The sequence below is a fragment of the Paroedura picta genome, chromosome 4 (genome assembly GCF_049243985.1).
Source record: "Paroedura picta isolate Pp20150507F chromosome 4, Ppicta_v3.0, whole genome shotgun sequence".
NCBI classification, from domain to species: Eukaryota; Metazoa; Chordata; class Lepidosauria; order Squamata; family Gekkonidae; genus Paroedura; species Paroedura picta.
In genome coordinates this window covers 28,775,906-28,847,994 of record NC_135372.1, presented here as the reverse complement: position 1 = coordinate 28,847,994, position 72,089 = coordinate 28,775,906, and positions in this window count along the sequence as shown.

The window sequence follows — 72,089 nt, the reverse complement described above, 5'->3', positions numbered from 1 at the left end:
GCGTCCAATTTCCTGCGCCTTTGTTTGGACAGCAAATCAAATAAGATAGGAGAGAATCCCTACCAGTGCCATCTGAATAAATATCGTCTTTCTTTGAACTTCCATTTCAATGTATCGGAAGAGGTGCGCGTGCACACGAAAGCTTGCACTTTGAATAAAACTGCGCTGGTCTGAAAGCAGCCTTTGGACTCGAGCTTTAATCAAGAGATGTCTACAAAGCAGGGAGGCCAGTAGGAAGGGGGGTGGGTGGGGAGCCAGCTGCCAAGCAGATGCTGGAGCTGGCTTATGGGAAGAGGGAGCATCTGGGCCAGAAACTGACCCAACATAGCATGTCTAGGTCCTGTAGCTTTCAGGTAAGGACCAGGTGCCTTTGAACCAAGTTGAGTTTAAGATCAACCAAGTTTAATTCTGAGTTTGCATGTGCACACTGCACACACACTTCTTCAAAAACCTCTACCCAGATTTAAGCTGTGTGGGTCTTAAAGGTGCTACTGGGTTCCAACTTGGGGCTAATGGTACTCCAATGAGACTGCTGTCACCTAGCGTGACCATGGCCATCTCTGGAGCGAATACCAAGGACTTCTGAATTGCTTGTGGGAGGGACTTCAGCCGAAGAAGCCTTGCTTATTCGTTGCTTTCGCCGGTTTAAGGGGGGAAAATGGCAATCGCGTCTCTGGAAGCTCGGAGGCGAGAGCTAGGGAGGGACATTCTTTCTACCGCTATTTTGAGAACCCACATGTTTTTCACTGATGTGTTGCGGCTTGTGCTCAGAAGTGCAGTGTTTTTTTTGGGGGGGAATCCACTTTTCTGTATTTCCCCCTAAGCACTATAAAATTCCAATTGTTGCGTTTTGTTTACGACGTCATGCGGAATGTTAAATTAATAGCGTTTACAAAAGGTAAGACTTCGGCTACATTTAAGTTGTGCAGAATGGCCCCAAGTCAGGTCTTCTGTCTCTTGGGTGAGTCTTTTGTGAATAGCAGACAGGAAGCTTTGAGATAAGTAATTTTTCCCTAGAGGGAAATGAAGAATCAAATCCCACTGGTCCAAGAATTTTAATTTTTTTAAAAATTCCAGTAACATGAGCTGAATTTCTAAGAATGGATTCGGTCTATCCTGAGTGTATCCTGAGTGTATCCTGAGATCTGCGCTCCCGAACTGCCTTGCATGAAATCCAAAGCAAATTAGAATGGTTCTGTTTGGACAAAATAATTGAAGCACTTCAAGAGCAGCAAACATTAATTTCTGCCCTCTTTTGGTGATGTGGCTGAGTGTTGGAGGAGAAGCTAAACAAAACAGGAATCCAGGGCCAATTTGGGGACTGACAGAATTTATCCTTGCAACAATATAAGAATAAGCTTCTTCTTCTTCTTCTTCTTCTTCTTCTTCTTCTTCTTCTTCTTCTTCTTCTTCTTCTTCTTCTTCTTCTTCTTCTTCTTCTCCTCCTCCTCCTCTTTTGGTGGCTAGAGAGCAAATCAGACAGCCAGACCAGGATTAGGAGATCTGAGTTCAAATCCCCACTTGGCTATGAAGCTTCTTGTCGGTACCTTGATCCAGTCAGCCCCTCTCAGCCTGACCTCCCTCACAGGGCTGTTGTGAGGCTATAATGAGGAAGGAAGAGCCATGCGTGCCACCAGGAGTCCACAATATGGCCCTTGCTGATCCTTTTCCTGTGTCTGCCATGTTTGTTTAGAAAGTGCATGGGTCCAGGTGGAGCATTCTGATTGGCTGCACAGATACTCCAAAACATTGATTTGGAAGCAGCTGCCCCCCCCCCCCCCAGCACTGCGTGACTGAAAGTGAACTGCGGAAGCTGTTTTGTGTCTGGCTCCGCCTCTTGCAGCAGCCATTTTGTCGGCTGCATCTATCACACTGTGCCAAAATTCCAAAGGTGCCCAGAGGTTTGGGCCCCTCTGAGTTTGAGATATGATGACATTTCCTGGTGAGGGGAGCTTTGTGCATTCCTAGCTGGGGAGGTCAGAAGGCTTTAATGCAGCTTGCAAATCCAATGAGTGCTGAAAATAATTTCAAGATGAACCAGATTTCTGCATTTGCACTGCCCTATGGGGGTATATGCAGAGAAGCTGAGAATTACAAATTTGAGGTGGCAATGTGGGGACGCTTGCCTGAGATGTGGTATGAGCAACATTCACAGCTGCTAAGACCACCAACCTTCCCCCAGTGTGGGCATGCATCTTGGGAAACGTGGCTGGTGAATCACAGAAATGCTTGGGAGCCCAGTGGAGAGACGTGCTGATGAATCATGAATGTGGTATGCAAGAAGAATGCAGTTCTTGGAGTGGGGTAGCTTGCTGCTCCCGTAACACATGGCAGGAGGAATTCAAACAACAAGCCCCCAGGAGGGGTGGGATTGGGGAGAGGGTGTTAGGGGACGTGATGCATCAAAACAGAATGGATTGCTGATTTCTCAGTCCAAAATTCACATGCCTGATGATATTGCCTTCTGCGTAGGTTGAGCTGGGAATAGCTGTTCCCGAGTACAAGCATTGGGTCAAATTCCTTACATCTGAATTTTTGCGAGTGTTGTCAGGCCTAATTGGCCAGAAATCCAAATTCTCTGTGGAGAACGAGTGAAAATGAGGAGGAAGGGGAAGTAAGTTTAGGATGGACACAAGGAAATGCTACTTTATTTAATTCATACACCGCCTCGCACGTTGATGATCTTTGCACAGAGAATGATTAAAATGTGGAATTCGTTGTCAGAGGATATGGTAATGGGCACATTAGTAAAAAGCTTTAAAGGTGAACTGGATAGATTCATGGAGGATGAGTCTATCAATGGCTATTAGCTTCACCAAGCCTATGTATCTCAGAACCAGGAGGCCTCCCTGCCCTGGGGCTGGACCTCCAGAGGAACTGGCTGGCCCCTGTATGAGGCGGGAGGCTGGACTGGATGGACCCTCCCTGGTCTGACCCAGCAGGGCTCTTCTTATGTTCTTATCAGGGAAGTCCTCGGCCTCTCTGCTCTGTGGCTGGACCTTGAGAGGAACAGGTTGGCCTATGTGTGAGACAGGATGCTGGACTAGATGGACCGTCCCTGATCTGACCCAGCAGGGCTCTTCTTATATTCTTATCAGGGAAGGCCTTGGCCTCTCTGCCCTGTGGCTGGACCTCCAGAGGAACTGGCTGGCCCCTGTGTGAGACGGGAGGCTGGACTGGATGGACCCTCACTGGTCTTATCCACCAGGGGTCTTCTTTTATTCTTAGGAAGGACATGGCCTCTGTGCCCTCTTGTTGGTTGTCCAGAGTAACTGGCTGGCCCATGTGAGATGGGATGATGGACTAGATGGACCCCCACTGTTCTGGAATTCCTCCTGGCTAGATTGCAGATAAAGATGACCTCTGGAATTCCTCCAGGCTAGAGAGCGCATAAAGATGAACATGGAACACAGAAATATTAATGAGAGATCATATGCTAGATATTTTTGTAATAAACTGGGAGCCATTTGTAAATTATCTCAAAAGTAATAAGGTAAATGGGGTTATTACAATTGGCTATGCTGAATATATTAGTTAAGACAAGGATGGAGTATATCTTTATCAGAAGGCAGAGAGTAAAATGCATTTTAAAGTGATTTAATAGATGTAAATATGTATTTCCTTATTATATTATTATTAACTGAAGACATATAACTATGGAGGGCCAATGAAAGATACAATTGTGAAATTTTGATTTCTAATAATATTTTTTGTGCATGTGGTATAAGAAAACTAAAGGACCTGATTTGTAGATGGTCGGAGGTCTTTTCTAAATCATAGAATCATAGAGTTGGAGGGGGCCATACAAGCCAACACAGGATCAGCCCAAAGCATCCTAAAGCATCCAAGAAAAGTGTGTATCCAACCTTTGCTTGAAGACTGCCAGTGAGGGGGAGCTCACCACCTCCTTAGGCAGCCTATTCCACTGCTGAACTACTCTGACTGTGAAATTTTTTTCCTGATATCTAGCCGATATCGTTGTAGTTTAAACCCATTACTGCGTGTCCTTTCCTCTGCAGCCAATGTGAACAGCATCCTGCCCTCCTCCAGGTGACAACCTTTCAAATACTTAAAGAGGGCTATCATGTCCCCTCTCAACCTCCTTTTCTCCAGGCTGAACATTCCCAAGTCCCTCAACCTATCTTCACAGGGCTTGGTCCCTTGGCCCCAGATCATCTTCGTCGCTCTCCTCTGTACCCTTTCAATTTTATCGACATCCTTCTTGAAATGAGGCCTCCAGAACTGAGGCCTCCAGAACTTGAAGTGAGGCCTCCAGAATGTTTTTTTGCCATTTTTTTTGTATATTGGGGGAGGTGTTTTTTATTATCATTATTACTTGTTGGGGAGGTATCAGGTCGGTGGTGGTGTTCCATAGTTTGCTTTGTGTCTTAAAAAGAAATCATTGATGTGTAAAATTTTCAATAATAGAAAATTTAAGAATGAAAAAAAAAGAGAAGAGCACAGACCTCTGGAATTCCCCCAGGCTAGAGGGCGCATAGAGATGAGCACAGACCTGTGGAATTCTGCCTAGGTCAGGGGTATTCAAAGTGCGGCCCTCCAGATGTCCATGGACTTGCTGGCAGGGGCATTTGCTGGCAGGGGCTCCTGGGAATTGTAGTCCATGGACATCTGGAGGGCCGCAGTTTGACTACCCCTGGCTTAGGCCTTCCAGGGCATTTGGAAATGCAAATGAAAAGCTGGAGTCAATCTAGAGTTGCCAGTTCTGGCTTTGGAAATTCCTTGAGATTTGGCAAATGTGGGGTTCAGAGAGCAGAGGAACACATGAAACTGCCTCATCCTGAACAAAATTCAGCCCCCCCTCCCCCCCCAGATTTTATTCAATCTTGTTGGTCTTAAAGATGCAACTAGACTTTGAATGTTGTTCTGTTGCTTCCGACCAACACAGCGATCCACCTGAATCAGGCCCTCTGTCCCTCAAGGTCAGTGTGGTCTCCTTGGACATATCATGACATCGACTCTCCAGGGTCCGAGGCAGAGGCCTTTCACAACACCTATAGCCAGCTCTTTCAACTGGAGAACCCGGGGATTGAACCGCCAACATTCTGCATGCCACGTAGAGGCTCTGCCACTGAACCACAGTCCCTACCAAGCTCAGCAATGATGTGGTATCACACTGGGATGTCCATTTCTTCTAAACTCTTATGGCACATCAAATTTTTGCCCCCTGAAATGACCATTTCCTCCAAAAGAAATTATTTATGTCGATTAGAGTTCAGTTATAACTGAATGAGTAGGTTAATAACCCTGGGTGGGCTGTACAAGGTGTTATTGAGGAAGTGTTCCACAGTACCCCAGAACCCCCATTCCAGGGCTGATTCTGCACTTACATTTTATTCCATTGTCAATCCTGTTGAATTCAGATCGCTTTGAACTCGGGTCTTCCTCTCCCCTCCCCCTCCCCATTGAAACAGGAAAGTCTTCTGCACGTGGTTAGGGAGGCTCAGAAGGGGGGGGGGGAGCCAAGCCTCTTTCTTTCTTTTCATGAAGGGTGTGGGGGAGAGGAGCCAGGCAGGGAGCCTCTTTCTTTTCTTGGAGGGGAGGGGGAGAGGATTGAAAAGGCAGAGGAGGGAGGAAAAATCCAGGAATGACAGAAATTGAGAGAAATTAGGGGCTTCTCCTTTAAGGCAAGCGTGTCACATGACCAGGTGTAGCCTATCAGAGGTTCTCTACCACGGAGCTTGTTTCCCAATCCGGATATTGAGGATTAAAAGCACTCTGAGATACTGCACAATAAAGGAAGGGTCACACCGGATCAATCCTTCTTGCTGCAGAAGGAAATTTTAAATCGCCCAAAATCCAAATGGAAATCGCATTCTGTGTAGCGGGCAGGGACTGAATTGACCTATGCAGTTTACACCCAGGACTCCCCCACCGCTTCTGCTGACAAAGTTTAGATGTGGAAAGAGGAGCAAAGCATCAGGCTGCTTAAAAAAAGAGTTTTATTATGAAGCAAAAGACCTTTGGATTCAAAGAGAGAGAAAGGAGTCCTACAGTCTTATCTCTGACTATGGACCATTCCGCACCAGGATCTATGTTGCAAATTGGTTGCGGAACGAAAAAACGCCATTTTAAATAGTGGAATTCGTCATTATGCATACCTGCCTTTGTAGTGGAATCCAGTTGTGTTTCTATTGTTTCCCACAGGGTTCCGGTCTCAGCAAAAATCGCTAGCCAGGAAGCGATATTGCCGAGCTTTGTCCCGCCACTGGCCGTCAATCAAATGAGCAGCCAATGGGCGGCCGTTATCATGCTCCTGAAAAGCCCCTTTCCCTTTAAGGCAGGTTAAAAAAAAAAAAAACACACACACACACACGTTGTAACGAATCTGCGTTGATTCATTGCAACGGAGAGACCAATCTAGCTAGCAGGAAAGACCAATCTAGCTAGCAGTTGGTGTTTGAGCTGCCGTTTCATCATTGCCACGCTCCCCCCGAGTGAAAAAAAAACCCTCCCCACCCCCACGGGCGCGATTTTTGGCTGAAAATAAAGGGAAAATACACCAGCAAATGGGGCTGGGGAGGGACTGCAGCCAGGGAAGCCTCACTGGGTAAACAAAGGCTCGCTGGTGCGTTGATCTCCGCTCTGAGAAAAATAAATGGCGATCGCTTCGCCGGAAGATCAGAGGAGAGAGCCAGGGGGAGGGACTTTGCAGAAACCGCAACAATGGTAACGCACAGAACTTTCCCGCTAGTGTTGCAGATTGATTGCAAGAGTGTAGCGCTTTCCGGAGGGCGAATCCACTTTTTGGGATTTCCCTGAAAGCGCTACAACGAAGCGCTTTTTGCGGATCAGTTTCAGGAGTGTGGCAGATTGTCAACGACATTGTGCACAACTGCAAATTAGTAGCGATTTCAATTTGCCACACTTCTGCTACAAAGAATCTGTGCGGAATGGCCCTGTATTTCAGCCTTTCTCAACTTTTTTTTACCATTGAAAAACACCAGATGTGGTGGGATTGTGCAGAATATGGTTGGGAAGCATAGCGGTGTACATGCCCACCCGGAGTCCATCCCCTTCCCAATCCCTCCAGGCCCATTATTGGCCATTTGAGGAGGGGGGCAGGATGACAGGATCATATATGGTCATATCCCCTGATAAACGTCTAATACATTTTCAAAATATATTAATTCACTCCCGCCCATTTGGGAAATCCTTCCGGGGCTGTCAAGAAACCCCAGGGGTTCACAAAACACTGGCTGAAAAACCTGCTCTATCTGTTGGGAAAGAAGGGTGCTGAAAGGACCAGGAAGTTTCCCAATAAGCCAATCAGGACACAGGAAGAAATAATTTGACAAATGCCTGGAAGTTCCCGATCTAACGATGCTAAATATACAATCTCCTCCGATGCTCCCTGCAGGATCTGCTTCCTATATGCTGTTGAATCAGGCATCCTGCAAATCTTGCCTCTTTCCTGGGATCTCAGAGCTGTCCAGGCCCCATGCTAGATGCCGGAACTCGGGTTGCTCGATCCAGCATGGTTTGGCCACTTCGGGGAGCACCGAAGCCCGAGGCGGCCAGCCACTGGCCGCCTCGGGCTTCAGTGCTCCCCGAAGTGGCTGAAGTGCACTGGAGTGCACAACCCTCATTGGCATCCCTATTACGCAGGACATCCATCGGCCTCCATTTTATGGCCTGCTGTTTATCCTGCAGTTCCTGTATCCACTGGAAGCTCTCTGTGGGCTTTCCCCTTCTGCTCACACCCCTTCCGCCGCTTCGGTTCATTAATACCTCCCAACCAGCTGCTCCGTCCATCACAGCAGGCTCTCAGGGAGAGGCTGCAGCACGGAGATACAGAAATTTCCCCGCTGAAGGTCACCAGCACCATAGGAACGGGGCCAAAACGCCCGCGAAGATTAATAGCATTTCAGGGTTTAGATCTTAAGTCTGCTGGGAGAGTCTGCAGAGAGAGCCAATAACAGCTAATATAATTTTACATACAAATGAATTCTTTCAAGGAATTCAAATCCCCCTGAATGACCCTATAAGCGTCCCTATGATTCATGTTTTTTTTTTAAAGCAAAGGCTAGGGGACAGCTCCCTGTTGACTTATTGAGTGTGTGATTAAATAAACGGGAATTGTACAGCCTGATCAGATGGCACAGTGAGGAGGGGGATATAATAATTAGATCAGGCCATACTATTAGCTGTCCAGAATGGAAGGCCACAGTTTGACACCCCTGGGTTAGATTGTCAGTAGAGCTGGGTTTGATCCCTCCCTTTGCCCTGGAAGTTTGATGGGAGACCCTGGGCCATTCACACATTCTCAGCCTGGCCTACCTCACAGGGTAGTTGTAGGGATGAAATAGAGGACAGAACTATGAAAACCACTTCAGGCTCTGAATGAACTCACAATTATCTGCCCATCCATAGTGACCCCAATTCCATGCCCAAAATCTCCAGAATCCATCCTGGCCTGGAGGAAATTCACCTACATTTCCACAGTGCTGGCCATTAACAATTCCCTAGGTATGCAAGGAAGGGCCATGAAAGACAAACACTGGTACATCCCTTCCTGCCCACTCACTCGTAATCTGCCTAAGTTCATAACATCAACATTTCTGTCAGATGACTCTCTAGCTTCTGTTTATAATCTTCCAAAGAAGGAGAACCCACCACCTCCCAAGGAAGCCTGTTCCACTGTGGAACCAATCTGTCAGGAAATTCTTCAGGATATTTAGCCATGAAGTCTTTTGAATTAATTTCAACCCATTGGTTTTGGTCTGCTCCACCTTCTACGTGACAGCCCCTCAAGTATTTGAAGGTGGTTACCATATCACCTCTGAGTTGCCTTCTCTCTAGGCTAAACAGACCAAGCTCTCTCAACCTTTCCTCATACGACTTGGTCTCCAAACCCCTCACCATCTTTGTTGCCCTCCTCTGGACACACTCCAGTTTCTCTACATTTTTCTTCAGTTGTGGTGCCCAAAACTGGACAGAGTACTCCCAAGTGAGGTCTTACCAGAGCAGAATAAAGTGCTAACGTCACCTCATGTTATCTGGACACTATAGTTCTTTTAATACAGCCCCAAATCCCATTTGCCTTTTTGGCTACCGAGTTACACTGCTGACTCATGTTCAGTGTATGGTCTACTAAGACCCCCAGATCCTTTTCACATATACTACTGCCAAGACAACTCCCACCCCTCCTATAATGATGCATTTGATTTTTCCTACCTAAATGCAGAACTTTACATTTATCACTACTGAAATTCATTCATTTTAGCTCGGTTTTCCACCCTATCAAGATCATCCTGCATTCTGATTCTGTCTTCTGGTGTGTTTGATATGCCTTCCATTTTAGTATCACCTGCAAATTTAACAAGCACCCCCTCTATTCCTTCATCCAAATCGTTTATGAATATGTTGAACAACACAGGGTCCCAGGACAGATCCCTGAGGCACTCCACTCATCACTCCTCTGCAAGAAGACAACAAACCATCAACAAGTACCTTTTGGTTGAAATTTGTCAACAAGTTCTCGATCCACTTAACAGTAATAGGATCCATACCATATTTTACCAACTTGTCAATAAGAATTTCGTGTGGAATCTTAATAAATCCTTACTGAAATCAAGGTAAACAATGTCCACAGCATTCCCATGATCTAGCCGGGTTGTTACTTTCTCAAAAAAGAGATAAGGTTAGTCTGACATGACTTGTTCTTCAGAAAGCCAAGCTGACTCTTAGTAATTACAGAAGAAGAAGAAGAAAGAAGAAGAAGAAAGAAGAAGAAGAAGGCGCCTTTGAAATTCTGACAAAGCACGGTGGGTGCATCCACAAAATGGCTGACCCAGGAAGTAGAGCCAGCCCCAATATCCCTCCCACAGCTTCCCTTCAGTCACACAGTGAAGATCCTTGCGGTGCAATGGCATTGCTGCAAAAGGAAAGGTTTATAAAACCTGCACAACCAATGAAATCTCCAATGGCCAGTCAGAAGCCTTGCTGGGCAAAACCCCCACCTAGCCCCACCAATTGTCTAAAAACACTTGGCCAGCTCCAGTAAAAGTACAGGCCGATGCCCCAGCACCCATGGGCCCCATGTTGGGAACCCCTGCAAACCCCAGTAATCAGATGTACAGTGTTTCTGGTCATGGAGGCTTTATTTTGCCCTTGTCAAAATCAATATCTGCTGGTGTAGCTCTATGAATTTGTCTCATCCTGAAACTTTTACAGAACTTCTGATCCCCCCCCCCCCAAAAAAGTTCAATAGACCAGGTATAAAGTAAAGGTAAAGGTATCCCCTGTGCAAGCACTGAGTCATGTCTGACCCTTGGGGTGACGCCCTCTAGCATTTTCATGACGGACTCAATACGGGGTGGTTTGCCAGTGCCTTCCCCAGTCATTACCGTTTACCCCCCAGCAAGCTGGATACTCATTTTACCAACCTCTGAAGGATGGACCTTGAACCGGCTGCTGGGATCGAACTCCCAGGCTCATGGGCAGAGCTTTCAGACTGCATGTCTGCTGCCTTACCACTCTGCGCCACAAGAGGCTCTGAGATCAGGTATAGAAAGGTTTAAATTCTGCACTGGGATGGGGTGGGGGGGCTGCTTTTCCATTCAATCATAGTGCATGGACATCTGGAGGGCCGCAGTTTGACTATCCTTGAGCTAGACTAACATGAGAATGCCACTATCGCAAAAGTGCAGGTGACTCATAAGCTGAGATTTGTCAAGTGTGAACTGAACCTAGACTGCTTCAATGGTGACAGAATTTCAGTATTTGAGTCCAAATTTTCTGCTCTGCTTTGTGTGTGTGTGTAAATGTTAACATCGACTTGCCCAAACCGTCCCTCCATTCATTCCCAGGGGCCTGGATCGCAAGAGCTAAAACCCATTAATACCATCAGGATTTCATTTAGACTTTTCAAGCATTACATGCTGCCCTGATGGGGATTTAAATGGTTTAAATTAACCAGGTTATTCAACGGATTGTGCAGATTAAGGAGGAGTCTGTACGAGGCCATCTCATCGACGGTAGCTGCAGCCACAGAAGATGAGTTCTTGTGTTGAACCTCCAGACTCCTGGGACATCTTGCTCCCCTGGACATCTTGCTCTGAACTTTTCCAAGTCTGGAGAGCCCCTGAGACCCCGCTTGCCGCCCTCCGTCCTGTTGCTCACCAACAGAGATTCCCTTTTGATGTGGGGCACAACTTCTGGTGCAGCCCCTGGGATGGAAATGGGGACGGATGTGATGTCTGTAGCCCCGCCCCATGGAGTGTTCCAGAAGAGGCTGGGGCAGCTGCAGAGCACCACAGCAGGCGGCAAAAATTAGTTTTATTTAAGGCAGGACCACAGACGAACACTCATCTAAGGCAATATGTAAAACAGGAAAACTGACTGCGACGCTACTCTTAGATCAGTAAAGGTAAAGGTAAAGGTATCCCCTGTGCAAGCACCGAGTCATGTCTGACCCCTGGGGTGACGCCCTCCAGCGTTTTCATGGCAGACTCAATACGGGGTGGTTTGCCAGTGCCTTCCCCAGTCATTACCGTTTACCCCCCAGCAAGCTGGGTACTCATTTTACCGACCTCGGAAGGATGGAAGGCTGAGTCAAACTTGAGCTGGCTGCTGGGATTGAACTCCCAGCCTCATGGGCAAAGCTTTCAGGCGGCTGCCTTACCACTCTGCGCCACAAGAGGCCCATTCTTAGATCAGACCCAGGTTTTATAGGCACATGAGTAGAACCTTCCCGCCCCCCCTCTCCAGGAGAACTAGAAAACCTTTCCCAAGGGAAAGTGTTTGAACCCAGCTGGGTGCAAAATGCTGGAGCCGGCCAGGCTGGACTGTCTGCTCATGTTTTTGGCCTTCATAGTGGAGCACAGGATCCGTCCGCTCGGAGAGAGGAAGAAAGGAGGGAGGAAGGAAAGAAGGAAGCAGAGATCAGGGCGACTCATGTTTTAGCACCTCCAAGCGGGGCCCACCCAGAGAGAGGGAGAGAAGGGGGGGAGGAGAGCAGGAAGCAGCGTTCAGAGCAACCTGGAGAGATCAGAGAGGGGATTTGAAAAGGCACCTGGGTGGCATGGAAGGAGCACCTGACAAAGCCTTACTGAAATCAAGGTAAACAATGTCCACAGTATTCCCATGAGTAGGTTAGTCTGACAAGCCTAGTTTTTGAGAAAGCCATGCTAACTGTTAGTAATTACAGCCATCTGCTCTAGCTGCTCAAGGACCGACTGTTTGATGATTTGTTCTAAAATTTTGCCAGTTATTGATGTCAAGCTGAATGGTCAGTAGTTACCCGGATCCTCCTTTTTACCTTTCTTGAAGATGGGGACAACATTTGCTGGCCTCCAATCTTCTGGCACTTCACCTGTTCTCCAAGAATTGTCAAAAAGAATGGGCAGAGGTTCAGAAATTACATCTGCAAGTTCTTTTAGTACCCTTGGAGGCAAATCATCTGGCCCAGAGGATTTGGTTTCCTTTAAAGAAATTAGGTGTTTATGGAAGAAGAATTGGTTCTTATATGCCGCTTTTCTCTACCCAAAGGAGTTTCAAAGCGGCTTACAGTCGCCTTCCCTTTCCTCTCCCCACAACAGACACCCTGTGAGGTGGGTGAGGCTGAGAGAGCCCTGAGATCCCTGCTCGGTCAGAACAGCTTTATCACTGCTGTGGTAACCCCAAGGTCATCCAGCTGGCTGCATGTGGGGGAGAATCGAACCAGATTAGAAATCTGCATTCCTAACTACTACACCAAACTGGACTACCCTTACAGTGATCCTAGGCCAGAACTCCCATCCCTCATTATGTGAAATGATTTTGCCTCGTTGAGTACAGTTCCCCTTACAAGAGAAGACTGAGGAGAAGAAGGAATTGAGCAGTTCAGCCCTCTCTTCATCACCTGTTCCAATGTCACTTTTTGGTCCCTGCAAGAGGGGACCCTGCTCTTTTTCTTTCTTGATGTTTTTAGCATCTGTTGGTAGCCTAAGCTCATACTGAGCTTTAGCTTTTCTAACACTCTCCCTAAAAACGTTGGTTGTTATTTGCTTATATTTGGTTATAAGGTCCTCCTTCTATTTCCTAAATGAATCTTTTTTAATTATTCAGTTCTTTTGAAACCAATTTATAGAGCCATCCTGGGTGTAAACTGCACGGAGCTTTTATTCCAACCCCAGGTCGATTCAGTCCCTGCCTTCTACACAGAATGCGGTTTCCATTTGGATTTGGGGCGATTTCAATTTTCCTTCTGCAGCAAGAAGGATTAATCCGGAGTGACCCTGTGCGATATCTTGGAGTGATTTTAATGCTCAATATATTTTAAAATCGCATTGTTTTGAATCTGGGCTCTCCTCCGTGGTAGAGAACCTATGATTGGCTACAGGTGGTCATGTGACAAACTTGCCTAAAAGGAGAAGTCCCTAATGTCTCTCAACTTCTGTCAGTCTTGGATTTTTTTTGTGTCTTCTTCGCCCCCCCCCTTCAAGAAAAGAAAGGATTTTTCCTTCCTCCTCTTCTTGGATCCTCTCCCCCCCTTCAAGAAAACAAAGAAAGAGTCTCCATTTGCCTCCCCCCCTCTTCTGAGCCTCCCTAACCACGTGCAGAAGACTTTCCTGTTTCAATGGGGGTGGGGGGGAGAGGAAGACTTGAGTTCAAAGCGATCTGAATTCAACAGGATTGACAATGGAATAAACAAAGTAAGTGCAGACTCTGCCTTGGTTTCTTTAGGTTCTTCCCAGTTTTTCTTCTCAAGGGAATTCCTGCCTCACCTTATTGATGGAGGAGGTTCATACATGCCATTTTTCTCTGCCTGAAGGTGTCTCAAAGCAGCTTACAATCACCTTCCCTTCCTCTCCCCACAACAGACACCCTCTGAGGTCAGTGCCAACTTGCATCAGGGCCATTCTTGAAAACATGAGAGAAGCTTTGGTGGGTCAGGCCATTGGCCATTCCGCTCTGATTCTTTGTAGCAGGAGTGTGGCAAATTGAAATCGCTACTAATTTGCAGTTGTGCACAACGTCGTTGACAATCTGTCACACTCCTGAAACCGATCCGCAAAACGCGCTTCATTGTAGTGCTTTCAGGGAAAATCCCAAAAAGTGGATTCACCCTCCGGAAAGCGCTACACTCTTGCACCAATCCGCAACACTAGCGGAAAGGTTCTGTGCATTACCATTGTTGTGGTTTCTGCAAAGTCCCTCCCCCTGGCTCTCTCCTCTGATCTTCCGGCGAAGCGATCGCCATTTTTTTTTCTCGGAGTAGAGCGGAGATCAACGCACCGGTGAGCCTTCGTTTACCCAGCAAGGCTTCCCTGGCTGCAGTCCCTCCCCAGAGCTGTTTTAAGTCACCAAGCACCATACAGCCCTGTTTGCTGGTTTATTTTCCCTTTATTTTCGGCTGAAAATCGCGCCTGTGCGGGGGGGGGGTGTTTTCACTCGGGGGGAGCGTGGCAACGATGAAACGGCAGCTCAAACACCACCTGCTACCTAGATTGGTCTCTCCGTTGCAACGAATCAACGCAGATTCGTTGCAACGTGTTTGTGTGTGTGTTTTTTTTAACCAGCCTTAAAGGGAAAGGGGCTTTTCGGGAGCATGATAACGGCCGCCCATTGGCTGCTCATTTGATTGATGGCCAGGGACGGGACAAAGCTCGGCAATATCGCTTCCTGGCTAGCGATTTTTGCCGAGACCGGAAACCTGTGGGCAATGATAGAAATGCAACTGGATTCCACTACAAAGGCAGGTATGCATAACGACGAATTCCACTATTTAAAATGGCGTTTTTTCGTTCCGCAAAACCAATTTTTTCATTCCGCAATCAATTTGCAACATAGATCCTGGTGCAGAATGGCCCTCAGTGTTCCAGGCTCAGAAAGGTTGGGGGCACCTAGCCTGGACATTTGCCAGGGGATTTGGATGGTGGTACCTAGCAATGAGAGCCTCTTGTGGAGCAGAGTGGTAAGGCAGCGACATGCTATCTGAAGCTTTGCCCATGAGGCTGGGAGTTCAATCCCAGCAGCCGGCTCAAGGTTGACTCAGCCTTCCATCCTTCCGAGGTCGGTAAAATGAGTACCCAGCTTGCTGGGGGGTGAACGGTAATGACTGGGGAAGGCACTGGCAAAACACCCTGTATTGAGTCTGCCAAGAAAACGCTAGAGGGCGTCACCCCAAGGGTCGGACATGACCCAGTGCTTGCACAGGGGATACCTTTACCTTTACCTAGCAATGATGGAGCTTGGGGATAATGCCTCCAGGTGACACTCTAGGAATGTCTCGCAATTTCTATGGCAAATACCATAGAGATCAGAGAAAATTCCTAGAGCAACACAATAGATGCAATTTTTTTCCTACCCTGTCTCAATTTTTGTGGGCAGGTTACTGTGGCTGTGGCTGTTCGGAAGCCTTACCAGGGGCTAGCAGCTCATGCACCCAAGACCCCTCCCCCAGAACATAAAGGTTTTGCCATGTGCTGGTTTTACCTTTATGGCTACTGGTAGGACAAAAATTGTTTGTCCTCCGTCTACATTGGACAAGTTCCCAGTTCCAGTTTTAATCATATAATCTCCCTTGTAACTTCATTAACCAGAATCATAAACGGGAGGGAAGAGAAGGTGGGAAACATGAGGATACTCAGCCCAGCTGTTCTCTGTCCTCCTGGGTTGTTTTAAATTCACATGTACTGACAAATGCAGATTCATGCAAATGATGCCGTGCATCAGATCTTGCTGTAATTAATTTGCACATGCCAAAGAGCGAGCAAAATGGAAAGAGAAGACTCTATTTGGCAGATGGCGAGTAGATGCCATTTTGGGAAGGTGGAGGGAAGAGCGTGTTGGTGTTAAATTACCAGCCCTGAGATTAATTTGGGATGACTCTCTGGGCGCCCCAGAAGAGAAGAACAAGCGGTCTCTGGTTGAGAACCTGGCTGAGAAATCAAAATCCTGGTTGAAAAAGCTTGGTACAGAGACTAGCAGTCAAACAAAATTAATCTATGGGTGCATTTGAGACTACCTGGCTGCTGCTTGGGGCCCCTCTCCCCAACGGGCCCTCTGGTCATGCTCCCAAAGCTATAGGGATCAATCTTAAACCACAATCCCACGAGTAGGGTTCCTTGATGCCTGGAGGGGAAAAAAGGCATGGCTAGCCCAGTCTGGTCAGATCTTGGAAGCTAAACTGAGTTGACCTTGTCCAGCCACTGGATGAGAGAACAACAAGGAATTGCAGGGTTGTTAAACAGAGGCAAGCAAAGGCAATCCACCTCTGAACAGCTCTTTCCTTAAAAACTCTACAGGGTCGCCATAAGTTAGATGTGGACTTGATGGGAGGGGGAGGGGGGAGGATGTTATTTATGAGACAATGCTGTTTACCTTCACAACATAAAAACCTTCAGATGCCCATTTCCAGGTCTGCTGGGGACTCTGTCTCTGATGTGGTGTTATAGAATTTTCATAAACATCCTGCACACTGAGACCACAAGGTGGCCAGCAACAAAAGAGGACGGTTAGAGGGTTAGGGCACCTTCCCTATGAGAACAGGCTGAAGAGTATGGGAATTTTCAGTTTACAAGAGATGGTGGTGGTGGTGGGGAAGTGATAGAGGTTTATAAAAGGATGCATGGGATGGAGAGGGTAGAGAGTAGACAAAGATAATTTTTTTCTTCGTCTCCCCAAATACTAGGACTCGGGGGCATCCAATTAAGCTGATGGGCAGTCGATTAAAGAAATACTACATTACAGAGGGGTGATTACAATGTGGAATTCACTGCCAGAGGATGGCATGGTGGCCACAGAAAGAAACAGCTTTAAAAGGGGGTTAGATTGATTCATGGGAATTAAGCCTATAAATGGCTACTGAGGGGAACTTCCACATACAGGCCTTTTCCGCACGAGGAGAAAAGGCTGGGCTGGTGCCTACCTGGCACAAGGACTAATGCCTGCTTCCAGATTATGTCAGAGCTGGCGCAGCCTCTTAGCCCTGGCCTGATCTGAATCCAGCCCTCATTAGCCCTGCTGCAAGGGAACGTGGGCTCTTCCGACGTTCCTTTCTCTGCCGTGGGTGCTACTGGGGTCTTTGTTGGCCCAAGCCCCATCTGGCAGGGACAGTCAGCGCCTCCCCCCACCCTGGGCTGACTATGGTGTCCTGGGAGGGACACAAAATGCCTCTACTTCTCCACATGCAGCCAGCCGGGTGACCTGGAGTTAGTCACAGTTCTCTCCAGACCTGTTCTTGCAGGGCATTTCCCAGAGCTCTCTCATGCTCACCTGCCCCACAGGGTGTCTGTTTTGGAGAAAGGAAGGGAAAGGTGTTTATAAACCGCTCCGGGGTTCCTTTGGCTAGCAAAAAGCAGGGCACTAAAAAGAATATAATTTGAAAGCTGCCGTCATTTCCCCAGAAGAGTGCCCTTTCCCTGCCTCCTTATCTAACTCATTTTGATCATTTCCTTCAAGCTGCTCAGAATGGTATATAGTCCTCCTGTCCTCATTTTGTCCTCACAACAACCCTGAGAGGTTGGGAAGACTGAGTGAGAGGGACTGGTTGCCTGGAAATGCATTTTAATAGCAGGAAATTCCAGGTGCTACCTGATGCAGGCAGCCCTATCCAATAAGGCGGGTTGCAGGTTTGGGCAGAACCAGCAGAACAAAGCCAGCGTGGTGTCGGGGTCAAGAGCATCAGCTTCTAAACTGGCAAGCCAGGTTTGATTGCCTGCTCTTCCACATGCAGCTAGCTGGGTGACCCTGGACCAGTCACAGTGCTGATAGTGCTGTTCTGACCAAGCAGTTCTGCCAGAGCTCTCTCGGCCTCAGCCACTTCACAGGGGAGAGGAAGGCGATTTGAAGTCACTTTGAGATTCTTCCAGGCAGTGAAAAGTGGGGTATAAAAAACAACTCTTCTTTTTCTTCGAAGTTTGAGTCCAGCGGCTCCTTGAAGACCCATGAAGCTTAACTCTGGGTATAAGGTTTTGCATGCAGGCACACTGCATCAGATATGTTCATGACTCTTAAAGTTGCCACCAGACCCAAATTTTGTTCTACTCAATAGGCTTCAAGACCAAATGGGATTTGGACCCTGGAGTCTATGAGGGGCCCTTGTTTGGCCCTGTGATTGCGGTGACATGAACACACAACGCTGTCCTAGACAAAATAAGACCCATGGTCCATCAAGGTCAGTACTGCGGGTTCCATCTGCACCCCCCTTCCCACCTCCCGTATGAGATTTTTATTAAGGGAATGAAAGTGTTTTGAATTGTTTTTTGCCACTGTATCTCCTTTTTGTATTGTGATTACTGGATCTATATGTTTTTTTGTCTGGGCTTTTAACGGGGGTTTTAGTGGGACTTTATTCAGACTATTGTAACCCACCACGAGCCACTTGGGAGTGGTGGGTAATAAATCGAAATAATAATAATAATAATAATAATAATAATAATAATAATAATAATAATAATAATAATAATAATAATAATAATAATAATGTCTACTCAGACTGGGAGCGCCTCTCCAGGGTTGCAGGCAGAGGAAGGTCTTCCCCATGACCTGCTACTTGGGCCTTTGAATGGAAGATGCTGCCACAGATTGAACCAGGGACCTTCTGCATGCCAAGCAGGGGCTTTGCCACTTTGCCACAGCCCCTCTCCAGTCGGTAGATAAAGGGGTTGTCACAATATTGATGCTGGGTCTATTTTTAATTTTTTTGCATGGGTAATTCAGGAATAGACCTCTTTAATTCATTAGCAAATCAACATTATCAGATTTATGGATGGGGGGACCACTTCGGGCAACCTTCCATTTAGATGGAATTACTTGTGTACATAAAAAAAGATTGAAAACTTGTATATTATTGGAAGAACAATCTCTTCCCCGGCATGCTTAATCAGGGAAGAGGAGGGAAGGGGGGAAGCGAGGCATAGCACAGCAAAATAAAGACTGTGTCTTATTCCCCAGATTTGCTGCCTGCAAAAAAAGGCTAAACATTCAGTGCAACTCCACCAAAAAACCCATCTCTCTCTCTGTGTCTCTCTGTCTCTTGTTGGCAGAGTTTAAATATGCAGCAAGTAAAGCACCGGGCTCATTACAGGACTGAATAGTTTTATTTGGAAGAGAAACAACCATTCACTCACTCACTCACTCACTCACTCACTCACTCACTCACTCACTCACTCACTCACTCACTCACTCACTCACTCATTCATTCATTCATTCATTCATTCATTCATTCATTCATTCACCACCCTTCCCTGAGGCTCAGGGTGGTTTACATGTAATGTAGAAAACAATACATGGAGCTTAGTTTTTTTCCATAACTACAACAACAACAATATTAACATTAATAACTATAACAGAGGTTACGGATTATAACGATGCAAACAGGTCCAGGATTTTTGGGAGGGAGGGAGCAGGGGCCCTGTGGAGGTTGCTAATTTTGGTCAGCCTCAACCAAATGTCTGGTGGAAGAGTGCCTTACCAGAACCTTCAACCTGATCTAGAATTCAACTGGCAACCACTGCAGTTGGCGGAGAATGGGCCAAATGTGGGACCTCCATGGTGTTACTGTGAGGACTCTGGCTGCTGCATTTTGGACCAGCTGTAGTTTCCGGATCAAGGCAAAGGACAGACCTTTGTAGAGTGAGTTACAGAAATCCAGTCTGGAGGTGACCGTTGTGTGGATCACTGTGGCTAGGTATTCCGGGGCCAGATAGGGTGCTAGTAGCTTGGCTTGGCAGAGATGGTAGAATGCCAGCCATGCTACCTTCGTGACCTGGGCTTCCATTGTGAGGGAAGCATCCAGGATCATACCCAGGTTCTTGGTGGAGTGAGTCGTAGTGAGCTCTACGCCATCCAGGGTGGGCAGGCGCGCTTCCTCACATGGGCCCTTCCTGCCCAACCACAGGACCTCCGTATTTGAAGGGTTGAGTTTCAGAGGACTCTGCTTAAGCCATCTCGTCACTGCTTTCAGGCAGCTGGCTAAGCCTTCTAGGAGAGAGTAAGGGTGGCTGTCCATCAGGAGGAAGAGCAGGGTGTCATCTGCATATTGATGACAACCCAGCCTGAACCTCCCTACCAGTTGTGCAAGAGGGCGCATTAAGATGTTGAATAAGATAGGAGAGAGGCCCGCTCCCTGTGAGACTCCACAAGTAAGCGGTCAGTTGTTTGATGTTCTCTCTCCTATCGCAACCCTCTCTCCACGACCCCGGAGAAAGGAGACCAGCCATTGAAGGGCTGTCCCTCATAGTCTGCCGTCACCAAGGAAGCGAGATAAAAGCTCGTGGGCAACTGTATCAAATGCTGCTGACAGGTCTAGTAATATCAGCAGCACCAACACACCACAGTCCAACTGGCGACAGAGGTCCTCTGTCAGGGTGACTAGCGCTGTCTCTACCAAGCCAGAAACCTGGATGGGTCTAGGACCAAAGTTTCTTCCAGAAATGCTGTTGATTAGTGACTGCCATTTCTACTTGGCTGCCTCAGGCTGTCATGATCGCCGAGGCAGCCGAACTGAGCCGAAGTGCACACACCTACTCTGTGCATACAATACCATAGAGTCGTTGTCCACCCACCCCCCGCCTCCAATGCACCCATTTTCTCCAGGGGAAATGTCTGAAGTCTGGGGAAGAGCGGTAATTCTGATGGATCCCCAGGTCCCACCTGGAGGATCCCTAGTTCTGAGTATTCTCCTGCATAACTGAAGGGTTCCCTTTCCTAGAGTAGGAAAGGTCCATAGAGGCCATCTAGTCCAACCACCTGCTCCATGCAGGATCGACTCAGAGCATTGCTGCTGCTTGAAGATTGCCAGTGGGGGCATAGGAATCAGACTCTTTCCTGCAGGGCACTCAGGGCCATGGACATGCATAGTCTTTCCTGCTTTTATCCTCCCATCAACCCTGTCATGTCGACGAGGCAGAGAGAGACAGACCATTTCGCACTGGAGGATTTGTGCTGGGCTGCATGCTGGAGTTTGAGCTGGGGCACATTGTCCCACCTCTTCCTGTTCTTTCACAGCGGAGCATTTGGCACCTCGTCCGCCCGGATTTTTGCTCCTACATGGGAGCTGGGGCAGCTAAGTTCCCAGTGCAGAAATGGACTTGTGACCGGCCCAAGGTCATCTGGAGAACTTTCATAGTGGGGGTGAGTGTCTTCTCATTCATCTTGTTCATTTCATTTACTATAATCCTAAAATCAGCCAACCCCAACATAAGAGCTGAAGCCAAATTTAAGTAAAATATAGGAATAGTAAAAAAAGAATTCACTTTGTGAAACGCTAGCTTCAGTAAGAGTGGGGATCTGAACCCAGGCCTTCTCAGATCCTAACCCACCAGTCAAACCAGGACACCCCAATGGCTTGAGCTTGCTTCCTACTGGGCCTAAGAATGCAGTGACACCTGACCATTATTGGGCAGGACCCCCCTTGATCGAGCCTAAGTGGCTTCAAGAAATGTTGGTGGGTTTCTGATCCTCTCCCCCAAGCCCAAAGTGGAGAAACCACCTTTCCTTCACCCCCCTCCCCTGAACTGCCAGCTCAGACTTCATCAATGCTAGAAAAGGCCGCATTCCTGAGAGCAGTGCTCTTCTATGTGCCGGGAGGGGGGGGGGTAATCCCCCTGGGCCCCTCCTCACACATTTGAAGAAGGAGGAGAGAACTCATCCATCCTCCACGGAGCCCCTCCAGGACGTCCATTACTCTAAACAACTCCATTCTCTGGGAATTAAGTCTCCATCTTTCCCAGAAGCCTCTGGTCCCTTCCATTATCGCTTGTAATTGTTTCCTCCAGGTTGATCTTTTGTTCGCTGCTGATGAGTTGACAATGGCTTTAGCTCTCCTCTGATACCAGCAATGTGCCTTTTCAGAACCAACCGACTTAAAGGGAGGGGGCTTTTCTGCGGCCCACAGACCTGTCTATTATCTCAAGGATCCCTTTGGGGCTTCAAATACATCTTCTCAAGTGCTGCTGCTTTCCCGGAACGTGCGATAACACAGTGGCACAGCACATGTTCCTCAAGCACAGGGTGCCAGGTTGAATCTATGGCATCTCCAGGCAAAAAAGATCTCTCGGGCAACACTGTGGAGGGATCTGTGGGTCATCCTCCTTGCGGCTGACACCATGATAGCCAAACGGCCTACTCAGGGTTCTTTTGCCCAGCATAACACTCCCGATTTGATCACACTGAGAGGAAAGCCTTTTTAATATTTATTTACTGCAGCCAAGAAACAGACACAGGGCAGTTTGCAAATCTGCACGGAGAACAATAGGATTGCATAGCGACAAATACCCTATTCTTGTAGGCTGGAGATTATGATGCCGTTGCAGGATGAGCCAGTAGCCTGGGGTCTCTACCTCCACCTCTCATCAGGAACACCCTACAGCCCTTAAGCCAGCTTGACAGGGATCCGGGTCTTGTGCCTGGCCTCAATCCCAGACCTCAAGATTTACATATTGCAATAGCTTACTCATACAGGGGCCAGCCAGTTCTTCTGGAGGGCCAACAACAAGGCAGAGAGGCCGAGGCTTTCCCTGATAAGAAATATAAGAAGAGCCCTGCTGGGTCAGACCAGGGAGGGTCCATCCAGTCCAGCTTCCCATCTCACACAGGGGCCAGCAAGTTCCTCTGGAGGTCCAGCCACAGGGCAGAGAGGCCGAGGCCTTCCCTGATAAGAATATAAGAAGAGCCCTGCTGGGTCAGACCAGGGAGGGTCCATCCAGTCCAGATTCCCATCTCACACAGGGGCCAGCAAGTTCCTCTGGAGGTCCAGCCCCAGGGCAAAGAGGCTGAGGCCTTCCCTGATAAAACTTTAAGAAGAGCCCTGTTGGATCAGACCGGGGAGGGTTCATCCAGTCCAGTCCGTCTCACACAGGGGCCAACCACTTCCTCTGGAGGTTCAGCCACAGGGCAGAGAGGCCGAGGCCTTCCCCTGATAAGAATATAAGAAGAGCCCTTCTGGGTCAGACCAGGGAGGGTCCATCCAGTCCAGCTTCCCATCTCACCACAGGAGCCAGCCAGTTCCCCTGGAGGTCCAGCCACAGGGCAGAGAGGCCAAGGCCTTCCCCTGATAAGAATATAAGAAGAGCCTTGCTGGGTCAGACCAGGGAGGGTCTATCCAGTCCCGTCTCACACAGGGGCCAGCCAGTTCCTCTGGAGGTCCAACCACAAGGCAGAGAGGCCCTGCTGGTTCAGACCAGGGAGGGTCCATCTAGTCCAGCCTCCCCTCTCACACAGGGGCCAGCCAGTTCCCCTGGAGGTCAAACCCCAGGTCAGAGAGGCTGTGGCTTTCCCCTGAAGTTGACTCATGGCTTTGGGATTCCGGGGAATAGGGCCTCTGAATGTGGTGGTTCCTCAACAGCTGCGAACTGGTGCGATTGTGCTCTGTTTTCATACTCTTGTAAGAAATAGCCATGCCCATACACTTTATTGGGTTGTAAACTCCAGGTGAAGAAATTCCTGGAGATTTGGGAGGGTAGTGGGAAGGATTTCAGTAGGATGTAATATCACAGAGTTCCCCCTCCACACCAGTCATTTCCTCCAGGAGAACTGATTTCCGTTGTCTGAAGATAATTTGGAATACCAGGAGATTCCTGGGCCCTACCTGGAGGTTGGCAGCCCAATATTTCTCAGAGAGGTGCTCAGGTTTCTACATTTCACAGACTAAAAACCGCCAACATGTATACCCATGCATGCACACAGGATCAGGGTGGTAGAGGCTAGCCACAAGAGCTGATAGGTCAGAGTAGGCCAAGGAGATATCCTCTGACTGGTAAGAAAATCTTCTAGGAGAAATTAGGGAGGAAAAAAATGGGTAGAGACCCCCTACCACTGTTCTTACATAATAGTTGAACAATTCTTGGAGATTTTGTGGGTGGAGCCCGGGGAATGGAGGGTGTGGGGAGGGAAAGAGACTCAGGGCAGAGATGTAATGGCCCAAGCTGCTGTTTTCTCTAGAGCCATCTTGGCCACAGCACTGATAAAGCTGTTTTGACTGAGCAGTAATCTCAGGGTTCTCTCAGCATCACCCACCTCACAGGGTGTCTGTTGTAGGGAGAGGAAAGGGAAGGCGACTATAAGCCAGTTTGAGACTGCTTCGGGCCTAGAAAAGCAGCATATAAGAACCAACTCTTCTTCTTCTTCTAGAGTAGGGGGTGGCCCAACTGTGAATCTCCATATTCCATGGACTACAATTACCTGCTGGCAGGGGCTCATGGAAATTGTAGTCCATGGACACCCGGAGATTCACACTGGAGATCAGATGTAATTCCAGGAGAGCTCCAGCCACCAACTGGAAATTGGTACAAGCAGAGACGACCCGTCAGCCGAAGATGAATAAACAGAAATTTCCAAGCTGGCGATGGCAAAAAGCTTTATTCAGAACGAGTTACCTTTATGGACCTTTGATACTAATAGACCCAAATTATATGGCTTAAAATATAAAGTTTAAGGTATATAAAATATAAGAATTAGGTAGTGGGTTGAAGACTTTGTTTGTATCCCTGGAAAAAAAAACAATTAAGAAATAAGTTTACTGAGGAAGTAAAATACGAAAACGAGCTTTTACACCTAGGACCTCGTTCTGAATAAAGCTTTTTGCCATCGCCAGCTTGGAAATTTCTTACTGTTTATTAACCAACTGGAGATTGGCAACCTGAGTAGGAGAGTGTTACGTGGCAATGGAAAATGAAATAGTTCTCCACTGCATGAGTAATTAATTAACAGGTTTTAAAAAGGGGTTGGACAAATTCATGATGGATGACTTCACCTATAGATGACGAAACAGAACCTCCATAGCCAGACACCATCTACCTACCAACCTCTACGGTTGGGGAAGCTTGGGGGAGATTTCCTTTCTCTGTTTACGGTCCTTCCGGGGCATCTGGTTGGCTGCCGCAGGGAACAGGGGGCTGGATGAGATGACCTCGGCTCTGCTTCCCCCCAGCTCTTCCAATGCTCTTTTGACTGGTGGCAGCGGGACCGTGACCTTTAAACGGGGATCACATGAAGCTGTGCTTTCACAGCGTTTGCCTGGAGGAGAGAACAGTTTGGCGAGCGACGGTCTCTTTGAGCACAGCTTTTACAGCCGCTCTTCCTTCCTTCCTGCCGGGCTGAGAGTGCCTCCGACGTTCCCGTCTTCAGACAGCAACAAAACGGGTTAGAACCCGAAGCCAGAACGGATCAGTCACCGGAGCGCTTTGCTTTCAATAGGAATTAGAGCCGAGAAAGATGTTGCCTGCTTGTGCGGAGGCCGAGGGGACCGGAACGACGCCGCGCAGATGGATCGAGCCAGCCAGATGAAAAGGCCCTCCTGCTTTCTGGCTGGGAGTGCTCGAGGCCTGTAATCGCTCTCCGCCTAACCGCTTCTCCTTCTACGGGGAATGTCTGCTGACTCAGCCCTGGAAGGGACACATCTACCAAAAAAGGAGGGGGTTCCCTTTCGCTTTCCGCCCTGCTGGGCAGTAAATAAAACCAACGGCAAGCTGCATCAGCAGCAGTAGGGGAGAGCTGTCCTAAAACGTGGGCTGTCTCGGAGGGGGGTGGGGTGGGGAGAGGACGTCCCCTTGCTGCTGGGCCCCCAAAAGAACAGGTGCTTCCTTGCCAAGAAGCAGGTCTGTGTTTTGGTGAGATGCATTTTGCCTCACGAGAGACGTTGGGGGTTCCCTAGGTCCATCTTAGAATCATAGAATCATAGAGTTGGAAGGGAACTCTTGGGTCAGCTAGTCCAACCCGCTGCACTATGCAGGACACTCACAACCCTATCGTTCATCCACTGGAACCTGCCACCCCCCTTGAACTTTCACATCTTATCCTCCTTATCCGAAGAACTCTGTGTAGCGTGCCTGGTCTTCCTTTTTAACATTGCAACAATCCTGCAAGGTAGCATTGGGCTAGGACTCTCCCAAGGTCACTAAGAGGGAGGCCAGCCTTCAGGTGGGACCTGTGTGACTCCCCCTGCCCCTAATTGCAGAGATGAGGTCCTGGAGCAAACAGCTGCTTGGGAGGGTGGACTCGCTGGCACTGGACTCCACTGAGGCCTCTGGCCTCCCTGGGCTACATTCCCAAATCGTCAGCAGTTTCCCAACCTGGATCTGGCCACCCGACTCCTCCATCCCCAGCCAGTGACTGGGTGGGTGGGTGGGGAATGGTCCACCATAGGGTGTGAAAGAGGGAGTGTAGTGGCAGTGTCCCCTACCCAAACCCCTGGGCCCCGGAGAGACCCCTCTGTGTATGCCAGCACTAGCCCCGATGCACACTAGCTGGGTGAACTGGGTGCCATTACATATCGCTGACAATCAGTCCTCCAGGCCGGAGGGATGAGCCTTGAGAAATAGGTCCCCGGGGGGCTCAGCCTAGCCTCAAAGGAAGCCCCCCTCCTGCACCTTGCTGCAGCTTCTGCCTCTCTCCAATCGGTCCATTCAGCCTCCCTCTTATCAGAGGGGCTTTGTGATCCTCTTTAGAACGCGGCGTGTCGAAGGCACCTCGGAGATTGCGGCTGCTTTTGTAACCCGCGTCCTTCTCCAGATGAGTAATGATCTGAGGCGCGGTATCAAGGGGAACAAATTAGAAAACACCGGCGCTGTTATCTTTGCCATTGTGCTGGTAATCCAGGGACGATAAGGATCTCGTACACTCACCCGGGCACACACACGGCTTCTGTTCTTATCACTTAATTGGAAGAAGAAACGAGCAAGATGCATTCCTTTGTTAATAATTTCATAAATGCCGCTATCTTCCGGGGGCTATCAACAAGAAAATGTGCGCAATTGCATTTGGTTCAAAACAGCTCCCCGATAACGGGCAGTTTTATGGCATTTAAATGCGCCTCTCGTTCACGCTGTCTGGGGATTCCTCCAGGCCACCTGCCCCCAATTCTATTCTGCCTACAGTTCGTCCCGCATGTATATGTCTTCTGGCCATTTCCCCTTTGCACAATGTTGCAGTTGAACCAACATGCTCCTGTCTGGGGCACTGATGGCGTCTTGTTATCTTTAAGCACATCGGAAGAGCCCTGCTGAGTCAGACCTGTGAGGGTCCATCCAATACAGCATCTTGTCTCACAAAGAGGCTGACCAGTTCCTCTGGAAAGCCAGCAACAGGGTAGAGAGGCTGAGGCCTTCCCCTGATAAAAATATAAGAAGAGCCCTGCTGGGTCAGACCAGGGAGGATCCATCCAGTCCAGCCTCCCGTCTCACACAGGGGCCATCCAGTTTCTCTGGAGGTCCAGCCACAGGGCAGAGAGGCCGAGGTCTTCCCTGGTAAGAATATAAGAAGAGCCCTGCTGGGTCAGACCAGGGAGGGTCCATCCAGTCCAGCCTCCTCTCTCACACAGGGGCCAGCCAGTTCCCCTGGAGGTCCAGCCACAGGGCAGAGAGGCCAAGGCCTTCGCCTGATAAGAATATAAGAAGAGCCCTGCTGGGTCAGACCAGGGAGGGTCCATCCAGTCTAGCTTCCCATCTCATATAGGGGCCAGCCAGTTCCCCTGGAGGTCCAGCCACAGGGCAGAGAGGCCGAGGGCTTCCCTGGTAAGAATATAAGAAGAGCCCTGCTGGGTCAGACCAGGGAGGGTCCATCCAGTCCAGCCTCCCGTCTCACACAGGGGACAGCCAGTTCCTCTGGAGGTCCAGCCACAGGGCAGAGAGGCCGAGGGCTTCCCTGATAAGAATATAAGAAGAGCCTTGCAGGGTCAGACCAGGGAGGGTCCATCCAGTCCAGCCTCCTGTCTCACACAGGGGCCAGCCAGTTCCCCTGGAGGTCCAGCCACAGGGCAGAGAGGCCAAGGCCTTCCCTGATAAGAATATAAGAAGAGCCCTGCTGGGTCAGACCAGGGAGGGTCCATCTAGTCCAGCCTCCCATCTCACACAGGGGCCAGCCAGTTCCCCTGGAGGTCCAGCCACAGGGCAGAGAAGAAGAAGAAGAAGAAGAGTTGGTTCTTATATGCCGCTTTTCCCTACCCGAAGGAGTCTCAAAGCGGCTTACAGTCGCCTTCCCATTCCTCTCCCCACAACAGACACCCTGTGGGGTGGGTGAGGCTGAGAGAGCCCTGATATCACTGCCCGGTCAGAACAGCTTTATCAGTGCTGTGGCGAGCCCAAGGTCACCCAGCTGGCTGCATGTGGGGGAGTGCAGAATCGAACCCGGCATGCCAGATTAGAAGTCCGCACTCCTAACCACTACACCAAACTGGCTCTCATAATAAGGCCTTCCCTGATAAGAATATAAGAAGAGCCCTGCTGGGTCAGACAGGGGAGGGTCCATCCAGTCCATCTGCCAACCAGTGGGAGTCAGATGAATTAGTGGAGGCAGAGAAGATACTGGCTGCCTAACCAGAGCAAGAGCCAAGCAGAGCCTCTGGCTTCTTGATGGTGGCATTTGAGCATCTGTGGCGCACTGGGGATAGAACAGCCGGGATCAGCGCTACCATGAGGTCAGTGACATGTAGCAACTGTTTGTGAAACTTCCTGAACACAATTTAAAGTCCTGGTTCTTACCTTTAAGGCCTCATTGGCTTGAGGCTGGGGAATTCCTCCTTGATCTCCCACTGGTAAGTTTGGGATATGGCATTACTGTCCCACCCCCAGTTTTCCATGCCTGAGGAACGGAGAAGAGGGGGGCCTCCACCCAGTAAATCTCTGGGAATTTCCATAGAGACTCAGGGAGGCATCCTAGAGTGTCTCCTGGAAGTGACCTGTCATCTGCCTAGGGTGGCCGCCGGAGGGCTGGGTTGTGGTCGTGGGAGCATGCCGCATTGCCTGCGCTGCTGCATCATTTCCAGTCTCAACCGTGGAAGGGGACGGCCCTCCTAGTGGGTTTTATGTACGTCTGGCACGTGAGATCCATGTGAGCTTTGCAGGCCCACGTTTTGCAAAGGCGCTCTGTGAATTAGCAGTACTTGATAGGAACTCATCTGTTGAGTTGTTCCCTCTGGGCTTTGGTCCTTCCTTGCAGCATGATGGTCAGAACTTTGGGCCTCATCACCTTGCCCCAGACCCGTGAGTGTGGGGCTCCGCCCTGGCCTGCCCTGGATATTTCTGGCTTTTCTGATGCTTTAGAATAAATGGTCGGCTTTATTATTATTGTTGTTGTTGGTTTTGTTGTTGTTGTTCAGTTTATTTCCCGTCACTCCCTTGCGGCTTGTTGTGGGCCACAGTGTCTTCAAACCCCATTAAAACCCCATTAAAAGACATAAAAATACCCCCAACATGACAGAAAAAAGAAGAACCCACTCCCCCCCCCCACTAGAGGGGTGGAGAAGGAGGTTCCGACAATGTTTGCTTCAAACCCCCAGGGGGGTGGTAGATCTACGCCAACTCTAGCCTCAACCATATACCTGGCGGAAGAGCTCCGTTTCACAGGTCCTGCGGAATGCCAAAAGATCTCGTAGGTCCCACAGCTCACGCAACGTGTGGCAGGCAACCTGAGCAGCCACTGAGCTAGAGGGCTAGAATTTGCTCATACCAGTTCTGGCCCTTCAGTAGTTGTGGTAGATTTTGTCCAAGTGCAAGTCTGCCTTGGCATGGCCAAAGGCCCTTGACCTTCAGCAAAGAACCCAGCTGGTTCTGATCCAGGCTGAGCCTCAGCTATTAATTGGAAATCCAATTTTTGGCCACTGAGACACAAGTTGTCCAGGGTATGATGAACGCTGCTCTATTTCTTGATGAATAGCCATTCCAACTCCCCCCCCCCCCCCGCAAAAAAACAAAACAAAACACACACACACATTTGCCAGATATTTGGAAGCAGTAACTGTATAGCTCAGGCTGAAACTTAGCCCCTCCAAGACAGAGGTCCCATGGTTCATTAGGAAGGGATCAGACCAGGAAGTGCCCAGCCTGGGTGGAGAGCAGTTGAAGATCTTGCACCCAGCCAGGAATCTGGGTGTTATTCTGGATGCCTCCCTTACAATGGCAGCTCAGGTCACTAGAGTAGCCTGGGTGGGGCGCCTTTGTCAGGTAAGGTTACTAGCACCGTACCTGTCCCGAGAACATCTGGCCACAGTGGTCCAATGCAACGGTCATCTCCAGACTGTGCTTCTGGAACTTGCTCTATGTGCGCCGTTCCTTGGCCTTGACTTGGAAATTGCCTCTGGTACATAATGCAGTTGCTAGGGTCCTCACTAGGGCAGGGTTTGGTTTTGGTTTGTTGTGGGACTGGGGCTTGTAGGATTTTTATTATATTGTATTGTTTTTAATCTGTTGTTGGCTGCCGCAAGCTGGGAGGCTGGGAGTGGTGGCCTATAAGTAGAATTAATAAAACACAATTGAAAAATCTAAATAAATGAGCTTTTGAAAGCCACTCCCTTTGGGGTGGAGGGGATTAAACTGTTGGATTTAATTATTATTTAAGTGATCCCCCCACCAAACATCTCCAAAATCCAGCTTGGCCAGTAGGACATTCACCTACTATCCCACAGTGGTGATCAGCAATTCCCTAGGCATGCAAGGGAAACAAACACTGGCACATCCCTTCCTGCTCACCCACTCACAATCTGCCTAAGTTCATAACATCAACATTTCTGTGAGGCTGCTATCTAGCCTCCGCTTAAAAACTTCCAGAAAGAAGAACCCACCACCTCCCGAGGAAGCATAGATATAGATATATAATAGATATAAAAGGTAAAGATAAAGGTATCCCCTGTGCAAGCACCGAGTCATGTCTGACCCTTGGGGTGACGCCCTCCAGCGTTTTCATGGCAGACTCAATACGGGGTGCTTTGCCAGTGCCTTCCCCAGTCATTACCGTTTACCCCCCAGCAGCAAGCTGGGTACTCATTGTACCGACCTCGGAAGGATGGAAGACTGAGTCAACCTTGAGCCGGCTGCTGGGATTGAACCCCCAGCCTCATGGGCAAAGCAGCCGCCTTACCACTCTGCGCCACAAGAGGCTCTATAATAGATATAGATTTAGATATAGTTTTAGATTTAGATATAGATATAGATATAATTGTCCTTGGAAGCACAGAAGTTTTACACCATTTCCCCAATCTACCATGTTTCCTCATTAAAGGGAGCTGCTGTTCAAACAAATTACAAAGATGATCTGACTCCACTGGTAATAAGAGAAAGAAATTTTACTTTTAAAAACAGAAGGCCATCTTACATGGCATATTCATGTAGGGACAATTTATTGTTGAATAGATTAACTTCAGAAAGGCTAACTTGCTGCGGGTCTGAGTCTAAGTCTTGAGTCTTGCTGCAGGTACATGCCCAGGTGAGAGAAAGAAGAGAGGTCCTATAAGATGGCATGGAAGGCAAGGAAGGGCCAAAGAGGCTCAAAGTCTAATGACCCCAGATCCTCTTGCATGCAGATTTACAATATCCAACAGAAATGACCTCTTCTTCCTCTTCTGCAAGCACAGCTGAGGAAAATATTTCATCTCATCTGTCCTCACATTGGGGAGGGCTGTTCGTTGATGGAATATGGTGCCTTAGAAGGTTGGAAGTTTTTCAGAGGAGATTGGATGAGCACCTGTCAGGAGTGTGTGATTTTTAGGCCCCTGAGAAGGTGGGGGGCTGGACTGGATGGCCCTTAATGGTCTTTTCCAGCTCTGTGTGATTCTATGATTCTGGCTCAATGAAGCAGGGGGCTGTTCCCCTGCATGGATCCTGTGACCTCAGGTATTATCTCTGTGGAAGGATGGCAGGGACAGCAAGTGACATGGGAAGGCATCTGTGGCTGGCTGGCTGGGTATATGCCCCTATGTTGCGGTCAACTCACAAAATCTGTGGCCATGATTTGTGGTAGCTGGGAACCTTCCTGGGAGTACCTGCACACTTCAGATCAGGGCCACAGGAGTAGGGGGAATATGATTTGCCCCCTCAACTCCCACTCTATTCATCAAAACTAGCAGCAGCAGCAGAAGAAGAGTTAGTTCTGATATTCCGCTTTTCCCTACCCGAAGGAGTCTCAAAGCGGCTTACAGTCACCTTCCGTTTCCTCTCCCCACAACAGACACCCTGTGAGGGAGGGGAGGCTAAGAGAGCCCTGATATTACTGAAGAAGGAGAGTTGGTTCTTATATGCCACTTTTCTCTACCCAAAGGAATCTCAGAGTGGCTTACATTTGCCTTCCCTTTCCTCTCCCCACAACAGACACCCTGTGAGGTTGGTGAGGCTGAGAGAGCCCTGATATTCCTGCTCAGTCAGAACAGCTTTATCAGTGCTGTGGAGAGCCCAAGGTCACCCAGTTGGCTGTATATGGGCGAGTGCAGAATCAAACCCTATTCGCCAGATTAGAAGTCTGCACTCCTCCTAACCACTACACCAAACTGTTGGTTAGTTGGTTTTTATACTTTGGTTCTTTCTACTCAAAGGAGTGTGAGGCTCCTGTCAATATTCCAAGAAGCAGACTTTCTCGATGAAAAACTCATAGTGGCTTACAATCACATTTCCCCACAACAGACACCCAGTGAGGTAGGAGGGGCTAAGAGAGCTTTGGCAGAATTGCTCTGCAAAAACAACTCTAAGAGAACTGTGACTAGCATGTGCAGGAGGAATGGAGCATCAAACCTGGCTCTCCAAATTCAAGGCCGCTCTTGACCCATACACCAAGCTGGCTTTAGCAATGAGCATTTTAGAGGGAGGAGGTAAAAGGAAGGAAGAAGGAAGGAAGGAAGGAAGGAAGGAGGAAAAGAATAGGACCCATGGCTAAGGGAAGGAAGGAAGGAAGGAAGGAAGGAAGGAAGGAAGGAAGGAAGGAAGGAAGGAAGGAAGGAAGGAAGGAAGGAAGGAGGAAAAGAATAGGACCCATGGCTAAGGGAAGGAAGGTAAGGAAGGAAGGAAGGAAGGAAGGAAGGAAGGAAGGAAGGAAGGAAGGAAGGAAGGAGGAAAAGAATAGGACCCATGGCTAAGGGAAGGAAGGAAGGAAGGTAAGGAAGGGAGGAAGGAAGGAAGGAAGGAAAAGAATAGGACCCATGGCTAAGGGAGGGAAGGAAGGAAGGAAGGTAAGGAAGGAAGGAAGGAAGGAAAGAAGGAAGGAAGGAAAGAAGGAGGAAAAGAATAGGACCCATGGCTAAGGGAAGGAAGGAAAGAAGGAAGGAAGGAAGGAAGGAAAAGAATAGGACCCATGGCTAAGGGAGGGAAGGAAGGAAGGAAGGAAGGAAGGTAAGGAAGGAAGGAAGGAAAGAAGGAGGAAAAGAATAGGACCCATGGCTAAGGGAAGGAAGGAAGGAAGGTAAGGAAGGAAGGAAGGAAAAGAATAGGACCCATGGCTAAGGGAGGGAAGGAAGGAAGGAAGGAAGGTAAGGAAGGAAGGAAGGAAGGAAAGAAGGAAGGAAGGAAAGAAGGAAGGAAGGAGGAAAAGAATAGGACCCATGGCTAAGGGAAGGAAGGAAGGAAGGAAGGAAGGAAGGAAGGAAGGAAGGAAGGAAGGAAGGAAAAGAATAGGACCCATGGCTAAGGGAAGGAAGGAAGGAAGGAGGAAAAGAATAGGACCCATGGCTAAGGGAAGGAAGGAAGGAAGGAAGGAAGGAAGGAAGGAAGGAGGGAGGGAGGAAAAGAATAGGACCCATGGCTAAGGGAAGGAAGGAAGGAAGGAAGGAAGGAAGGAAGGAAAAGAATAGGACCTATGGCTAAGGGAAGGAAGGAAGGAAGGAGGAAAAGAATAGGACCCATGGCTAAGGGAAGGAAGGAAGGAAGGAAGGAGGAAAAGAATAGGACCCATGGCTAAGGGAAGGAAGGAAGGAAGGAAGGAAGGAGGAAAAGAATAGGACCCATGGCTAAGGGAAGGAAGGAAGGAAGGAAGGAAGGAAGGAAGGAAGGAAGGAAGGAAGGAAGGAAGGAAGGAAGGAAGGAAGAAGGAAAAGAATAGGACCCATGGCTAAGGGAAGGAAGGAAGGAAGGAAGGAAGGAAGACCTCTTTCTGAGACCTTGACAGTATTGACCTTGTAGGACGAATGGTCAGATGTGCTATCAGGCCACTTCATGTGCATTCCGATGCATTCCTGTTGGCCACAAGAACTACAGGGCGCCTCCATGTTCATCTATATTTCTAACTATATCATCCTTTCCAAATGAATACAGATCATTATTTAAAGAAACTGACAAGTCTAAAAAGGAACATCATCTTAGGAGGAAACCTATTCCAAGCGAGGTGCATACAACCCCCCCCCCCTTTAATGATTGGGTTCCATGTCACCATAAATTACACTCAAAAGATTGTAACCACCAGGGTAGCTATAAATACAAGCCACACATATTGATCACGGACTGTCTTCAAATAATGAAAGGAATACATCTCTCTTTTTCCAACAAAAGGGATGGAGGGAACTAATTTAATAAAAGGGATTCCTAGCTGAAGTCCCAGATGGGTTCTTAAAACCTGTGTGATCATTTCTGAAAGCTCTTGTGCTCTCTGAACGGGACTCGGGAATTGAATTAGTTGGGCCAAGACAGGCCGTTCCTAGTCACTTGAGAGGGCTGAAGGACGGCATATTGATTTCCATGTTTGGCAAAAATTAAAAGCTGTCGTCCCCCCCCCCCCTTGTTAGTTAAAATGCTGCTTAAGCAATTTTCAAAATGTAATGTCGGAGGCTCAGTTCTAGGGCTTCTTGACTGGTGTGGGGGGGATTTCCTTTGAGAGGGAGGCGGCAGCAGAAGATTTAGGGTAATGGCCATGCATTCAAGGTAATTGATAGCGCTATAAGAACGGTTCAGAAATTCGCCAGCTCTGCTCTCTTCTGCAGAATGGATTAGAGGTACAATCATTAAATATGTAAATAATTGATTTATAGGCAACAATAGGGGGTGGCTAATTGATTTTGGGGTTTCTAAAAACACACACACACACAGATTTATGACACAAATAACAAGAAGGCAATGACAACTGAAACGGCCCCTCTGTGGCTTGACGGGATTGGAGTTCACAAGTGAAGTTTCTTTGAGAAGGAGAAGATGCGAACATGAGAACAGATCAGTTCAAGAATCCAACATTGTGTCTGTAACTGTGGCCTATTAAGTTTACCAGCAGGCTACTGAAATTTGTGGCGCATTATGCTGGGCCATAGATGGTTACTAGGCCTTACTGTCCTACATTCAGAGATATACAGCATTTGAACATGGAGGTTTCATTTAGTTTTAGGAGGGAATCTGGATGGAAGGAAAGTGGGACGAAGGGAGGCATCTGGGTGGGGGTGGGAGGGAGGGGGAGGTCTGGGTGGGGGCAGGTGTGGGGGTGGAAGGAGTTTCTGTGTGTCTGAGGGAGGGTAGGGGGACCAGGAAGGAGGTCAGGTAAGCAACAGATATGAGTGGAGAGGGCAGGAGGGATGAAGGGAAGAAGTTTGTGTTTGTGTTTGTGTGTGTGTGTGTGTGTGTGTGTGTGTGTGTGTTTGAGAGAGGGGGAGGAGGAAAACGGAGCCCCTGAGCAGGTATATGTTCCACATACCTCGTGAGAGTCAGGCTGCCATTAATTTTTTAAAAATCTTTTAGGGCAGTAAATATTTTTTAAACATCTTTTTTTAAAAGCCAGTATCCAGCACCAACATCAAATTCCATATTAATTACGAGTTATACAAAGAACTGTGTTCTTGTGAATTTATTACACTTCACTTCCTTGAGTGACCCTGAGGAAATCTGGAAGGAGTTTCGACCGATTTAAACTACTGGCCATGTTTCTATCAACTTTTGGGGTCCGGTCCAAAAGGTATGCCCCTTTTCAGCAGGTCTTCTAAAAAGCTGGATCCACTTATTTTATGTTGCCTTGGTTTGACCTCCATCAATTGACTTCACTTTCCCACAGTTGTGTGAGCTATGATTGGCTGATTAGAATTCTGATGTCATGCAGTGGATGATCCACTCCTGCCTCTCACTGGGCGGGACTAGCACTGTCAGACAAATTCTCACGCTCTGATACGACTCAGTCAAAAAGGGTATTTCAATGGACTCTTTTGATGGTGAACAGAGCTGTAATGGCACTTTCACACAGGCTAAATAATGCCGTTTCAGTCCCCTTCAGCAATGGTTTCTGCAGTTACGATTTGCTGTGGTGATTTCACTGTATCGGATTCTAAACGTAGACTCTGAATTCATATCTGGCATTCTGCATCTGTGGTTTTCTTCCGTCTCTGAATCCAATGGCGGAACATGTTTTGTATTTTTGTTGGGAGAGTTCGATCTTCCATTATGACCTCCTTTTTCGGCCTGTGCAACAATGCACCTATGCTGTAATGCAATTAAAAAATGTCAGCCAAGCAGTTTAGCATGTAGATGCTCAGAGGTTGTCAGTCCCCATGCTTGAAGAGCAATTTTGTGTTTTAGTTGCTTTTTGTTCCCTTCCTGCATGAGGCGATACTCATTGCTACCCCCTCTAATCACCCAAACAAGGGGGGTGGGGCATGTTCGCACAATCACCACACATGCATGAAGACAAAGTATGTTGGCTGCCATTACACAACTATTTCCATGTAAAAATTTCATAATGTTCCATGTAAACTGCCCAGAGCTGTAAAGAATGGGCGGTATAAAAATCCAAATAGATAGATAGATAGATAGATAGATAGATAGATAGATAGATAGATAGATAGATAGATAGATAGATAGATAGATAGATAGATAGATAGAGAGAGAGAGAGAGAGAGAGAGAGAGATAGAGAGATAGAGAGATAGAGAGATAGAGAGATAGAGAGATAGAGAGAGAGATAGAGAGATTTATCAGCATGAAAGTTGCCAGGTGCCCAGTTGCACCTTAAATCATGAAAGTTGCTTAGATGCTGGAGGGGGAGACCTCGGAGGCAGGGCGAGGAATGAAGGGCGCACGTTCTTGACAGTCTGATGACTCCAAAAACAGGTTTTCTCTTGAAGGAGCCTTCTCATATTAATAGCAGAGAAAGATGGGTCAGAAAGCAATGCTAAGTAGGTTAACTCTCTGGAGTGCTCCCAGAAAGCAGGCACTATTGTTATCGCAAATTTGTGGTGTGATGCGTTCATGCTCAAAAGCAGGGGTAGTCAACCTGTGGTCCTCCAGATGTTCATGGACTACAATTCCCACGAGCCCCCTGCCAGCATTTGCCAGCATCCATGAACATCTGGAGGACCACAGGTTGACTACCCCTGCTCAAAAGTAAAGCAAACAAAAAATTCCGAGGGGGCAGGCAGGTGGGCAGTAGGTGGAGTGGATAGGTATCTATGATGACACCACTGGAGGTGGGAATGGAGGAGCAGGCAGACTCGAATCCTGAGTTTCCTCACTAGATATCTGCTACTATTTCCGCATGGAGGGGTATAAATGCAGGCGGCTTCCTGCTGGCAAATGCGGGATGGTGTATCTCGCATTTGCAGCCCTCCTCAGGGGGAGACCCCTGCCGCATTTTCCCTCTGCCTCATTGAGGCTTTTTGCCTCCTGACAAGGCTGCAAGGGCAAACAAGGCGGACTTCTCTCTTCACTCCTGGGTTTGCCAATCACAACAAGCCACCGATCACAACACAGCAGGTTTTTCATGGACTGAAAATTTCTTTCCCCCCCACAGCCCTGAAATTAATTTTTTTTAAAAAAGAAACTTCCGCGTTGTTATGCAGTAATGCCACAACACAGATGCATCTTCAATAAAAATCCACACTGCCCATTGATACGGAGAAACGGCAGAATGATACAGCATCCCCCCTTGGGAGATTTGTATTTGTTTGCCCTTTATTTCTTTTGGGGTGGATTTCTGAGATGTTCCTGGGGCCCAAAAAAGATGTGCTGATTGTAGGCTTTAAAACAAGCTGCTCAGACCCCCTGTGGGATCAGGAGATCACCCCCCCTCCCTATTTTCCAGCTCATTTCCCACCTCCAGAAAATGCAAACGGGACTGTTTTTGCTTGCCCAAGTTGTGAGAAGGCAGGACAGGTTGCTGAAGCCCCAAAAGACATTTTAAGCTAACAGGAGGCTTAAAAACAAAGCGCACACATGGCCGAATGATCTGGAGAAAGCTGCTAGATCCCCCCACCCCTTCCCTGCTCATTTCCCACCTCCAGAAAACAGAAACGGGGCTGTATTTTGCCTGCCTAATCCCAAGAAGACCATGGACACTTTAAAGATTTTATTTCACCTTGGAAAATGTAGGTTTGTGATCCTAGAATCATAGAATCATAGAGTTGGAAGGGGCCATACAGGCCATCTAGTCCAACCCCCTGCTCAACGCAGGATCAGCCCTAAGCACCCTAAAGCATCCTAAGCACCCTAAAGCACCCTAAAGCACCTTTGCTTGAAGACTGCCAGTGAGGGGGAGCTCACCACCTCCTTAGGCAGACTATTCCTATTCCACTGCTGAACTGATCCTGCTGCAACACAGACCACACCATTTGAGCAAAGAAAAATTACAGCAGGAAATGGAGAGGGGAGGGCGGGACAAAGCTGCTGAGGCCCTCCATACAGTCTTTTCCCTGGTTGCGCACTGCTGGTTTGCGCCTTTTTAGGGTGGAAAATCCAGGGCCATTCTGCACATTGAAAAAAATAGTGTTATGCCAGTGCAATGGCGTAATGCTATACAAATTTGTGCTTCTGGCCATTCCTCACCTTCTGGCTCTCTCCCTGCCCTCTGCCTCATTCTCATGCTTCCCGGCACTCTGCACGCCTGCTTGAAATGGTGGAGAAGAGGAACGTGCTATACACACTCTTTCGCCTGTCAATCAAGCCAGGCAGCCAATCACCTTTCTCCTTGTTTTAAAGGGACCGCAATGCAAGCTAATTTTTTTTTTTGAGTAAAAATTCTCCATTACTATGTCTTTACTGCCACCTGCTTTGGAATTATGAGCCTTGAAGCTTTAAAAAAGTAACCTGATTTTTTTTGGTGGTGGGGGTGTTAGAGAGGCATGCTTTGTGTATTAACTGGTGAGGATTTTTTTTTTTTTGCTCTGCCTGGATGATATAATGTGTACTTAGAAAATAATAATAATAATAATAATAATAATAATAATAATAATAATAATAATAATAATAATAATAATAATAATAATAATAAGACTTGATTCTTATATGCCACTTTTCCCTACCCGAAGGAGGCTCAAAATGGCTTACAGTCGCCTTCCCTTTCCTCTCCCCACAACAGACACCCTGTGGGGTGGGTGAGGCTGAGAGAGCCCTGATATCACTGAATAAGAATAAGAGTTGGTTCTTATATGCCGCTTTTCCCTACCCGCAGGAGGCTCAAAACGGCTTACAGTCACCTTCCCATTCCCCTCCCCATAACAGACACCCTGTGAGGGAGGTGAGGCTGAGAGAGTCCTGATATCACTGCCTGGTCAGAACAGTTTTATCAGTGCCGTGGAGAGAGCCCAAGGTCACCCAGCTGGCTGCATGTGGGGGAGCGCAGAATCAAACCCGGCATGCCAGATTAGAAGTCCGCACTCCTAACCACTACACCAAACTGGCTCTCCGGGCTTTATTGCTCCAGGCAGTTTGCTTTGAAAAAGAAGCGCCATCCCCGGGACAAGGGAGAGGGAGGTGGATGCGAGAGTGGGCGCTGGAGGCGGAGAAAGTGCTACTTTGCCTCCACACCTTTCCTTAGTGTGTGTTTGCTGGTTGATCTCTTTTCACTTGCGCTACATGGCTGGATCCCCCAACTAGTGCTTTAAAATGGAGGATGTAGCTGCTGGTTTGCTGCTGGGATGCTGGATGCTGACAATGTATATATATATATATATATATGGTGTCAGCAAAAGGTAAGCCTTTCACTATATTTTCCGGGTGCGGAATGGCTCCCAGTTTTCTGGATTTACTGGATTGTGCCTTGAGGGAGGTTGCTCCCAAGAATGAGACTCCTGTAAAAGAGGACATAGCCTGACCCTTTCTCCCTCTTTGACTTCACATCCTTGGAACCAGGGGTCTTCTCAGCAACAGCCTAGGGCCAGTATACAGGTGGGGGGGGGCACTCCAGGCCCAGGGCTTCCAGGAGGGCCAATTGCTGATAATTCCCCTCTTCTTCAAATGGTCGCTCTTGACCCCATCCCACCCACCAGCTTCCTACAGCATGCCCTTCCCAGTGCCCCCAGGAAAGAGCTGTGGACACGAGTGGCTGGAGGTCTTGCAAGTGGGACAGGGGAAGGACACCCTGGGAGGTGGGAGACATAAGATTGGGGGGAGGAAACAAGAGGGTGAGCAGGGCATGGGAGGGGCGGGGGGGTGTTGCCAGGTCCTTCCTGGCAACTGGTGGGGGATGGGGGGATTTATGGGGAGCAGCAGGGAGGCCCAGCTGATATGCAGTGAGAAGTCTATGGTGTGACCAGGAAGTGTCATCAATACATGTGCGACATTTGGGTAATTCTATGGTAAATTTAGCTTCTGCCAGAGAGTTTTTGCCCAAATATCAGAGGATTGCTCTGATGTCCCGGATGGGATGATGTCCCTTCTGGGCCATGTGAGATGTGCCATAGCCACCTTGCTCTATGTCAGAAGGCTCTCCTTTCTTTTTAGGCAAGTTCCCCATGTGAGTCAGCTGACTGGTGTCAAGGGCAGACAGACTAACAACTTGCTTCTGGATTAACAGAAAGCTTTATTGATAGCAGATCGGCATACCTCAACGATCATGGTCGATTCTGTTCAATACAAGTCAAACAAGCACTTTTACACTCTCCTTTTCCTGCCCAAAGTTACACAGTTCCCAGGGAGTAGGAGCCCCCCTCCCACAGGTACCAGTCTGGGCGCCTCTCCAGGCAATAGCTAGGCCAACTCGGCCTTGGGGGTTAGAAGCAGTTGACATGGTTACAGAAATATGCACAGAGTCTAAATCATGGCGAAGCAAAGCAGACAGCTCAGGGTTACACAAAGGTTCTCAAAACAGCACACAGAAGACCAAGATGGAGTCACAGAGGTTAAATACAATTCATGGCAGGAATCAGGGCAACAGATCCTGACATTTGGCAGTGGGGAGGTGGGGTCTGGCAGCAGGAGACACCTGCCTCCACTGGGGGGGGGGGTCTGGTAACCCTAGGGAGGGGAGCTAGGAACTCTCTGTCTGGAACTGACCTTGCTTTTTCCTCCTTCACTACCAAGCCCCAAAGTGGCAGAGGGCAGAGAGAATGCCTTCAGAATCCCCCATGACCCTTGTATTTCCAAGCTGTCATCACCGTGGAGACAGGATCCAGCCCTATGAATGCTTCTTGGGACCATTGCCGAACCCAAGGGCTGCCCACAACCTTGTTTGCTCTGGGCTTGGATCAAATGGATGGTGAGCCAGCCCAGTGATTTCTGCTCTGCCTTGTGAAGACCCACCCAGCGCAGGAGAACAACCTGGTGGATCCCTTCCTGTCATGCAGTTGCTTTTCTCATGGCTGACTTCCAGGCAGAAATGCCACAGCCAAGCTTCATTTCCAAATCACTACAGATTTAAACCTGTTTGAGAATGTGTGGGGGAGGTGTGTGGGGGGGAGATGTCCTGACATCCCTGAAGAACCTTGGAGGCTGTTGTTTTCGGAAGGTGCTGAGGGGTCTGTGGAAGTTTCCTTTGCTATCAGAACGAAATCACTGACAGCAGTCAAACACTTTTATTTAAAATCAGAGTCCAGTAGCACCTTTAAGATCAACAAAAATTTATTCCGACGAAGAGTGCTTGCACTCGAAAGCTCACACCCTGAATAAATTTATTGTGCTACTTCAGACCGGCTACCCATTCGAATCTACTTTTATTTAAAGCCATCAGAACTAATCTCCATAGCCACTTCTTGGGGCAGGGAATTGCAAAGGCCAAATACACATCTGTTAGCAAAGGTGGGGGCTGGAGAAAGATCCTGAGCCCCCAAAGCAGTGCTGGATCCAAAGAGAAAGTAACGCTTCTTCTCTTTCACTCTTCCTCCCTCTTAGTTTCTCTTTTCATCACCCCCTCCTTCCCTCCTGCCTTCCCCTTGGCTTTCTTTTTTTTCTCCCCCCTCTGCCTGCCTGTCTGCTGATTGTCCAAGGCAGACGTTTTAGAAGGTGCTTTAAATCAAACAAATGGGCCATTTTAAGTGAAATATCCGTTCCCTTTTCCAGTCTTGGATCCATGCCAAACTGCTCTCTTGCAAACATTTCCAGCCGGAAAGCATTAATAAGGTTCTGACTCTGCTCGGTTCCTTGGTGAAACATGGTGCCGGCCAATCCTCAGGAGTGTTCTAGCAGTGACTCCCCACCCCGGGTGGGAAGAGCCTAAACCCCAATTCCTTGGGAGCCTGAAAGATGGACGGGGGATGTTAGAAACCTGTTTTCACCATCTCCTTAATATTATGAGCCTTGTACGCTGACTGCAAGACTTTGGCCATGGTCAATACAGCTCAGACCCATGGCCCCTCCAGTCCAACCCTCTGTGTCACACAGTGCACACAACCCCGGGTGCCATCAGGAGGTCCACCAGTGGGACCAGAACTCCAGAACCCCCAAACACCTAGCATGGTTACCCCCCAAGCACCAGGAAGACAGAGCCTTCAGTGAATGTTTCATCTAGACCTTGGGGCTCAGACCCACTGGTGGACCATATCTGCTCCATGTTCCCTCTTGAAGCTTGGAGTTGCTGTTCTTTGAGACAGTAAATTCCACATGTGAATGACAGAGGATCATCTCAGGGCTAATGCCTACCCACCTACCCCTGCCATCCCAGCCCTGGTTGAGAAAGTCTGGAATAGAATCATAGAACTCTAGAGTTGGAAGGGTCCATAAAGGCCATCTAGTCCAACCCCTCCCCCAAGTTTCCATGGAAAGTATCTGTCCAGCTGCTGCTTGAAGACTGCCATTGAGGGCTTGCTGGAAAGATGTGCTTCCTCTGCCTCCCTCGGAGGAGTGCAATAATCTGGAGCAAATCTGGGGGTGGGACTGGTCCCTTCTAGGGATGCCAGCAAGAGGGACCTGGGGATCCCCTGGAATTACAGACTACAGTGATCAGTTCTCCTGGGGAAAAAAAACAGTTGTTTTGGAGAGTGGACTCTATAAGATGGTACTCCGCTGAGGTCCTCTCCAGGCTTCATCCCCAAATCTCCAGGCGTTTCCCTTCCTGGATCTGGCAACTGTGCCTCTTCCTTCCTGGCAACCTATGCCCTTTTCCAGGGCTGTTTTTCTCCTTCTGCCTGCCTGTCCATCTTGTAGAAAGCGAGGCTGAGGGATCCTTAGACTTGTCAAGCCGTGGGCGGTTTAGGGGTTTTGACAAAGGGTAGAAGATATTGCCACAAAATGGCTGCCACAGCCAATCACAAAATGGCTGCCGTGTGACAATTACCAAAGAGTTGGGAAGCTGAAAGCAGTTATTTCTGAACAGGAACTCCCTACAGGTGCGAGCGTCGTGTCTCCTAGAGCAAAACACAGGCAGATGAAACATGACCAAATGAAACACGATGAAAGGCCTCACTAGTCAGGGCCTGTTGAATTATTAAACAATTAAGTGGATTGCTGCTGGATTGATCGAAGCCTCTATTTAGTCTGGCAGCCAGCCAGAGACCATAAAACAAGCAGGGCATTAAGCTAACATGTTGTGCGCACCCTGTATTCAGTGGTATAATGCCCCTGAATACAGAGGCTCCATTTGGCCAGCAGAGCTCACAGTGCAGCTTAAGAAAGAGAAGCAACCACAGATGGGCATCTCCTTCCTTCCTTCCTTCCTTCCTTCCTTCCTTCCTTCTGCAGAGTCCCATTCATGACTTTCAGTGCTGACCTGTTGCAAGTGGTTAAACAATGGGGGGAGAGGGGTATCAGTATTTGGCTGGGGGTTCCTGGAGATTTGTGAAGGGCAGGGTTTGGGTGGGAGAGACGTAAGTGGGGACTAATGCCACGGAGTCCACCCTCCAAGGCAAACATTTTTTTCTGGGAAAACTAGCGTTATCATCTGGAAATGAATGCTCATTCTGGAAGACTTCCAGGCTCCACCTGGAGGTTGGTAACCCTACAACCCTCCACAGGGCCTGCAAGACAGAGCTCTTCTACCAGGCATTTGGTTGCGGCTGGGCTGGAGACCAGGAAGTAAGATTGGGTCCCTCCCTTCCTTTTGTAACCTGCACCCCCCTAGGCCAGCATTGCCTGGTGGGGTCATCTATTTGCACTACGTCTGCAAGCAGAAGACTCAAGGCCCCGCAGGGGAGAGTTAGATACCAAATTGCCGCCACCAAATTGTCTCGATTGTCTTGCGTTTTAATGTTTTTTTAATACTTTTAACGTAAACCGCCACGACCCAGGCGGGCCGACAGTGGCGGTCTATACATTTAAAAATAAATACATTTACAAACGTGTAACTAGCTTCTTGTGGCGCAGGATGGTAAGGCAGCCAATATGCTGTCTGAAGCTGTCTGCCCATGAGGCTGGGAGTTTGATCCCAGCAGCCGGCTCAAGGTTGACTCAGCCTTTCCATCCTTCCGAGGTCGGTAAAATGAGTACCCAGCTTGCTGGGGGGTAAACGGTCATGACTGGGGAAGGCACTGGCAAACCACCCCGTATTGAGTCTGCCATGAAAACGCTAGAGGGCATCACCCCAAGGGTCAGACATGACTCGGTGCTTGCACAGGGGATACCTTTACCTTTAACTAGCCCACATGAAGTTAGCATACACGTCCCTGGTTTGCACCTTCCTGGAACCCTAAAGCGGGCGGGGAAAGGAATGTATTTAAAAAGTGGCCAAAGTGTCTAAAAATGGGACGATTTCCTTCAGCAAATTTAAAATGTATCTGTGTAGCTTCCCCGCCCCCCCCCACCCCAAACCTGCATTAATTTACAGGAAACGATGCCCTCATGGGCCAACCAAGTTGCCTGAGATGCTGCCGCCCCTTGAAAGGCTCTCCTTCCTCCTTCAGAGCTGCCAGGGCAACAGCTGCTGAGCACAAGCCCTTCCTGTGTGTGATTTCCATGGAGACCAGAGAATCCGTAGCCTCCCGTCCTGTGCCGCCAGCTGGAATGGCTTGGATTATCTTGCGAGATGCTTCTGGATTTAGAGGCTGGCTTTCGGGAAGGACATCTGCTGTTCAGGCCGAGCTTTTGACACCCCAAGGCAGGTTTTGATCCTGAGTTAAAACCCGTGCACATTTGAGCACACAAGAAGGAAAGAGCCGTCCCCCCCCCCCCGCAGTGAAGCGTGCGTCCAGGTTTCCAAATGAGTCACTGATCTAAGCACGCTTCCTGGCTGACAGAAGGCAAGTATGGTGAATCACAAAGAGACAAAGTGAGCACCCCTTTCTGGCAGTAGATGTGTTGCATGCAGCAATCGTTTGAGTGGTAGCACGTTTACACTCCCCCTAATCTGAAACAGGTAAGCTCAGAGCAGTGATTCATGCAGAGACATAGCCCCTTTTGAGAGATTCAAATGAGTAGCCATGTTGGTCTGAAGTAGCACAATAAAATAGGAGCCCAGTAACACCTTTAAGACCAACAAAGATGTATTCAAGGTGTGAGCTTTCGAGTGCTTGCACTCGAAAGCTCACGCCTTGAATAAATCTTTGTTGGTCTTAAAGGTGCTACTGGACTCTGATTTTCTTGTGCCCCCTTTGAGATCTTGTTGGGACATGATTGAATGGTGGCATTGCACCGAGTACAGATATGGAAAAGACAAAGCCAGCTCTGTGACTCCTACAGGGATGCAGTGGCCAGCCTCCTCCCTAGATGGATGCTTTGGCCTCTTTTTAGATTTTTAGTTATTTCTTACATTGATCTTTCATGGCGGGCTCATGTTCCTGGGGACACAGGTCAGTAATTCCTGCCTTAATAGATGGCCACAGAAACAAGGCCTCACGCAGAGAACTGCCTCCAGGGCCACCTTTATCCCTCTCTTGGGAGGCCGGATTTATTGTCTTTCCTCGCTAGTAATCTCCCACAGAAGTAAATAAAAGGCTATGTACTCTACCTTCCGGCACCAAAACGCAGGATTTCCCTCCCCCTTGCTATGAAAGGCCTTGACTCGTGGATGATCTGTCTTCAGGGACGAGGGGATATGCGTGTACAGCATCAGCCCCAGTGGGCAGGATGAAGCCGCTGCAAGGGACAAAGAGCCTGGGCCTCTGTCTTTGCCTGGTGAGCAGAGAAGGGCCATGCTGGCTTTGATGGGCTGGAACACATGCTCTTTTGCTTCTGGATTTAGGCCCCAGGCTTGATTTACTGCAAGGATGTGTCTCTGTGTTTGGGGAAACCAGAAGTGTTGAGCCTGCAATGCAGGGGTTCCCAACATGGTGCCCACGGGAGCCCTAGCATCCACCAACACCTTTTTCCGAGTGTTTTTAGGAAGTGGGCAAGGCTTCTGAGTGGCCACTGGAGATTTGATCGGCTATGCAGATTTTTAGAGACAGAGCCGACCACAAAATCTCTGTGGAGTGAGGTTATGCGTAATTCTAGTAGTGCCTCTTAAACATTTCAGACGGAAGCGCTGCTTAGTAGAACGTATTATGTGAAAATGGACATATTATGTAGGAAAAATGTTCTTGCTGGCACCCCGTTTATCTTCAATCACCCAGCGAAAATCCTTGTGCTGTGGTGGCAGCGGCTGCCCAGGGAGCTTTAAGAAATCTGCACAGCCAGTCAGATCTCCAGGGGCCAATCAGAAGCTGTGCCCACTTAAAAAAAAAACACTCAAGGAAAGGGGACAGTGGCTGCTATGGCTCCCACAGGGACCACGTTGGGGACCCCTGTACTGCAGAATCATGGCACATGGCTGGAATTGGATCCTGAAGACTTTGGCAGACACACTGAGACAAACAAACACCAGTGTTCCAAGTCTTTTAGAGATTTAAAAAAAACACCCCTGTTCCTGAATTGCAACTCGATTATAAATTATCAGTGTCACCCCCACCTCATAGACATTTTGCACTGAAGAAGAAGAAAAAGAAGAAGTTGGTTCTTATATGCTGCTTTTCTCTATCCAAGGAGTCTCAAAGCGGCTTACAGTCGCCTTCCCTTTCCTCTCCCCACGACAGACACCCTGCGAGGAAGGTGAGGCTGGGAGAGCCCCAATATTATTGCTCAGTCATAACAGCTTTATTAGGGCTGTGGCGTGCCCAAGTTCACCCAGCTGGCTTCATGTGAGGGAGAAGCAGGGAATCAAAGGGTGCCAGATTAGAAGCCACTGCTCCTAACCCCTACACCAAACTGGCTCTCAGCTGTTAGCTGTTCCGAGTCCCATTCGGGGGACAGGGAGCAGGATATAAATTTGAAAAATAAAGAGAGGCCATTTTTCTTTGTATTCTGTTTTGGTAACTGGTTGCTAATAGCTTTTTTCCTGTCATTTCAGACAGACTCATTTTGGTAACTGGCTGCTAGTAGGATTTATTTATCAGTTCCTACAAACATGCTTGTGTTAGATGAGCAAAATGTGGTTGAGTCACTTTGAGGGAAACGGCCTTCTTCCATTTTGTTCCCCTTCATTGTGCCTCTGAAATGCTGTGGTGTGCTGCTTAAAATATCTAAAGCACTACCAAGATTGCTTATTAACGGAATGAAATTCATTGTATGAAATCCCATCCATGTATCACTTTCCTTGAAATTAGGCCAGCAGTGTATAACATCCATTTTAGAATGGTACTGTGAAAATCTTCATAGATAGATAGATAGACAGACAGACAGACAGACAGACAGATACAATCATTACTTCATAGGACTACCATGTCAGAAATGACAGCATTTAACACAGAGAGACACCCTTTCAAAAGCTGCTACTTCTGTACCTCAATAATTTAACAGGGAGGAAACTTTTCAATCGAGGGTTGTTTTTAAAAAAGGTTTTTCATGATCCTGCTGCGGGGAGGAAGCATTGTGACTGGGAGCCAGTTTGGTGTAGTGGTTAGGTTAGGTTAGGAGTGTGGATTTCTAATCTGGCGAGCCAGGTGCGATTCTGCACTCCTCCACATGCAGCCAGCTGGGTGACCTTGGGCTCGCCACGGCACTGATAAAACTGTTCTGACGGAGCAGTGATGTCAGGGCTCTCTCAGCCTCACCCACCTCACAGGGCATCTGTTGTGGGGAGAGGAAAGGGAAGGCGAATGGAAGCCGCTTTGAGACTCCTCCTGCCAGAGAAAAGTGGCATATAAGAACCAACTCTTCTTCTCTTTCAGTCTCGCCCACCTCACAGTCTCACCCACCTTCTATATTTTGCTTGCCTGATGCTCAATGTTAGGATTTTAATGTTTCATCCTGTGGGGATTTTTTTTAAAGTTGCAACCCACCATGATAGCGGTGGGTAATAAATCAAAATGATGATGATGATGATGATGATGATGATGATGATGATGATGATGCCAAGTGTTCTAAACTGGCTCGCAAATACTTCAGATGTTCTTCTACTGCCACGCAGGAACCATTCAGTGAGCATGTGCCAACATAACTTGCACCGCTGACCAGGATTGGACATGCTCCTGAAGCTGATTTCAAGGGATTTGCAACTCAGAATGATATAGAAGCATATGTGGGCCCAGCAGTCCGATCTTGGACCCAGACCAGCAGGGGAAAATGATTTTATTTATTTATTAAAATATTAATATCCATTGTTTCAATTCCTCTTCTTTCAGTGAGGCTTACAATAATAGTTAAAACAACCTCAGCTGAAAACAAAAATAAAATAGCAAACCCCAAATCTCTCTCTTTAATCCCCTTTTTAAAGATTCCTGCCATGAGGGATCGGCACAAACTAGAAAATTCCAGCTCAGTTTGGTTTGGGATGTTCACGAACCAGAACCCCCCAACTCAACTGGACACAAACTGGCCAATTTGGGCTGGTCTGTTTCGGTTCTCCCCACTTAGAAGCTGGGGGACCACTGAAATGGCTGGCAGCCATTTAAACCCTCCGTTTTGCTCTCCCCCCACACGTCCAAACAAGGGAAAACAAGACGGACCAGCCATTTCAGCCTTACAGTGAGGTGGACAGCAATTTTATCAATCGATTTTGCTTCCCCACATTTCGAGCTCACTGGGAGGGCAGTCTAAAAATTGAATAAACATAATAAACATAAATGGCTTGCAGCCATTTAAACCAAATTAGGGTTGTTAACCAGTTCATGCCCATCCCTACCCTCCAGCGAAACCTGGCAAGTAAGAACGCCTTTCAGTGCCTCCTGAACATTTCCAAAGATGGGGGCTCCTCTCACCTCTTCAGAAAGCCCCTCCCACAGAGGTGGAGCCGTGATCAAAAAGGCCCTGACTCTGGTTTTGATGCTGCCTTAAGTGTGGGGTTGGAACTCAGATGGCGGGGGGGGGGAGTTCTGAACCCCAGCGGCTGCACAGAGGCAAAATTACTCATTTTAAAATTACAAACAAATGATCAATGCAGCAGCACAGGCACTCAGTTTGAGGAAACAGACATTGCAAACAAGCGTTCTGTCCCCAGATGGTATTTCGCTATGAGTCATAACATGGATAGCAGAGATTATTCTTAGTCCACCCCACAGCGGGGGAAGTTTTCTAGTTCTGTGTCAGAACTGATGGATAGATTCAGGCGGGTGGCCATGAACAAAGTTCAAGTCCAGCAGCACCGTTAAGAGCAACACAGTTCCATTGTGTATATAAACCTTCCTACCTGGGACCTTCATACCTGTGGGACCTCTTCCTCCCCTATGCCCCTCAGAGCAGCTTGCATTCGAGCAGGCAAAATCTCCTCCAGGTCCCCAGCCCTGGAGGAATAAGACTGGCCTCCACTAGAGCCAGGGCTTTCTCTGCCCTGGTGCTGGCCTGCTGGAAAGCTCTCCTGAGTGAGACTTCCCCAGGGCCTGCAAGACAGAGCTGTTCTGCAAGGCCTATGGCTGAGAGCCAAAGAAACATCAGCAAAAACTGGCCTTCCTAAGGCCCATTATGCACGGCCGCCGAAATGGCGATTGCGGGTCACATGGAAAACGCGGAGGGGGAAGACGCGAAGCACACCGGTTATGCACGGGACGGGGCGTGACGGCGGCAAAACCCAGAGTAACCGATTATGCACGCGGTGATCCCGGCGCTGCTTCTGGTTGCACCCCGGTCACCCGAAAGCTTCGCTTTCTTCCGCGTTTCGCTTACGCGGCTTTTTCGGCGGCATGCACCGAAGCTGCGGCCGGTTGCAGCTGGCACCGTGCGTTATCCGTGATTTTAGTCGCCGCCATTCCACCCTGAATGTGCGTTATTCCCCCCGTGCATAATGGGTCTATGTAGGTAATAACATCTGGATGCCATATAGCTAATTCCATTCAGCACTTGATTCCCCCCCCCACCAGTGGGAAAGTGGTGAAGGGCAGCCTAGAAATGAAATAAATAAGCAAATCAACATCTTAGAGATATTGCAATGGAAGTTACCAGTCCATACATATAGGTAAAGGGTGGGCATCAGATCTGCTTATGCCTCAGCACCATGGTGGCAGCAGAAGTAATGGGAGGGGAAAGATAAAAACTGCGGTCGCTGGAAATAAACAAACTGCTCATCTCTGAAGCTTCAAGATCTAATCTGACAGATGCCAGAGATGTTTCATTTGAGAGAGAATGGCAGAGGCTTGGTTGATTGGCAAGCGGATGGAATTATGGCTCCCAGGTTTGTCATAACATTGTAAGATCAGCTGAGGGGCAGCCCAGCCCCTCAGCACTGCTCAGGAACTTATTAGTTATCACAAGGCAGAGTTATCACAACACAGGAAGCATCTATCTAATAATAATATATAATATTTAGCCCAGTAGATAAAATGGTTATGCAGACAAAGCAATTCCTCTAAATACTAATATCTAAGGTTTCAATCTATACAATCGCAGCTGGGGAGAGTACAAAGAGCTCCATCACATCTCCCTGGGAAGCACAACACCCACATTCCTGAGACAGAAGGCAAATAATTTGGCAGGCTGCACCACAATCACTGAAGCACTGTATCCCATGATATCTCACTAACCCCAAAGCTGAGCATCTAAGTGTTGTAGGAGACACACCCCAAGTTATACCACATTTTTTTTTGAGAATGTTGTTTGGTGTACATATTTTCACTGCTACATTAGTAGGATGGTGTTTATAGCTCAAGGTCCTGCCCACGGTAATTGCATTGTTGTATGTAATTAAGGTGCTATTAAGGTGGACATTCAGGGGCTTTCTGCACCGGGATCCATGTAGCAAATTGTTTGCTGAACGAAAAATCGCCATTTAAAATTCGTTGTTATGCATACCTGCCTTTGTAGTGGAATCCAGTTGCGTTTCTATCGTTTCCCACAGGCTTCCGGTCTCGGCAAAAATCGCTAGCCAGGAAGAACTATTGCCAAGCTCGTCCCGCCCCTGGCCGTCAAACAGCTAATGGGCAGCCGTTAGCATGCTCCCAAACAGCCCCTTTCCCTTTAAGAAAGGTTAAAAAAAAAAAAACACCCGTTGCAACGAATATGCGTTGATTCGTTGCAACGGAGAGGCCCATCCAGCTAGCAGGTGGTGTTTGAGCTGCCGTTTCATCGTTGCCACGCTCCCCCCGAGTGAACACCCCCCCCCCACAGGCGCGATTTTCAGCCGAAAACAGTGTGAAAAATAAAGGGGAAATAAATCAGCAAACGGGCTTCTGTGTTGCTTGTGCTTGGTGACTGTAAACAGAGGGACTGCAGACAGGAAAGCCTCACTGGCTAAACGGAGGCTTGCAGGTGCGTTGATCTCCGCTCGCTCGGAGAAAAAAAAATGGCGATCGCTTCGCTGGAAGATCAGAGGAGAGAGCCAGGGGGAGGGACTTTGTAGAAACCACAACAATGGTAACACACAGAACTTTCCCGCTAGTGTTGCAGATTGGTTGCAGGAGTGTAGCGCTTTCCGGAGGGTGAATCCACTTTTGGGGATTTCCCTGAAAGCGCAACAAAGAAGCGCTTTTGCAGATCGGTTTCAGGAGTGTTGCAGATTGTCAACGACGTTGTGCATAATGGCAAAACTGTAGCGTTTTCAATTAGTAACCATTGTGCAATTTTGGAGGAGTGCAGAAAGCCCCTCAGTTTATGGTTGGCAAGTTTGTTATTCAGATGGAAACACAGACATTCTGTTTTTTCTGTACTTGGGATGAACTGTCATTAACAGTGGTAGCGTCCCAGAATTTCTTCAGTTCTTTCAATCAGTTTGTTACTTACTGTAGTCACCATGTCCTCGGAGTAAGCAAACTTCCTGGATATCGTCTCAGGAACATCAGAGATGTACAGCTTGAAAAAGACTGCAGCACGGATCAGGTCCCTGTGTAGATTGTTGTTATATCATGGCCCCTCCACATGACGTTGCCAACATGCAGCGTCTGAGCAGTCAACAGCCTCCATTTTAAAGTGCTAGCTAGTGAATCCCGAAAAGTGGATTCACCAACATATGTAGCGCTAGCTACAGGAGAGCAACCAGGCCACCAGCAAAAAAAAAATTGTATGAAGGTGAAGAAGCGCTATCTTCACTTCCAATGTCCCGCCCCTGCACCGGCCTCCCTCTCCCTTCTTCCAGGGATGGGAGGCTCGTGATTCCATAAGTGGTGGTGATAAAGAAGCACTATGCATCTATGAGAGCCTCTTGTGGCACAGAGTGGTAAGGCAGCGACATGCTGTCTGAAGCTGTCTGCCCATGAGGTTGGGAGTTCGATCCCAGCAGCCGGCTCAAGGTTGACTCAGCCTTCCATCCTTCCGAGGTCGGTAAAATGAGTACCCAGCTTGCTGAGGGGTAAACAGTAATGACTGGGGAAGGCACTGGCAAACCACCCCGTATTGAGTCAGCCATGAAAACGCTGGAGGGCGTCACCCCAAGGGTCAGACATGACCCGGTGCTTGCACAGGGGACATGACCCGGTGCTTGCACAGACATGACCCGGTGCTTGCACAGGCTTTACCTTTATGCATCTATGATTAGATGCATAGGCGTTTCAGTGGAGTAAAGAGCAGTAAAGATACCTCCATGAAACACTGAGGGACTATTTATATGATACAAACCACTGAGGAACTTGAAAACAGGCTACTGCAGATATGAAGGCAATTTCTACAGAATAAGTTGGAATACCTATAAACAAAAAAGATTACATTTTTGTACTAGCCAATTGGTTGAATTTTTCTAGTTTGGCTTGTTTGGACGAGAGTCACGTATCAATCGCGTAGCTCTCTTCCGCCATTTCCAGCAGCAGTTGTGGAGGGGGAGAAGCATGAAATGGCGGCAGAGAAGAGCGAGACAGCAAAGAAAATGAGGGGAGGCCGGGAGGTGCAATTACATGTAGTGTTACGCAACTTAGCTGTCCTAACGCTATTTTTAACCATGTGCAGAAATGCCCTGTTATTTAGTTTATTCTGCTTGCTAATTGACTGATCCATAATAACTTGGAAAGTTATACTGGTTGAAAAAAAATCCAACTGAGAATAACCTCACTACTAAAAAAAAAATTGGTTGTATTTGTCCTGCACTGACCACTCATGGTTGGACACAAAAGCCCTGCTGAGTTTGTCTGTTGTTCTGCAACACGGATGGCCTTGGTGTAAACTGCATGGAGCTTTTATTCCAACCCCAGATTGATTCAGTCCTTGCCCTCTACACAGAATGCGATTTCCGTTTGGATTTTGGGCAATTTTAAATTTCCTTCTGTAGCAAAAAGGATTGATCTGGTGTGACCCTACCTTTATTGTGCAATATCTCAGAGTGCTGTTAATCCTCAATATCCATTTGGGAAAGAAAGCTCCGTGGTAGAGAACCTCTGATAGGCTACACCTGGTCATGTGACACACTTGCCTTAAAGGAGAAGCCCTTAATTTCTCTCAACTTCTGTCGGTCCTGGATTTTTCCTCCCTCCTCTGCCTTTTTCGATCCTCTCCCCTACCCCTCCAAGAAAAGAAAGAGGCTCCCTGCTTGGCTCCTCTCCCCCCCCTTCAAGAAAAGAAAGAAAGAGGCTTGGCTTCCTCCCCCCCCCCCTTCTGAACTACCCTAACCACGTGCAGAAGACTTTCCTGTTTCAATGGGGGGGGGGGAGGAAGAATCAAGTTCAAAGTGATCTGAATTCAACAGGATTGACAATGGAATAAAGAGAGTAAGTGCAGACTCTGCCCTTGAGGGATATATGATGCTGAATCACCTCTTCCCAGAACACTTGGGGCTCAGAACACAAAACACTTGAATCTGTACCTCTCTGTTTGTTCAGACAGAACATAAGTGTTGTGTTATCAATTTGGAGTAGCACCCTTTTGTCCATCAAGGTATCTGCAAGTGAGGTAAAGGCAAAGTATTGTACACAACTCCAGAATGTTTATATTAAGTCCACTCTGAAAACAGAATTATATATCTGCACAGACAAGGTCCTCCCATGTGCCACTCATACTTCCAGGGAGGCATCCATAGTGGAACACCCAGAAATAAGTTACCAGGTATACTCTACTAGTGGACGGACCTGATTACACACTTGGGATCAATAAGCAGTTCCCTAAAGAGTGCATAGAGGTGTTAAAGCACCTAACAAACCAATTTTATAATGATTTCATGCAGGGTCTTGCATGGTGGGTGACTGCAGTGGTAGAGGGCATAAGGCACAGAAAGTGCTGGATAGCCCTAACAAACTGCCATCCCTTGTGCATAAAATTATGCACAGTTGGCCCAATGACTATATCCCTACCCTTGGGGGAAAAGCTCTTGTTCTCAATGTATCCAAGACGGCCCCAATAAAATGAACCTGTTGAGATGGTTGAGTTTACCACTAACCCCAGACTCTTGCACGTGGATAGAACCCAATGCACCTTTGAGAACCAAAATCAGTAATCTAAACAAGGTGAGTCATCCAAATAAGAAAAACTCGCACAGCCCTGGATTTTCAAGTAAGCTACTACTACGGCTAAACATTTGGTGAACACTACGTGCTATAGCCAAACCAAAACGGAAGGCAGAGTATTTGAAAAAACTCTGTTCTATACCTGAAACTAAGATATTTGTGGTGTGAAGGTTGTATAGAGATATGGAAATAGGCATCCCTGAGGTCTAGAATTATCAGCAAAAGAATTTATTGTGAGGAATTTTATAACAGATGTGATGGAAACTTTGTGGCATACAAAAACTTATCTAACCTGCGGAGGTCAAGGATTGGCCTGCATCTTTTAATCAACAGCAACAACGACAACAAAAATCAGTAGTAAAATGAACAGAACCATACCTGCACTCTTGGCTGGCTACCAGTTTGCTCTTCTTATTTATTTATTCGATTTTTAGGCCGCTCTTCTCCAAAAAATGGTATCGGGGTGGCTTACATCAAAGTGTAGAACATATCGAATACAAATTCAATAAAACCAAATTTAAGCTAAAACAATACTGTAATTCTTACTATCTCTCTGCCTCAAAAAACTGCCTAATGAGCCAAGCATGCCATTTTTGAAGACCCACTATGTGGCCTGGCTCAAGAAGGGGGCTCGCAAACAGGGTGATAACCCTGGATAGGGGTTAGGCCATGTAGATGTTAGAGGTGTGACCCTGGAACTCAACAAAATGCCTGTTGGAAGAGCATGGTCTTACAGGCCTTCTGGAACTTTGGGAGTTCTGTGATGTCCCGCATTTCCACCAGCAGCTCATTCCATCAGGCTGAAGACCAGGCACAACTCTTTAGGGCTAAGGATCGTCAGCAGACTGGAACTTTTTGAGCAAAGAGTTCTTTGGGGAGGCCTATATGGAGAGGCTGTCCCTCGGGTATGCTGGTTCCAGACCACGTAAAGCCTTGAAGGTTAAAACCAACACCTTAAACTTGATCCGAAACTCAATGGGCAACCAATGCAGCTGCTGGAGATTAGGTTGAATATGTGTTCTCAATGGGGTCCTTGTAAGGGCCTGGGTGGCTGCATTTTGTACCAACTGTAATTTCTGGGTCAAGGACGCCTATCTAGAGTGAGTTACAGTAGTCTAGTTTGGAGGTGACCATCACATAAATCACTGTGGCTAGGTGTCCTGGGGCCAGATAGGGTGCTAGTAGCTTTGCTGGGCGTAGACAGAAAAAAACCTGGTGAGCTACCTTAGTGACCTTGCACCTCATTATTCAAGGAGGTGTCCAAGATCACTCCCAAATTCCAGACTGATGGTGCTACTTGTAGCTGAGCAATCCTTCGGTCCAATGTGTGTGTGTGTGTGTGTGTGGTTTTGATTAGTTCTCCTCAATCCAGGAGAAATACTAGCAGAAGAATGTCCCTGAAGAACAGACTTAAACTAACGAAGGAAGTTCACCACTCTAAGAAGAACTAACTAAAAGGCAGAGTGAAGCCAAGAAGCTCCTACTGCAACAGTGGCAAAAGAGAAAATGAGAGAGAATGGGGATCATGACTCTGGAGCAGGGGGTAAAGTCACTGTGTTGCTAAGGGAGCTAAAATTCCCCCATCCAGAGGCTGGTGGATACAGGCACAGTCCTGATGTGGAGCTAGAAGAAGACTCTACTTTCTGAGACTTCACCAGAACTGTGCCATCCTAACTTCAGAGGGTGGCCATGTAGGTCTGCATTAGGAGAGCTGGATTTGAGTCTCATGATACCTTCAGGTTTTCACAAGACAGAGAGCTTTGGAAGTCCAAGCTCTCCCAGTCAAATGGAGGCAGGAATGGAGAAGATGAGACTCTTGAACTGAAGTTCGCTTATGGATTTTGAACAATGGTGGAATAAAGATCTAGGATTCTTCTCATTAGTGCTTATTTTCCGTCCTGAAGTCTTTCTCTTCTGATCTAATCAAGCCAATGAGATTTTGATTTTGTATGGGGCCTCTGCCTCCCAACTCCTGTCTTTGCAAGGTCCCCAGGAACTTCAGACTTCACACCTGAGGAAGTGAACGTGGACTCCCTGAAAATCTTGTTGATCCCTGAGGTGCTCCTGGACTTGAAACAAGAGGTGGCGTCTTAAGAGTACTTTCTTGGGAGAAAGCCCTGCTGAATAAAATGAGACTTATTTCTGAATGGTTCTGCTTAGGATCATTCCCAAAGAGTTCCCCTCTGGCAGACTGCACTAGTGTGCTCTTCATGGTAACTGCAGATCAAGCACACTGCGGGCTTCAAGTTTCTCCCTCCTCCCTTTGGGATCGTGACTGTGTTGCTTGCTGGCTGAAAGTCCCCTCCACACATATACAGTGGAGCAAGCATTCATTGGCCACAGACCAGATAAACTCAGCTGCAAGGCCTCCTGGGGGACTGGCCACCCTCTGGCCATTTTTAAACTGCCTTCAAGTTCTGCCAGAAGGAGTCAAAGCGGTTTCCAATCGCCTTCCCTTTCCTCTCCCCACAACAGAGACCTACTAACCTACTAATCTTAACCAGATAGGTGAAGCTGAGAGCCCAGATATTCCTGCTCAGTCAGAACAGCTTTATCAGGGCTGTGACTAGCTCAAGGTTACCCACCTGGCTGCATGTGGAGGCGGAGCAGGGAATCAGAAGAAGAAGAGATGGTTCTTTTACCCCGCTTTTCACTGCTAGAAGGAGTCTAAAAGTGGCTTACATTCACTTTCCCTTCCTCCCCTTCAACAGTTAGCCTGCGAGGTAAGTGTGGCTGAGAGAGAAGAAAAATAGTTGGTTCTTATATGCCACTTTTTTCTACCCAGATTCACCAAGTGGCTTCCAGTTGCCTTCCCTTTCCTCTCCCCACAACAGAAACCCTCTGAGGTAGGTGAGGCCAAGAGAAGAAGAAGAGTTGGTTCTTATATGCCTCTTTTCTCTTCCTGAAAGGTTCCCAAAGTGGCTTACATTAGCCTTCCCTAAATTTTTGTGCATTTTTAACAATAGTAATAAGTTTACATATTTTATATTAATGATTTTATGATTCTGAGTTTCATGATTCTGAGTTTTAAATACATTCAGTAAGTTATTCATATTTATTGTTCTGGTCTAAATAACTCTAAAAGTGTTTGTTTGACACCTTTGGAAGAAAGGATTTTTTGGGGTGGGGTGGGGATCAAAACAAAAGAATTTCCATTTGTGGATCCTGCTTTCAATTTTTAGCATCTCCCATTAAAACATTCTGATTTTGAATTCAAAGTCCCCCCACTTTGTGAAAAACTTGCTCTGCACCAGATTAACTTTCTGCAAGTTTCTCTTTAAACAAAAGGAAGAAATACCTGGCTATTGTTGCATAAGACTTTTTTTGTTTTTAAAAAAGGAGCTGATGAATGTATTATCGCTGGTTATTAAACCTCTTTCTGTGATAACCCTCATCTCTCACAAAACATTCAATTTCTCTGAGCAAGGAGCAGATTTTCCCACGGCAGGAAACTTGAAAACACCAGCTTCTCATGAAAGGGACACCAGATGGGGACTTAATAACTCCAGAGGCTGGATTTTCAGTGCCTGGAGTTTTGTGTATGTGTTTAAGAAAGAGACTAGAGAGTCTATTTTCACCTTTTGTGGATTCTAAGGACAGCAAATAGACTTAAGAGTATAAGAATTACCTTGCTAGGTTTGGACAAGGGTCTTGTAAGCCTAGGGGTCCTGTGAGATTTGCACACTGTTCCTTTCTGAAAAAGAGTGGGCTATACAGAACTGGTTAACCTCTAGCAGTTGAACTGGCAAAGCTTCCTTAATACCAAAATCCTCCTGTAGCATTATAAGCCACTCTAATACTTGACATGCTTTGGAAATAGATACAAATTGCGCTTCAGTAGATGAGTGCATCTAAGTTCTGATCTTTCTCCAGCCCAGTTGACATCAGCATATCCCAACAGCGTGGGATTATTAGTTGCTGGCAGTCTCAGTTTAAGGTGTGTGCTGCTCTTTAATTACCTCATCACCCTTTTAACTGCTGTCCAGCCCTTTATGATGGGTGTGAACCCTTCTGGATAATAGACTTAAAGGTAAAGGTAAAGGTATCCCCTGTGCAAGCACCGAGTCATGTCTGACCCTTGAGGTGACGCCCTCTAGCGTTTTCATGGCAGACTCAATACGGGGTGGTTTGCCAGTGCCTTCCCCAGTCATTACCGTTTACCCCCCAGCAGCAAGCTGGGCGCTCATTTTACCGACCTCGGAAGGATGGAAGGCTGAGTCAACCTTGAGCCGGCTGCTGGGATTGAACTCCCAGCCTCATGGGCAGAGCTTTCAGACGGCTGCCTTACCACTCTGCACCACAAGAGGCTCTTCTATAATAGACTTACAGCTGTCACATCTTGTTGTCTTTGTGAAGTACAAAGGTTTGCCTATGGCAGCTCTGTTGTTGTCTGATAGTGGTTCATGGGGAACCTTTGTAGAAACCTGATTCCATTGGCATGGGCACTGCATGAACACCTTCTGGGCCCAGGCTTTGCAATTGTTCCAATATCTTCTGCTTTTGAATAAGAAGAAAACTTCCATCTGCTTCCTGTTCATTCTCAATTCCCAAGTACCGTGTTTCCCCACAAATAAGACACTGGCTTATATTTATTTTTCCTCAAGAAGACACACTATGGCTTATGTTCAGGTGATGTCTTATTTTTATTAAGTATGGTACAACAATCTACATTTATTCAAATATAGTTAAGTCACCTTCTTCTGGAAGTCATAACTCTCCAAACCCGGAATTCCATCCAGAATTTCTTGCGACTCCGTTTCGTTTAGAACCAATGACCCCAATCTTTCATGTTGAGCAATAGAGCTCTCATTAAATGAGCAGCTCTTATCCATGTAACCTGCTTGGAGTGTACTGGCAACAACACTGTCAGTAATTGTATCCCATGAGTTCTTCACCCAGCAGCTTTACTGGTGTTTGTGGGGGGTGAGAGAGACGGGGCAGCCAGTGCCGTGATATGGAGCGGGGTGCTGAAGATGGTGGCACACCAGCTGATCCTGGCGGTGCGCCAGCCGGCACCCGCAGGCAGGCACAGAGCTCTATGCCTGTGTGTGGGTGCTGGCTGGTGCACTGGTGCCAGCACCACCCCTCCTCTCTGTGCCGCAACTCTGGTTGCCTTGGCCATCCAAAGCACCTGAAGCACGCCAAATCACGCAACCCTACCACAGACTGTATCTGGTTGGTGCTGGGGGAGAGAGACCCGCGGTGCTGAGTAAAATGGCAGCCACAGCTTTACTTCTTCCCCCTGAGGACACACTTATTTTCAGGGCATGGCGTATATTGCGCAAATGCTTAGAAATCCTGCTACGGCTTACTGTATAGGTATGTCTTCTTTTGGGGAAAATATGGTAGAAATCCTGCTACGGCTTATTTTATGGGTATGTCTTCTTTTTGGGAAAATATGGTAGAAATCCTGCTACGGCTTATTTTATGGGTATGTCTTCTTTTTGGGAAAATATGGTAGAAATCCTGCTACGGTTTATTGTATAGGTATGTCTTCTTTTTGGGAAAATATGGTAGAAATCCTGCTATGGCTTATTTTATGGGTATGTCTTCTTTTTGGGAAAATATGGTAGAAATCCTGCTACGGCTTATTTTATGGGTATGTCTTATATTCAGAGAAACATGGTAAAGGTCAGAATTGCCTAGGTGTTTGACTTCTGCTTCCTTGTTTAGTTGGGATATAATCTCAGCACAGTCATTTTGATTTTTGTGGCAAATAATCAGATCATCTACATAGGTCAGAAAACATGTCCATCTCCCTTCTTTGTGTCTGTTGTGAAGACGGGTCAGCTTCTCCTTGCCTGAAGCCCTGATTTAATAGTATCACGGTCAGCTTATCTGACCAATTGATCTCTATTGGCTATGTGCACTTTTCCTGAAGCATTTGTGTCCAATTCATTAGACAAATTGATATCTGATGTCATAGGTATGCAAGCACTGCTATCAATTAGCCAAGGCTTGTGATTTTTATTCATTTTTTAAACATTATACTATGCTTATGAACATCTACAAGTAACAATATCACCACTGAACAAAAACAATATAAAACACATACAAAAATAACACAAACATCGCAATCACAACCTAAAAATTGACCTTCCACCCAGCTCACCCTCCTGGACAAATAAACCCTCCTCCTGTGCTAAGAAAAATTAATTAGAGTTTTCTGCTGCTTCACTTTCTTTATGTTTTGTAAAACAAAAAGGCTTTGTGAATCCAGTGCTTTGTAGCAGAGCTTTGTAATAGAACTCATTTGCAGAATGGCCTTGTGGGTGCTGTGGGTTGTGGTTTTGGGAATTAGTGGTGGCAGAGGAGGCAAACAGGAGTGCTTGTGGGTGAAGAACTGGTGACTAAGAGATTCACAAACTAAGGTCCTCCTCAGACCCGTTTGCAAAGTGGGGGTCCTTTTCCCTCCAGTGTCACTTTCCCCCACAGCTACTTCTCCCTTCTCTCTCTGAGGTTCGCAGCAGCTGCTGTGCATAGAGCTAAAGAGGTCTTTGATGAAAGGGGGTCGTCCTTCGTTCCCCTGCCTGTCTCCCTTTTGCAGCTTCTAATTCCCAACTGGTGTACACAAAAAGACAAGAAAGTGTACATCATGGAATCACAGAGTTGGAAGGTACTTCTAAGGTCATTTAGTCCAACACCTACACAATGCAGAAACTCACAACTACCTGCGCACCCACAGTGATCCCATCTCCAAGTGATCCCTCCCTCACCCATGATCTCCAGAATCCAGCCTGACCTGGAGGGAAATCACCTACCATTCCACAATGCCTATCAGCAATTCCCTGGGAAAGCAAGGAAGGGCCACAAGAGACAAACACTGGCACATCACTTCCTGCCCATCCACTCACAACCTGCCTAAGTTCATCAAATCAGCAGGTCTAGGTCTACAAGATCTAAAGGTAAAGGTAAAGGTATCCCCTGTGCAAGCACCGAGTCATGTCTGGCCCTTGGCGTGATGCCCCCTAGCATTTTCATGGCAGACTCAATACGGGGTGGTTTGCCAGTGCCTTCCCCAGTCATTACCGTTTACCCCCCAGCAAGCTGGGCACTCATTTTACCAACCTCGGATGGATGGAAGGCTGAGTCAACCTTGAGCCGGCTGCTGGGATTGAACTCCCAGCCTCATGGGTAGAGCTTTCAGACTGCATGTCTGCTGCCTTACCACTCTGCGCCACAAGAGGCTACAAGATCTAGGGCAGCCCTTTTCAATACTTGGACTGTGGAGATATCCCTGAAATATTGTTCAGACTTTTTGAGGTCCCCTGGAAGTGATGTCAGCTGGCTCTGCCTCCCTGCCAGGCCCCCCCAGAAGTGACAGATGACCAGAAGTAAAATGAAAATTAAATGGAGAAAAAAGCATCCTAGTATTACTAAAAAAAGGAAAAAAATATCTTCAAAATCTTCACAGAATAGTTAAATGATAGTTCAATAAGGCAGGACCACCTTTTCTCTTATATCCCCCCAAAAAGCACTAGGATCCTCAGAACAACATCCACTCAGGATCCGTGGCCCGAAGGAAGTGAGACTGGCCTTGACTGCAGCCAAGGCCTTTTCTGCCCTGACCCCAGCCTAGTAGAACGCTCTGCTGAAAGAGATCAGGGCCCTGAGCCATCTTAACTAGGGTTGTGAATTTTGGCTCGGTTTGGCCGCCTCGGCGATCACTGAAGCCCTAAGCGGCGCGTAGGAGGCCAGCGCCGCGGAGAGGAGGGATGGTGGTGGCACACCAACCGGTGGCCCCACACAGGCACAGAGCTCTGTCCCCGTGTGAGGCCACTGGCTGGTGTGCCGCCACTGCCCTTCCTCTCCGCGCCGTGGTGCTGGCCGCCTCGGGCTTTGGTGATTGCCAAGGCGGCCAAACACGAGCTGAAGCGCACACCCTTAATCTTAGCCAGTTCCCCAGGGCCTGCAAGACTAAGCTGTAACACCAGGCCTATGGTCAGGGCCCAAAATAACCTCCAGGAAGTATTCCCCTCACCACCGCGGAATGGGAAAGACCGGCTCCATAACTCCAAATCTCCCATGTCTGGGATGACATTAGTTGGAGGAAGTTGGGGTACTCTGTTTTTAACCCAATTCTTGTTTTTATAGCATTGCTTGCCTGCCCTGAGCTTTAGTGGAATAGTGGGCTAGAAAAATAAATTATTATTATTTAAGAAGATATGTTCAGATTTAGCCTGTTTTGTTCTGCCTCTTCCGTAGACCCCAGTTCTGTGAAGACTCAAATGAGAACAGTTCTGAGAGAAGCCAGCAAAACTAACGCTCAACTTTTTAGCCCTTTGAAGAGCCTGAAGCTCTTCCTCTTTAGGGCCTCAACGCAATCCTAAGTAGGTATTCCTCTCTCTTTACTTCTACTCACTGATTAAAAAAAAACACATGATGCATTGTAAATATGGTATCCTCCAGACCTCCATTCAACACAGAGGCACACAGTAAAATTAAAGCATGTTTGTCACGCAGTATCAAGGGCTTTCCTTAAAGCAATAGCATTTAGGGTATCAATGGATTCATGCCTCCCCCACCCCCCCTTCCAAATTGTCCTATAGCATTTTGGTCAACAATGTAACTATGGCGTTTTTCTTCCGTAAATGAGAACAGTCCACACATATTAAATATGACCACATATATATGCCCTGTTTTACTGCCACCTTAAATCAACGCAACAGGTTTTCACTGCTGCTGCAGAATGCAGGCGAAACATCCTCATCAAAGCTATAAACACGTTCTTTTTCTCTCTCACACACACTAGTACAAATCACCACATCTCTTCTTGGGATTGGGGGCTTCCATATCAGCCACACTCTCCTTCCTGGAATATAGCCCCGATCCCCCACGCCATGGATGTTTACAACAGATAAGAAAATCCACAGGATTTTCCACTACAGCTGCCAGGACTGTCTTTGTGCATGTGGTGCATGTGCCAAATTTGCCCAAAATGGAGGAACTAGGGAGCCCATTACCGTTAGAGTGAAGTCAGACCCTCCAATGTCCAGGCATATTGAGCTGCTCACTCCGACATTTTGATTCTTTGGGGAAGATCTGTGGCTCAATGGAAGACCCGCTGCTTTGCATGCTGAGGTCCCAGATGCCTTTCCCATTAAGAGGACCAGGCAGTAAATATGTGAAAGACCTCTGGCTGAAACATTAGAGAGAAACTGTCAGGCAGAAAAAACAGTCAAAATCCTAACAAACCAATGGTCCAGTTCAGTAGAAGGCAGTCCCGGTGTTTTCTAGAGGAGCTGGATTCACTTTCAGGGAGGGACTAGGATTCAGTGGGAGAGCCTTTGCTTTGTAGGCAGAAAGTCCAAGGTTCAATCCCCAGCATCTCAAGGTAAGAACGTGACGTGATAAGCAATACCTCCACCTGAGATGCTGGAGGATGTCTGAGTGGCTAGTACTGACCTTAGTGGACCAATGGTCTGATTCAATTTCATAGAACCACAGAGTTGAAAGGGGACATGCAGGCCATCTAGTCACACCCCCTGCTCACTGCAAGATCAGCCTCAGTGCAGGATCAGCTCAGTGCAGGATCAAGCATCCAGGATAAGGATCTGTCCAGCTGCTGCTTAAAGACCGCCAGTGAGGGGGAGCTCCCACCTCCTTAGGCAGCCCATGCCACTGCTGAATTAGACTCATAGAATCCTAGAGTGGGAAGGGGCCATACAGAGCCAGCTTGGTGTAGTGGTTAGGATTGCGGACTTCTAATCTGGCATGCTGGGTTCGATTCTACACTCCCCAACATGCAGCCAACTGGGTGACCATCCAGGTCATCTAGCCCTGTCCCTGCTCAATGCAAGGTCAGCCTAAAGCATCCAGTATAAGGATCTGTCCAGCTGCTGTCTAAAGACCACCAGTGAAGGGGATCCCACTCCCTCCTGAGGCATCACATTCCACTGTTGAACTACTCAGACTGTGATCCCCCTCCCCCCATATCTAGCCAGTACCGTTCTACATGTAGTTTAAACCTCCTGCTGTGGGTCCTGTCCTCTGTTGCCAACAGGAACCTTTCCCCACCTTCTTCTAAGTGACAACCATCTCAACCTCCTCTTCTCCTGGCTGAACATTCTCAAGTCCCTCATCCTTCCCTCCTAGGGCTTGATCCCCAGGCCACGGATCATCCTTGCCACTCTCCTCTGCACCATCTCAATGCTGTCCACATCCTTTTTGAAATGAGGCCTTCAGAACTACACAAAGGACTCCAGGGTGTAAATTGCACGGAGCTTTTATTCCAATCCCAGGTCGATTCAGTCCCTGCCATCTACACACAGAATGTCATTTCCGTTTTGATTTGGGGTGATTTAAATTTTCCTTCTGCAGCAAGAAGGTTTGATCCGGAGTGACCCTACCTTTATTGTACGATATCTTAGAGTGCTTTTAACCCTCAATATATTTTTAAATTACATTGTTTTGAATCTGGGCTCTCCTTCGGAGAACCCATAATTGGCTACAGGTAGCCATGTGACAAACTTGCCTTAAAGGAGAAGACCCTAATTTCTCTCAACTTCTTTTGGTCTTGGATTTTTTTCTGCCTTCTTCGATCCTCCCCCCCACTTCAAGAAAAGAAAGGATTTTTTCTTTCCTCCTCTGACTTCTTCGAACCTCTCCCCCCTTCAAGAAAACAAAGAGTCTCCATTTGCCTCCCCCCCTCTTCTGAGCCTCCCTAACCACGTGCAGAACACTTTCCTGTTTCAATGGGGGGGGGGGGAGAGGAAGACTCGAGTTCAAAGCAATCGGAATTCAACAGGATTGACAATGGAATAAACAAAGTAAGTGCAGACTCTGCCCAGGTGGGGTCCAGGTGAGGTATACGGCAGGACGCTGACCTCTTGTGATTTTGATGTGATGTTTCTGTTGATGCAACCCAAGGCTGCATTTGCTTTTTTTTACCACTGTATGTTTCATGCCTGTTCACATGTGGAATGTGTGTTCATGTGCAGAACTCCCTCTTTCATCAGTGGGTGTCTCAGCAACAGCAGAGGGGGCATGTTCACAAGTCCTGAGTTCATGAGTTCTGAGAGGTGTGCGGCCAGCCACTGCTACAAGATCTGGGCTTGCAGTTGATCCGACAAGGCTTCTTAGCTCCGGGGAACTGGGGCCTCAGCGCCACACACTGGAACGGAGCTTGTTGGTGGCAACATCCGCTCAAATTAGCACTCTTTCTTGGCAAGGTGGCAATCTTTCTGGCAGGGCTTCTGTGTAGATAAGTGCGTTCCCACCATCCAGGCTGCAGAGCTCACACCCGCCGGTTGGAGCTTTCTCTCGGAGTTCATGCAAGTATCGCTCTTCCTTAAATTGTGCCCAGTGACAGCCTGTCATGGGCCCTTGATGAAGAGACAAATCATCTAGGGGGGGGGGGTCACAAGCCCCTCTCCTTCTGGGGAGGCCTCACTTCAGCAATGATTGCCAGCAAGAGGGAGGGAAGGGAGAAACCTCTTTCTCCTTTCTTCATCATACTTCTGATTTGGAAAAGACACATTCCCAGTACAGTGTTAGATCACATTTTCCTCCCATTTGAAACAACTCACCCTCAACAACAACACTATAAGGCATACAATTGTTTTTGCCTGCAATGATACCAACGCTGTTGCTTTTTATGGAGTTGTGTCCTGAATAGTAGATGGTAAAGTCCTTTGATTGGGAAAAAAAACAAACATCATCTGTCCAATGTAATTCACTAATGTCAAAGAGGTCAATATTCAACCTGACCAATTCTCTTTTTACAGTTTCCAATTTTCCTTGAGTCAATTCTCTCAACATTCCAAGTCACTATTGGGTGCCTCTTTGACCGATTATGCACTGGGAACTTTACTGCCCCAGCTCCCGTGCAGGAGCACAAATCGGGGCTGGATGAGGTGCACCAGGCCAAATGCTCCCCCGTTTGGGTGCAGGAAGAGGTAGAGCAACCTGCCATGACTAAAACTCCAGCCTGCAGCCCGGCATGAAACCTCCAGTGCAAAAATGGTCTTTGTGAAGCCCAGACCTTGCTTTCACCATTGGCAGGGTCCTGCTGGATTTGCCGCAGGCACGTCGTAAAGTCCAGGGCTCCTTGCTGCAGGTCCGTGCTCCTCCCCAGTCATTTGTTGGATACCTTCTGGCCTGAGGGGCTCGCCACTGGGCACTGTATCGAAATTGTTTGAAAGTTGTACCATAGGATTTTCGTGGCAACTTTTTTAAAAAGTAGGTTGCCAGGTCTTTCCTTAACCCTGCCCCATTCACCCGGGCTTGGGACCAGCCTGATACATTAGGGTTATGTGCCTTGGCTCAGTTTGGCCGGCTCGGCAATCTCCAAAGCCCGAAGCGGTGTGCAGGAGGGCAGCGCTGTGGTGCAGAGAGGAGGGATGGCGGTGATGCTCCATCTGGCGGCCCGCACGCTGGCGCAGAGCTCTGTGCCTGCGTGCAGCTGCCGGGTGGCACACCCACCACCACTGCCTCTCCTCTCCACGCCACGATGCTGGCCGCTTTGAGCAGTAGTGATTGCCGAGCCGGCCGAATTGAGCCGAAGCACACTCCCCTCATGTATATGGCTGGGTTATATAAAATGGAAAGATTGTCGATATAAGAATTAATTAATATTCACTCTTGACTGTTTACTCATTTCCATTCCTCTGCTTAAAGTAAATGAGCCTCTTGTGGCGCAGAGTGGTAAAGCAGCAGACATGCAGTCTGAAAGCTCTGCCCATTAGGCTGGGAGTTCAATCCCAGCAGCCGGCCCAAGGTTGACTCAGCCTTCCATCCTTCCGAGGTCGGTAAAATGAGGACCCAGCTTGCTGGGGGGTAAACGGTAATGACTGGGGAAGGCACTGGCAAACCACCCCGTACTGAGTCTGCCATGAAAATGCTAGAGGGCGTCACCCCAAGGGTCAGACATGACTCGGTGCTTGCACAGGGGATACCTTTACCTTTACCTTTACTTAAAGTAAAAGTGAGGCCAAGTTGTATAAGTCTAACATATTTTCTGTGGCCTGGGTAGCCCAGGCTAGCCTTGTCAGTTCTCAGAAGCTAAGCTGGGTCTGCCCTGGTTAGATCTTGGATGGGAGACGACACAGGAAGTCCAGGGTCATGAGGCAGAGGCAGGCAGTGGCAAACCCACCTTGCCTAAAGAACTCCACCGGAGGTCCAGTCATCATAAGTCGGTTGTGACTTACAGATCCTTATCCAGGATGCTTGAGGCTGATCCTGCCTTGAGCGGGGTGGGGGTGTTGGGGGTGGGACTAGATGGCCTGCGTGGCCCCTTCCCACTCTGTGGCTCTATGATGCGAAAAGAAATGGAGTTGATCGTGCATATCTGTTTAAGATCTAGCACAAGCCAAACCTATTGGACCACTAATAGACCCAATGCCATACGAATCCAGTGCAGGGCAGATTAGAGAACAATTGGATGATGAACCTCAGATCCCTCGGTTTGTGACAAAATGTTGTGCCCTTGTGATCCAAGCTCAACGAAAGGATGGGAAACATGCTCAGAGTTCTAGAAATCGATCCTTTGACCGCTTTAAAATTCTTAACGTTTCTTTTAAATATTTTAAAGTATCTCTTTCAGTTTAAACTTCAGAAGAGAAGAAGAATTGGTTTTTATACACTGTTCAAAAGGGCTTCCAATCACCTTCCCTTTCTTGTGAGGTCGGTGAGGCTGAGAGAGCCCTGATATTACTGAAGAAGAAAAAGAGTTGGTTCTTATATGCCGCTTCTCTCTACCCGAAGGAGTCTCAAAGCGGCTTACATTCGCCTTCCCTTTCCTCTCCCCACAAGAGACACTCTGTGAGGGAGGTGAAGCTGAGAGAGGCCTGATATTACTGCTCGGTCAGAACAGTTTTATCAGTGCTGTGGCAAGGGTCACCCAACTGACTGCATGATGAGGAGGAGCAAGGAATCAGAAGAAGAGGAATATTTCGTTCTTATATGCCACTTTTCTCTACCAGAAGGAGTCTTGAATCGGCTTCCCTTTCCTCTCCCAACGACAGACACCCTGTGAGGGAGGGGAGGCTGAAAGAGCCCTAATATTATTGCTCGGTCAGAGCTTTATCAGTGCTGTGGCAAGCCCAAGGGCACCCAGCTGGTTGCATGTGGAGGAGAAGCAGGGAATCAAACCCAGCTCAGCAGATTAGAAGTCCACACGCCTAACCACTACATGAAGCTGGCTCTTAATACTCCTATTGACTAATTGTTTATCCTAAAGTACTACAAGGTATTTATTTGTTTATTTCTTGTATTTTGGTCTAGGGCAGAGTCTGCACTTACTTTCTTTATTCCATTGTCAATCCTGTTGAATTCAGATCGCTTTTAACTTGGGTCTTCCTCTCTCCCCCCCTCCCCATTGAAACAGGAAAGTCTTCTGCACGTGGTTAGGGAGGCTCAGAAAGTGGGGGGAGCCAAGCCTCTTTCTTGGAGGAAAAAACCAGGACCGACAGAAGTTGAGAGAAATTAGGGGCTTCTCCTTTAAGGCAAGCCTGTCACATGACCAGGTGTAGCCTATCAGAGGTTCTCTACCACGGAGCTTTCTTTCCCCAATGGATATTCAGGCTTAAAAGCAGTCTGAGATATCGCACAATAAACGTAGGGTCACTCCGGATCAATCCTTCTTGCTGCAGAAGGAAAATTTAAATCGCCCAAAATCCAAATGGAAATCGCATTCTGTGTAGAGGGCAGGGACTGAATCGATCTGGGGTTGGAATAAAAGCTCCGTGCATTTTACACCTAGGACTGTATAAATAAATTGAACTATTGTATTAGGATTTTATGATGCTATGACTAGATGGTAAAAAGAGGATATATTTAATTCCATCCTCCAACATTCAAAACAATATCTTCAGCTATCAGAAAAATACTCTTTTCTAATACAACTGTCTAACATCCTCATGATTTTGATACTTTAGCGAAACTCCACTCTTTTTAAATCCAAGATTTGATTGTGAGATGTTTAGTAGTTTCCCAAAATTTTGCTTAGAGTCATTTCCCAGCTGAAAGCATGGATGGATCCAGGTCTCTGTGCCTATTCTGAAATGGATCCCTGCCAGTCATCCCCCTCCCCCAAGTGAAAAACTGCAACCCCTTTAGAGTCTGCTTACAGGGAGATGCTCTGAGACCTTTGAGGCCTACCCCACACCTTTCCAAAAAACCATTCGTCTTCTAGCTGTTGCTATTCAAGTCTGGTATGGCTCACTCAACGAATGCCCGGAACTTCTCCTGCTGAGTCAGTCACTGGTCTGTCAGGGCTTGCATTGACACCTCTGACTGGCAGCAAGTTCCCAGTATCTTTACTAGTTAGTATAAGTCCTCTGCATCACCAGTTGGGGGAGTCTTTGCTGGCTGGTCTTTGTTGTCCATGCCTTTATACGGGGCAGGTGGAATGCCAACGCTGGGCTGGGAAATTCCTAAACACTTGAGGGCTGAGTCTGGGGAAGGTAGATTTTGGGGAGGGTGCTCGAGTGGGGATGTGAGGAACAGAGACCACCCTCCAAATCTGCTATCTCCTCCAGAGGACCAGTTTTCTGGAATCAGGAGAAATCCAGGCTCCAGCTGGAGGTAGCTCTGAAGTGGTGGCATTTGGGTTTTGGCCCCATCATCTTTGAAGTGACCAGGCTGGAGGTTTCCTGTGGGCCTGCCAGCTGGAGTCATGGGATCTCCCTCATTCAGCATTATGGGAAACAGGGGTGGGATGGGGTGGGGTGGAGTGTCCTTTCTCTCCTGGCAGTGAAGGACAGAGGACAGGTGTGTCATTTCCAGAGGCCAGCTCGCCACTGGTTCCCTCCCCCTCTTCAGCTCTCTCCACGGCACTCTTTTTCAATTGCCCCCACCGGTGTCAGAGAAAGTTATTTTAGGGGTGTTGTTTAAGTGGCATGATTAACCCCCACCCCAAAATGAATGGCTGCGCTGCGGGGGGGCTTCAGAGCCTTGCCCGTTTATTTCCCTTCTCCTCTAAAATCACAGCCTCGGAGATGGTGGCTAACCCCTAATAAGCGGGCAAAATACTTTGCGTCCACCTCCCTGCTCTCCCCCCCCCCCCCCCGGCTGCTGTTATCTCGGCGTGAAACTGGGAATTGGAGGCACGAATGACCCAGTAATTGTCTAAATCAGCGTAGCTCTAATTTACTGGAATATGGTTTGAGCTGCTAAAACGCGGCTCCCACTGAGAAGGAGATGGAGCTACCACCAGGGTATCCGGAGGCCGGGAACATTTGCTTAAATGGCATCGTCTGGCAGCAAGACACCGGAGGGGCTACGGCGTTCCAGGGGGAGCGCTTAACCCTTGGAGGCAGAAATTGGGTCACCAAAGAACAGAAGTTAACTTTCGCAAAGAGAGAGCAAAACGGGCCTGATGCCAGTGCCAGAGAGGTGCCCGGTCAGAGTAACAAGCAGGTGGCCAGGACAGGGACAGGGCGGAAAATTCAGAGAGATTTACGGGATATTCCTGGGGAGGACAGAAACTGGGGAGGGAAGGAAACTCCACGGGGATGTGCTTAGGGTTGCCAAACTCCAGGTGAGGCTTGGAGATTTCACAGAATTCCATCTGATCTCCAGATGACAAGATCAGTTCCCCAGGAGAACCATGGCAGCTTTGGTGGGTGGACTTTATGGCTGGGATGGACTATAATTACCATGAGCCCCTGCCAGCATGTAATTGTAGTCCATGTACTCTGAAGAGTCACAGTTTGGCCCCCTGAGCTCTATGGCCTTTAACCCTGCTGAAGTTCCTCCGCCTCCCCCAAGCTCCATCCCCAAATCTCCAGCAATTTGATTGGTAGCCTCAGGTTCCATAAAATCGGCTATACCCGGGGTGGGCAAACTGTGGCCCTCCAGATGTCCATGGACCACAATTCCCATGAGCCTCTGCCAGCATTTGCTGTTTGTGAATGCAGGATGCGTAGTCTAAAATAATTATTTGAGAAAAAATAGCTGCTCAATTGATTGGCAGCGGGTATCTAGTCAATCAGAAGACTTTAAATTGATTAATCTAATTGACTCATTGATTTTTAGAATAATATTTAACAAGTCTTGCTTGTGGGGAAAAATTGCCATGCCTTTTTTTCCCCTCCTGCTTCTAAAACCACTTCTCTGGCTTCTTCCTCTAATTCCAGTTGTTCTGTATGATATCTCTAATCTGTGCGATTTACGTGTGTAATAGAAGCATAATGCTGATTTATTGATGCACACATAATATTGAAAAATGCGGCATTTTAAAGAACGTTCCGGCATGAGAGAACAGAACAGCATGGAAATCAAGGCTCACTGGTTGGATTTATACAGTGGAGAAGCAGAATCATAGAGGGGAATTCCAGGATGAAGCAGTTGGGAGAAAAATTAAAACTTCTTCAGGGCTAGGCTGGCCCAAGGATCCTGGAGCTTTCCCCCCATCTTTTGAGCATAAAGCAAGGGTCAGTGGGGGAGTGGGGTGGGAAGGTAGCTGTGAATATCCTATGTGGTGTGGAGGTTGGACTAGATGACTCTCACAGTCCCTTCCATGACTGTTTCTATGATAACAAGGTAAGGTTGCCACTAGCTCTTGGTTGGGGATGGAGCTGGGAGTAGGCAGGATTTATAGAATCATAGAATCATAGAATCATAGAGTTGGATGGGGCC